General features: G+C 41.7%; 1 protein-coding gene and 1 long non-coding RNA gene across 2 annotated transcripts in view; one reads left to right on the top strand and one right to left on the bottom strand.

The window, feature by feature from the left end:
* Window positions 1–48258: 48258 nt before the first annotated feature.
* Window positions 48259–54728, bottom strand: LOC137322572 (uncharacterized). The gene is made up of 4 exons (XR_010963183.1): window positions 54689–54728; window positions 54531–54580; window positions 53115–53422; window positions 48259–49336 (listed from the first exon to the last, which is right to left on the bottom strand). It is a non-coding gene; the product is annotated as an uncharacterized lncRNA (long non-coding RNA).
* Window positions 54729–70303: 15575 nt separating this feature from the next.
* The window catches only part of LOC137323087 (SLIT and NTRK-like protein 5), a 6307-nt gene continuing 4521 nt past the window's right edge, over window positions 70304–72089 (top strand). The window contains exon 1 of the mRNA XM_067986492.1: window positions 70304–71203. The gene's annotated coding sequence lies outside the window, so the exon portion shown is untranslated. The remainder of the gene's footprint in view (window positions 71204–72089) is intronic.

Genomic DNA, 72089 nt, shown 5'->3' with positions numbered 1-72089 from the left:
TGCCCAGTTTACGTTGGTTGGGCTGGGTTAAAATCCCCTCCTCCCTTGGTGTCTGTCAGCAGGAGCTAGGGAGGGCATGAGCCTGACAGCACTGCGGGCACATTCTGCAAATGCCAGCATTTGTTTGTAAGTTTCGAAGACATGTCTCCACAAACATGATTGAATTCAGTGTTTGTGGTTAGGTTTTGGATACACATGCACATGAGTGCACCTGTCTGTCTCTCCCTCTGTAAAACACAGCTGTCACTAGTTAGAATGTTTACATCGAGTGACCTTAAAGGGGTAGGCATGCCTCAAAGGTACGACCCGCCGTCCCATTGAAGAATTCATCTGAGACAAAAGCCTGCTGCAGTTAAATGTTGGGGCAGAATGGAGGGAGAAGCGGCTTCGACACAGACCTCTAACTCCATAATAATAATTATAAAATGGTAATTGAAAAATTTGCAAACATACTTGGGGATGAAATTCTCCTCTGACTGTACAGAGAATGATGAAAGTTACTAGAGCAATTTTTTTAATGAACTGTTAGAAACGCACAACTTTACTCTGTGCGATTTCTGAAAACTCAAGTGTGTTAGGATGTACTAAAACTAATGCACAACTGAGTGGCCAATCCAAAAGTATCTGCAACAATGTTGCTTAACCAGCTAAGCAGCCAATTACCATATATAAAATTCACTATCAGCCAATCCTGCTATGGCGGGCATAATTTCTGGGCAAAATGAAGGAACAAGATAGACAACAAAAACCCTGATTTGCAAATAAAGAGCGACATGTCATACTGGATGCCGTGTGGGCACAGAGAAGTATTCTGTATGTTGTGCTGGCCATCCAACAAGAACCAGAGGATAAAGCAGTCAAGCCAGGCTGTGTTTCCGCGCATAAATGCAGGCTCATGTAACTGCTGAATTTGAGGGATATCTGGAAAAGGGGGCCTGATCTTAAAGAAAAGTGCGAAGATGAGCATTGAAGATGACTGTGAATAAACATAAGCATTGATTCTCAGATTGGGTACTTGCATTGAAGAGTGGAACTTACAGGGAGTGTGGAGCTAGAAGTTGCAGGTCTGCAGCGTCTGATTTTCCATCTATTAATTTAAATGGACTAAAAATCAAGAGCTGCCAGCCCATGATTTTCCAACCAGCTTTCCCTTCAAATGTTGTTCTCTGCCTGGAGCTCACCATTTGGGAATCAGTCCTACAGGCTTCCATATACAAGAAGGTGCATACATATACACAGATAGATAGATAGATATATATATATCCAGTATGTTCCCTTCAGTAGCTTAGCATACTTAACACAAATTGAACTAGTAACCTGCTGCAGTTATGATACACCAGGAAATAATGAAGATTATTGAAAAGCAGTAAAGCAGGCCAAGAATGGAAGACTTTGATAGATGAAGGTGAGAAAGATTGAAGACTGACTGTCATTAATCACACATGCAGCTAACAAGACCAATGCATTCTGTCAGCTCTCAAACATTTCGTAGCAAGTTACTTTGCATTCAGTTAAGCTATAAATAATGCCTCAAAAACTGTGCTGCTGCTTGAGATACACAGTACAAATACTATTTCATGGAGTTCCGGGGTGAGATCTGCGACCTGCACAAGATTTTTCACCCTTAAAGGGATTTGTAATATCTACTCTTGTACCTGCTCATTCAAAGCATATTGTTCTTCTCCTTGCTGAAAAAGGCTGCTTTTAATAAAAGGCCCCAAGGAAGGCAGAACACAGTGATTAAAACCTCTCACTCCATTTGTGTAAACAACAATGGAAGACATGAGTCAGGATGTGCTGAACCAATGGTTGGTTACAGTAGTAACCTCACTGACCCAGATACTTAGCAACATGGGTACATTGCTCCACAATGTTCTAATTGCTGCTATGTTTTACTTAGACTCTACTATCCAAGCAGGGTTACAGCGGTCTAATCATTTCCTTGTACCAACTTATCATTAAATCTTTACTGTTGTACTCTCTGCCCCTAATTATGAAACCAAAAATGTTATTGACTTCCTTTATGGCTTCATCTGACTGTACTTGCACTTGCAAGGACTTATGTATTTTAATCTCCATGTCTCTCTGTTCATCCACACCATTGAGCATCTTTCCATTGAGTGTACACTCTTATTATTGCCTTTCCTCCCAAAACTTATTACCCCACACTTTGACATTAAATTGCATCTGCCATCTTTTTACAGGATGATAGTATCTAGAACCATAGAACCATAGAAAAGATACAGCACAGAAGGGGGCCATTCAGCCCATCGTGTCTGCCCTGGCTTGAAGAACAACCAGCTGCCCGTTCTAATCCCACCTTCCAGCAACCGGTCCATTGCCCTGCAGCTTACAGCACTTTAGGTGCAGGTCCAGGTACTTTTTAAAAGAGTTGAAAGTCCCTGCCTCTACCATCAATTTGTGCAGTGAATTCCATTCACCACCACCCTCTGGGTAAAAAAAGTTTTTCCTCATGTCCTCTCTAATCCTTCCGCCAATCAGCTTAAATCTATGTCCTCTAGTTCTTGAACTCTCCGCTAGGGGAAACAGGTACTTCCTGTCAACTCTATCCGGGCATCTCATAATTTTGTACACCTCAATCAAGTCACCCCTCAGCCTGCTCTACTCCAAGGAAAACAACCCCAGCCTATCCAATGTCTCCTCATAGCTGCAATTTTCAAGCCCTGGCAACATTCTTGTAAATCTTCTCTGCACTCTCTCCAGAGCAATTACGTCCTTCCTGTAATGTGGTGACCAGAACTGCGCACAATATTCCAGCTGTGGCCTTACCAGCATTTTATACACTTCCATCATTACAATCCTGCTTTTGTATTCTATACCTCGGCTAATAACGGAGAGAATTTCGTATGCCTTCTTCACAACCTTATCTAACTGTAGTGCCACCTTCAAGGACCTGTGCACATACACTCCAAGGTCGCTCCATAAGACCATAAGAGATAGGAGCCGGCGTAGGCCATTCGGCCCATCGAGCCTGCTCTGCCATTTAATGAGATCATAGCTGATCTGATTTTTACCTCAACTCCACTTTTCCGCCCTTTCCCCATATCCTTTGACTCCCTTGCTGATCAAAAATTTGTCTAACTCAGCCTCGAATGTATTCAATGACTCAGCCTCCACTGCTTTATGGGGTAAAGAATTCCAAAGATTCATGACCCTCTGGGAGAAAAAATTCCTCCTAATTTCCGTCTTAAATGGAAGACCCCTTATTCTGAGACTATGCCCCCTAGTTTTAGATTCCCTCATGAGGGGTTACATCCTCTGAGCATCTACCCTATCGAGTCCCCTCAGAATATTGTATGTTTCAATAAGATCTCCTCTCATTCTTCTAAACTCCAATGAGTATAGACCCAACCTGTTCAATCTTTCCTCAAAAGACAACCCTTCCATACCCGGAATCAACCTAGTGAACCTTCTCTGAACTGCCTCCAATGCAAGTATGTCCTTCCTTAAATAAGGCACCAGAACTGTACGCAGTACTCAAGGTGTGATCTCACCAGTACCCTATACAGTGGTAGCATGACTTCCCTGCTTTTATACTCCACCCCCCGTAGAAATAAAGGCCAATATTCCGTTTGCCTTCCGGATTACCTGCTGCACCTGTATGCTGACTTTTTGTTTTTCATGTATGAGGTCACCCAGATCCCTCTGTACCGCAGCATTTTGTAGTATTTCTCCATTCAAATAATATTTTGTTTTTTTATTTTTCCTCCCAAAGTGGATGACTTCACATTTTCCCACATTATATGCCATCTGCCAAATTTTTGAACATTCGCTTAACCTGTCAATATCTCTTTGCAGACACTTTGTGTCCTCATCACAACTTGCTTTTCCACCTATCTTTGTATCATCAGCAAATTTGGCCACTCTGTTCCTTCATGCAAGACATGATATATATTGTAAATAGTTGAGGCCCCAGCACTGATCCCTACGGCACCCCACTAGTTACAGATTGCCATTTTGAAAATGACCCTTTTATCCCGACTCTTTGTTTTCTGTTAGTTAGCCAATCCTCTATCCATGCCAGAATATTACCCCCAACACCATGAGCTCTAATCTTGTCCAGTAATCTTTTATGTGTCACCTTATCGAATGCCTTTTGGAAATCCAAATATATTGCATCCATTGGTTCCCCTTTATCCACCCTACCCGTTACTTCCTCAAAGAACTCTAATAAATTTGTCAGACACGATTTCCCCTTGATAAAACCATGTTGACTCTCCTTGATTGTATTATGAGTCTCCAAATGTCCTGCTACTACTTCCTTAATAATAGACTCTAGCATTTTCCCAGTGGGTTATGCTAACTGGTCAATAGTTACCTGCTTTCTGTCCCACTCCCTTCTTGAATAGGAGTTTTATGTTTGCGGTTTTCCAATCCGCTGGGACTGTTCCAGAATCTAGTGAATACAGAAAGATTACAACCAATGCATCCATTATCTCTGTAGCCACTTCCTTTAAGTCCCTCGGATGCAAGCCATCAGGTCCAGGGGACTTGTCAGCCTTTAGACCCATTAGTTTACCTAGTATTTTTTCTCTAGTCTAAGGGGTGTGACTGCCTCCTGGATCAAAGTGTCCAGGTAACTCTCTCCCTCCCTGATGCATCGCAATGTCTGCGGCTCGGACTCCAGCTCCTCAACTCGAAGCCAAAGTTCCTCGAGCTGCACAAACTTACCGCAGATGTAGTTGCTCTGGACAAAACTGTCCAGTAGCTCCCACATATTGCAGCTGCAACACATCTCCTGCCCTGTCAAAACAATTTTATTTATTTAATTGATTACTACAATGCCTCTACCCCTCTCAATATATTCCCGTTTACTGCGTATTCCCTTTTACTGTTTGCCCTCCCTAAGTGCATTACCTCACACTTCTTTGGGTTGAACTCCATTTGCCACTTTTCCGCCCATTCCACCAACCCATTGATGTCTTCTTGGAGTCAACTACACGGCCAATTTTTGTGTTGTCTGTAAATTTGCCAATCATGCCCCCTATATTCAAGTCCAAATCATTAATATATACCACAAACAGCAAGGGACCCAACACTGAGTCCTGTGAAACACCACTGGAAACGGATTTCCATTCGCAAAGACATCCAACGACTTTAACCTTTGTTTCCTGTTACTGAGCCAATTTTGGATCCAATTCACCACATTTCCCTGTATCCCATAGGCTTTTACCTTTCTGACCAGTCTGCCATGTGGGACCTTGTTAAATGCCTCATTCACTGCACTACCCTCATCAATCCTCCTTGTCACTTCCTCGAAGCATTTAATCAGATTTGTAAGGCATGACCTTCCCTGAACAAATCCATGCTGACTATCCCTGATTAAACCATGCTTTTCCAAGTGACAGTTTTCCTATCTCTCAATATTGATTCTAATAGTTTGCCCAACACCGAGGTAAGACTGACCGGCCTATAATTTTTCGGCCTTTCCCTTGTAACCTTTTTAAACAATGGTACTACATTTGCAGTCTTCCAGTCCTCTGGTACCTCCCCTGTATCTAGTGAGGATTGCAAAATGATCCTCAGAGCATCTGCTATTTCCTCCCTGGCTTCCTTCAATAGCCTAGGAAACATTCTAGATTTAGTCCTGGGAAATGAAGATGGGCAAGTGGGTGAAGTGACAGTGGGTGACCATATTGGGTCCTGGTGACTTATCAACTTTCAAGGATTCCAGTCCCTCTAATACTTCCTCTCTCATTATGTTTACCTTATCCAATATTTCACACCTCTCCTTTTTAACTACTACGTCCGGATCATCCTTTTCCTTTGTGAATACGGAGACAAAATATTCATTTAAAACCCTACCCACATCCTCTGCTTCTACACACAAGTTCACCTTATCATCCCTGATAGGTCCCACCTTTTCTTTAGCTATCCTCTTGTTCTTAATGTACTGATAAAACATCTTTGGGTTTTCTTTAATCTTACTAGATAATATTTTTTCATGCCCTCTCTTTGCTCTCCTTATTTCCTTTTTTACGTCATCCCTGTATTTTCCATACTCCTCTAGGCTTTCTGCAGTATTTAGTTTTCTGTGACAGTCATAAGCTTTCTTTTTCTGCTTTATCTTGCCCATATATTTCTCGACAACCAGGGGGCTCTAGATTAGGCAGCGCCACTCTTTTTCTTTGAGAGGACGTGTCTGCATTGTACCCGTAGAATTTCAGTTTTTCATGACTCCCACTGGCGTGCCATTGATTTCTCCTCAAGTAGTTGTGTCCAGTCCACTTCTGCCAAATCACCTCTTAGTTCTGTAAAATTTGCCTTCTCCCAATTTAAAATGTTTACTCCTGATTTATCACTGTCCTTTTCCATAATAATGCTAAAACTGACTGAATTGTGGTCTCTATCCCCAATATGGTCACCCACTGTCACTTCACCCACTTGCCCATCTTCATTTCCCAGGACTAAATCTAGAATTGCATCCCCTCTTGTTGGGTTTGTCACGTACTGGCTAAAAAAGTTCTCCTGGACACCGTTCAAGAATTTTGAACCCTCTGTGCCCTTCATACTGTTTGAATTCCAATTGATGTTTGGGTAGTTGAAGTCCCCTACTATTATTGCCCTCTTATTTTTGCACTCAGAAATTTACTTACACATTTGTTCTTCTATCTCCCTTTCGCTATTCGGGGGTTTATAGTACACTCCTAGTAGTGTAACTGCCCCTTTTTTATTTCCCCATATATTTCCACATTTACCTCCCTAGTATTGGAGAAATTGACATCCCATTGCTGTTTGACAAAGACTTTGCAATTTTAGCACAAGCTCTGAACTGAACTTATGATCATATGAATGACAGGTTGGCAAACCCATTGCCAGCACCAAGCATATCTAGGTGATGCTAGCACAGGCATTTCAACAACATGCTCTAGATCCAGCCTCAGAAGATATTCCAAACATAGTAGTGTGAAATTTTCCATTCTGTACAGTTCCCATCCCTTTGTCCTGTTTGAGTTTGTTTCCAAAACTGGGGCTGTGGGCTCTCATCCAAATACAAATTGGATTGAGACTGCCTTGCCTCATTTATAAATGATCTACACAGCTAACAGAAAGGTTCTTTTCACCCAATCAATCTGGACTGAATTCATAACTAGGCCTAAGAGTGGTTTAGCCAGTGGACTACCTACTTCCCTCCCCTCCTCTACATTCTTTAAGATATTTCCCAGACAATCAACTAAAAATATCCACCATTTTGCTTGTGTTGTGTCATTTGACTAGTTGAAGTTATCAAAGATTGCTACAGTCTTAAGGAAAAAAAATAGAACTTTTGTTCTTGCCAGCTACTAAATTGTTTGCAATTTCTAGTGTGCTATTGTACTCAGTAAGTGACATCATTGGATGAAAGACTCAATCATTATTTAATATCATAAACAAGGACCCAAAGTCAAATATAATTTGCATCCTTATTTTGTTTGACAACCCATGGAAAATTCTACATTACTCAATGGATACTGTTGATATTTTATGAAATAGTGAACTAATAATTAATATGCAAGGAATTGTACCACAGGCAATGTGCCCAGTTGTTAAAGCTTAGTTAGGTAAGGACCAAGATGTTTGCTCCACTCCCAACAGATACTGTATGTATCGCACATTTTTAAAAAAGTTTTGACATTGCAGTAAAAATGGAGACAGAAAAATAGGAGAGAATATGGTGTGTAGATGACAGAGCACGAACTCACATAATACTATTGTCTAGGCATGGACCCTTATAGGTACTAAAATATATCCAACTACTTCTTTAACATGAATAGTCTTTTTTTAAATTTCATTCTCAGGATGTGGGCATCTCTGGCAAAGGCAGCATTTATTCTCCATCCCTAGTTGCTCTGAGAAGGTAGTGGTGGGCCACCTCCTTGAACTGCTGATAACAGTTTGATGCAACTGAGTGGCTTGTTAGGCCAGTTCTAAGGGCAGTTAAGAATCACCTGCATTGGTGTGGGACTGAAGTTAAATATTGGCCAGAACGGGTGAGGACAGCAAATTTCCTTCTCTGAAGGACATTACTGAACCAGTTGGGCTTTTACAACAATCCAACAGCTTCTTGGTGACTTTTCTGACACTAGCTTTTATAATTTCAGATTTTTAAAAAAATTCAAACTGCCATTGGGGGATTTGATCCCTCATCTAGTAACATAACCACTAAACTACCGTGCCCCTGTGTAGGAATGGAATCAAATATAATAGTTTAAGTTTCCTACAAATGGAATGCCGGACCATTAATGCAAATGTTGGATGATTTATTAGAATATTATGGATATACTTATCAGTGAAACAATACGTGTACCCACATCTATCAAGTAGGAAACTGGACAGTCAAAAATGCCATAGTTGTTGCTGAAATCTCAAATCAGTTAACTGTGGTTAATTTTCTGTATCTTTGCAGGCTACTTTCTTTAGATCATGTTCTTTTAACTAACTGCATTTGTGTGTAACATAATATGATATTTGATAAGTAACAGTCAAACATTTTTGAAGGATTTACACCTCTGCATCTATCAATCTCATCAAGAATTGATTATTGTGGGTTCAAAACCCCTTTAAACAAAAACATTTGAAGGAAAGGTTTAACTGTGCCACTTTTCAAAAATGACATTTGAAAACCTGCAAACATAGTAATGTAGTAAACTGTGTTCTCGCAAATCTTATTTTCACTCAATGACGCTGATGGCATTGGAGAAGTATGAGTTTCAGGATCGAAGACATTGTACTGTGAATAGATATCTAGATTATTAATTAAATAAGCTAGATGAATAATATTGAGCTTAAAGTGTAGTCAGGCTTTCAAAACAAATGGGCTTTTGGAAATACAAGCTTTTCAACACAGCAGTGCTTAATGTAAGAGAAGGAAACAAGGACATATATTAAAGGCTTCAGATCGGGAAAGAAATGAAATGTGTCAAAAGACATGGGCCTTTCATTCCTATCTGATACTCTGTTCCAAGAACTGGGATTTGTAAAACATCAAATAGTATTGCATCCAGCATACGGTCAAATGGTATAAGAATAGATTTGAAACCAATGAAGCAATCAAAATTGGAGACGTCAGGACCATTAAGGATGTCTGTGTTTAGAAATGAAAGGGGCTATCTCGACATGAAAGGCCGTAAACAGAGATAGTACAGGGACCTATTACATTCCAATGTTCGAACACATGATCTTTTCTACATCAAAGGGTCCCCAGTCACATGATCAAAGCCTAAACTTTCAATCATTGACGTATGTTAATGATTGAGGCAAAGCAACAGGGAGCGATTGGGCAAAAAGAATGACACTCCCCAATTCTACGTCCTATTGGTAAAAACAATATAAAAGACTTTGAGAGAAGATCAGTCTCTTCACCACATGGCAGTCACAAGGAACGCGCACAGTGGTCGAACATCACGCAAGAAGAAGGGAGCCTTGTGGACTGAAGAGCAGATCACCTACGAGCCTCAATGAGCAATATCCTTGGTTTAAAGGTTATATACGTATTAATGATTTGCCTGATATGTGTATGAATTGTTGTAATTACATAATAATGTTGCGAATTATTAAGTGAATAATGGGATTTTATAGAGTAAAATCATATCTATGGTTTGATTTTGCATCATGAATGCTCGTATGAATTATAACATCATTAAATAATTACTTTTGATTAACGAAACTACTGTGAGGGTGAATTTCTTTGCTTGACTATTTGTCCAGTTCCAAGAATCACAGGAAATAAGGATCACTGTACATAGTTGGCACCCCAGTTGGACACTGACATAGTCAAAGAAAGTGAAATATTTCAAAATCATGAAAGGTCTAGACAGAGTAGAAAGAGTCAATCCCATTGTCGGAAGGGTCAAGAACCAGAGGACATAGATTTAAGGTGACTGGCAAAAGAAGCAAAGGAGATATGAGGAAAAACTTTTTTACACAGCGAGTGGTTAGGATCTGGAATGCACTGCCAGAAGGGGTGGTGAGGCAGATTCAATGATGACTTTCAAAAGGGAACAGGATAAGTATTTGAAAGGAAAAGATTTGCAGGACTATGGGAATAGGGCGGGGGAGTGGGACTAGCTGGATTGCTGTTGCATAGAGCTGGCACGGACTCAATGGGCTGAATGGCCTCCTTCCGTGCTGCAACCTTTCTATGGTTCTATGTGTGTATAACAGAAAGTGTTGAAATATTGTGTCCTAGCAGAAAGGGTTGACTGAAGCTAACTTCACAGGAACATAGTTTTCAGAACAGTGGTGGGTGGAAGGTATTACAGAAAGATACTGCAGCTGGCGTTTAATCAGGAACATAGCTTTCTGGGCAAGGACAGTTGAAAGGTATAATAGGAAGATTAAAGGACAATGTTTGAGCAGAAACAGGAAGAGAAAGGTGAAATATAAAAATGGAAGCGGCAATTCAAAAGTACATAGCAAAGATGTTACCAAGGAATGAGGAATGGTTCCAGGTGGAGGACCATCAGTCAGACCTCTTTGAAGTATGAGATGATAGATGGGCACGAATGGTAAAAGAGCAGCTGAAATTTTAAAAATGGGCTAAAGCATATGGCTACTCGCCTTCAGTAAACAAAAAAAAGGGATGAAACGGAAAATCAAGGGTTAGAAACACAAGTAGCTGATCTAAAGCGGGAATTGGAAGAGGTAAAGAAACAGTTGGGAAAGACACTTGATAATTGGAAACAGGAGGGACAGAATAGTGAAAAATGTACCCATACTTTAGAGAGCCACATAGAGTACTTTCAAACTCAGGGGGTAGTTAAAGAAAATGATTTGACCTGAAGTCAGGCAACTCAAAATGAGTTATTACAGCGATTAAAAAAAGTAGAGCTGCAGCGGGACGACCTAAAAGCAGCCATGCGAGTACAGATGAGTGCCAACAAAAAAAGCCATAGAGGACCAGAAATATCCCATTTCCATTGTAAACATAAAATAGCTGAATTGGAAAGAGCTTTGCAAGTAAAACAAGGAATTATCTGCACCATGAAGGGAGATGATAGTGATAGTGAGTTTGACGAACAAGCGTGGGATAATTTGAACAGGGAGACTACTGAATACGGACACCATACGATCAACCCTCATGAGATGCATGGCCCCCCATGGCAGGAATGGAACAAATTAAATATTATGTAGATTCCACCACACATGAAAGAACAACCATAGTAAAGAGATTTATTGTTCCATATGCCCTGTCAACAAATACAAGATAGCCACACCTAAATTTGACGGTAAAGGTGATGTGTTTAAATACTTTGCCCAAGTTGACCAGACCATGACAGTAAGAGGAATGGACACGGCTGAAAAAATAAAATTATTACTATGGAGGTTAGGTCCAGAGGTATTCAATGGACTCCCACAGGATAGGAAATTTGGCCAAGGAACTTGGGTACAGATGCAAGAGGCCATACCAACAGCCATTGGATTTGATAGGGATGATCCGAGTGAGCTGTTAATAAATTGTAGATAAGAATTCAATGAACATCCCGATGTACATGCCAACCGCTTACAGCAATACTATGATAGAGTCTATGGGCCAGGATTAGACCAAGTTAACCTGGGGGCTCGTCATAATGTTACCAGGTGGTTAAGGACATTGATTAGTCACATGCAACTGTATTTACAAGCAGCATGGAGTGACTTTGACCCAGACAATGCAGCTCAGATGGACACTGTAGTCATGAGACAGATGGTACTTAAATGGGAGAATAGAAAATTGGGTAAAATAAAGTATACAGTATATAGCATGCAAGTTCCAACATGGAAAATGAGGGCCCAAAATCAGAGGGGACCAGAATGAACATTTATGCTGATAGGAAATGCCACAATTGTGGTAAAATGGGACATGTTGCCAGAATGTGTAAAAAACCTCTGTGTGAGAAATCCATGGGAGCACCGCATGGGAAACAGGATCCAGGGGGCAAAGAACCAGCCAAGCTCTATCCCAGTTTGGCAGACATGGAGAAGTGTTTTAAGGATGCAATAAAAGGGATGGTACTACCCTTTGCCCCTCCTATGTGCACGATTGAACAGCCAGGGAGTTCGGAGGTCAGATTGTCCCCGGTCCCCAATGACAGGAACAGGCCTCACCTAAGTATTTGTCGCCATTACAGTATGACTTACATGGACAACCGTGTGTAACCGCTGAGGTTGGAGGCCACCGCGGCATATATTTGGTTGACATGGGAGCATCCAGAATTGTCATATCTGTGGTGAGGGAGAGCCAAAGGAAACTCCTTTTTCTATGGAGATTAAGTGGATTCATGGGAAACTCCCAAACAGCTGTTGAATCCCAGCCAATCCTGATAAAATTAGGGTCTAGAGAGGGAATGTGGGTATGCATACTAATGAACCGAGCACAGAAGATGCAGGGAGTACGAGGAGTGGACATACTAGTGGGGAGATGTCTGTTTGTGGATTTAGCAAATAGCACTCTTCGGCAAGCTGAGGAGACAGACATAGAGGAATCGGTACTGATTCCAGGTCATGGGGAGATCTGTGTGATCACCAAGATAAAGGGGTATGGCTTAGAAGAAATATTCCATAATTTCTGCCCTGAGATGCAACAGGTAGTAAAAGAGAACGAGGCAGTCTTTGCCAAACACAAACCTGATTGTGGTAGAATGAAAGGAGTGGTAGACATTCAGCGGCTGGACCTGCCGCATCCACTAAAGCAATATTGTTACCCCCGGGAAGCAAATGAGCACATCAGGAAAGTGATAGACTCGCTCCTCCAGCAAGGTGATTACGCCCAATAGCGACTGGAAAAAACTCGCCTATTTAGCCTGTTAAGAAACCAAATAGCTCATGGCATTGACTATCGATTACTGACAGTTAAATAAGGCAACGCCCTCATTTGCCCCAACAGTAGCATCTCACCACAGGTATTAATAAGACCCACACCAAAATCTGCAGTGTTCACGGTGTTAGACAAATCAAGCGGCTTTTGGTCAGTTCCCCTTAATCCGAAACACGAGTATAAGTTTGCCGTTACATTCCAGCACCAACAGTATACCTGGACTTGTTTGCCACAGGGGTTTCACAATTCTCCCCCTATTTTCCGTCAACAAATGGCTAAAGCCATAATTCAGTTTAGTCAGCCTGAATGCTTAATACAGTATGTGGATGATCTATTGTTGCATACCCTGGACATGGAAAGTCATGCGATATTGCTAGAAGAACTATTGCAATTGTTAACAAGGGTTAAAGGTTAATCCAAAAAAAGGCACAGATAGCACAGGATAAAGTAACTTTTCTGGGAGTAAAAATTAGCAAGGATGGGAGGGGTATCGATGAAATAAAAATAAAATTGGTGCAAGAACCACAGGCCAACAATTTACCAGTGGCCACGTGTAAGGGGTTTCTTTTTTACTGTTTCTCGGGCTTATAATAGGTCAGCCAGTTATGTTTTTCCTGAGCTGCCCTGCCCGCAGTGCGGTTGCGAATCGCTTACCCCTTCCTGATTCTGAGCTGAGGACTTATCGAGTGGTAACAAAGACAGACAAACAGACCAGTGGATTGGTACAAGGAAAACCAATGTTTATTAATAAGAAAACTAAAACTACAAGGTAAACAGTATAATACAGAAGATAAAGAAATCGCTATGGATGTAATACAGTCTTACACTTATCGGGTTGAAAGAAACGGACACATCGAGGGAAAATTCTAAAATCACAAGTTTAGCAATATCCCTTAACCCCCAACCTTACACTTATGCTAGGTTGTCTTGTGGCGGCCAGAAAATTAATGCTCACCGGTGAAAACAGATGAAAAGGCCTGGCCCCTGTGCCTGCTGCTGCCGTCGACATGTGGTTGCGAGGTTTACTGGATGGCTTCCTTCTTAGTTGCTAGCAGACAGACAGGATAGGGCCAAGAGGCGAAGAGAGAAGAAGCAAACGAGAGAGATACTGGGCAGCCCCAGTTATACCCTCTTGGTAACAGGTTTTTTTTTTCATACCTCATCAGCTTGCTTCATTGTTTGATTTAAGCACGAAACGTAAGACAAAGGACCCCATCTCTGGCCTATTTACATTAATGGCCATTTCCTGTATCGATCTGTTCGCTAACTGCTTTACCATTGTTCCGAATGTACCTTGATGGTTCACCTTTTGTCCTGCGATCACTTCCTGCTCGAATTTTGATGTGTTGGCCGGCCATGTTGATAGCTTGCCTCAGGGCTAGGATGCAACTGCATTGTTTAAAGAAACCTGTCTGAGACACGAAGCCTGCCAAGTTGTTGAGAATGCAATTTCAAATCTGCCGGTCCTCGGCCATGTGTCTGACTGCAGCCATTTTGAGAGACCTTGGATTTTTTAAAACAGTCACACCAGGGTTTCTTTAATAACTCCAATAAATCTTCGGGGTGGGGGGAAAATGTGAAATTTTGCGAATCCCTTCACACGGCCACCTTATGCTTTCCCTATTTTTGGGAGAGACATGAGGGGAATTCTAGTTGCGGACCAGTCAGGTCATCTTCCACCAAAGTGAGCTGTCAGGAATGCTCTATACAACTCATTGCTGAAGGTAGCGAACAACCTGAGGAGGAAAGTCTTAAAGACGAATGGCCAGAAATAGATCCAGGGCCAACTAATGGATTGATCATTATCGAGACTCCGCAAGGTGTTCATAATGATGTCCGTAATGTGTTGGTACCAGTGTTGATATCCTTATCAGAGATAGTCTTTCCACCAGGGCTATGTCATCCGGCCCACAGTAAATTATATAGTCCAATGCTGCAGGAGATGGGAAGGCTATCGATGAATTAAAAATTAAATCTGTGCAAGAACCACAGGTCAAAAATTTAACAGTGGCCACGGCCAAGCATGGCCCCCACAACTTCATAGACCTGGCCATAAAATACATAAAAGGGGTGTAGCCAAGTGGATAAGTATCGCGGTTACTGCAGGCACTTCAGCATGGAATAGATTAGATATTGAATCAATGTGGGAAAATGAAGAATTGATGTGGAAACAACTAAAGGGTATTTCACAAGGCACGAATAAGGGGGATAGAGGTCTGATATATGAAACTCAACTGGGTACAGTATCGATAGCTGAGATAATAAAAGGCACAGAGCAAATAATGGCAGGAGTAAATGACATTATCAATGGGAGCAATCGGGAGTATAAGGACCAGAATGTATCCAAAGCCATCACATCCAGCATGGATGGTGGTTTTGTATTAAATCAGATGCAACAAGGATTGAACGATATAGAGAATAATAAGACCCCAAAATGGGTTACTCATAAACATTTACGGGAGTGGTATAAAGCAGACTATGACCTATGTAAGGCTAGAAGATATGGAACGGTATATCTGGTTCAAAAACCATGTAATACCACAATGGGAAAAACAGTTCTCCCACTGTTGATAGCATTGCCTCAAATACGGGATAAGCCAAGGGAAGTATTTTATGTACAGTCAGTAGATACTCACTACCTTCCCCAAACATCTAATAAGGGAACATGAGGGAGAATGGAATGGGATGGACCTGTCTTAATGTAGACTGGTATCAGGGACCTGGATTTGTTGATGTGACATACTCTAGCAGAATATATCCACCTGTGGGTTCACCTTGGGGGATGCGGACCCTGAATGCCTGGTAAAAGATATCAATAGGTGGCCTATTAAACCCAAGGTCGGTATTGTATTACCACCAGTGATGTTACATTCAGGCATGGGACTATTATCTGACCTATCACTTAGTCTCCTTTCTTTCTCACCCCCACGGAAATTACCCAGTTTGGAGAACATACTCTCATGTCAATGTAACTATACAATGTAACAGAGATTCACGTTCATCTCACCCTACAGGAGGAGGCTTTACGAGCCATAGAGCCTTTGGTCATCCTATTCTTCTGCAATCATTGAGTCTTAAGTCCATACTGGCAAGGTCACATGCCTCACTTCACCACCTGCTTAAATTGAAACAAGCCAATGCACTTATAGAACAAAAGGTACAAAAGCACGGAGGCCATGAGTGGTGGGAAATAGGGTATAATGTGGGACAACATCCTTGGATCAGAATAATTAGTATGACTTCAGTATGAATGGAATGTATACCAGTGTTTGTTATGATAATTTGCTAATGTATAATGCGACATTTAATTAGAAAACATGGAAAAGAAATATTCTTTTTGCATATGTCACAGCAAAACAGTTCTAAACGAAATTCAATGATAAAAACCTAACAACTAAGGCAATGCTCAGGGTATGAAGTGGATCAGTAAGAAGATTCGACAAGCCCACTTGAAGAGGGATTGTGGGGTTCAAAACCTCTTTAACAAAAAATATTTGATGGAAAGGGTTAACTGTGCCCCTTTTAAACAATGAAATTTGAAAGCTTGCTCCTCCTGGTCCGTAAGCAGTGCAAAAAAAGGCACTCACCTCATAGATCTGGCCCTTCCCGCCTGCTTTCACCTGACGTGAATCAGAAGCAATTGGAAACCCGAACAGGTTTTGCAATAGACAAAAAGTTTAAGTGCCTCAACTATCGCAATGAGGTACACTGCCCCTTTAAGTATCGGCCTGCATGCTTTAAGTGGAAAAGGACTTCCAGTTGTCTGTTAGGTGAGTGCATCATAACGGCATTGGTCAAATCCGGAAGTGTGTGCGTTGGAGCCGGGATGCGGTCACAGTCCAAAAAATATTTTTACTGCCCACAAAACAACCCATTCTTGGGGGTTAAAATTACCCCCTTAAAGGTGCAGGCATGCCCCAAAGATATGACACACCAGCCCATTGAAGAATTCATCTGAGACCAGAGCTTTCTGCAGTTAAATGTTGGGGCAGAATGGAGGGAGAAGTGGCTTCTACCCAGACCACTAACTCCATAATAATAATTATAAATTGGTCATTGAAAAATTTGCAAACATACTTAGGGATGAAATTCTCCTCTGACTGTACAGAGAATGGATTAAATGAAAGTTACTTGAGCAATTTTTTTCATAAACTGTTAGGAACACACGACTTTATTATGTGCGATTCTGAAAACTCAAGTGTGTTAGGATGTACTAAAACTAATGCACAACTGAGTGGCCAATCCAAAAGTATCTGCAACAATGTTGCTTAACCAGCTAAGCAGCCAATTACCATATATAAAATTCACTATCAGCCAATCCTGCTATGGCGGGCATAATTTCTGGGCAAAATGAAGGAACAAGATAGACAACAAAAACCCTGATTTGCAAATAAAGAGCGACATGTCATACTGGATGCCGTGTGGGCACAGAGAAGTATTCTGTATGTTGTGCTGGCCATCCAACAAGAACCAGAGGGTAAAGCAGTCGAGCCAGGCTGTGTTTCCGCGCATAAATGCAGGCTCATGTAACTGCTGAAGCAGAGGGATATCTGGAAAAGGGGGCCTGATCTTAAAGAAAAGTGCGAAGATGAGCAATGAAGATGACTGTGAATAAACATAAGCATTGATTCTCAGATTGGGTACTTGCATTGAAGAGTAGAACTTACAGGGTGTGCGAAGCTAGAAGTTGCAGGTCTGCAGCGTCTGATTTTCTATCTATTAATTTAAATGGACTAAAAATCAGAAGCTGATTTTGAAGCATTCCCTTCAAGTGTCATTCTCTGCCTGGAGCTCACCATTTGGGAATCAGTCCTACAGGCTTCCATATACAAGAAGGTGCATACATATACACAGATAGATAGATAGATAGATATATATATATCCAGTATGTTCCCTTCAGTAGCTTAGCATACTTAACACAAATTGAACTAGTAACCTGCTGCAGTTATGATACACCAGGAAATAATGAAGATTATTGAAAAGCAGTAAAGCAGGCCAAGAATGGAAGACTTTGATAGATGAAGGTGAGAAAGATTGAAGACTGACTGTCATTAATCACACATGCAGCTAACAAGACCAATGCATTCTGTCAGCTCTCAAACATTTCGTAGCAAGTTACTTTGCATTCAGTTAAGCTATAAATAATGCCTCAAAAACTGTGCTGCTGCTTGAGATACACAGTACAAATACTATTTCATGGAGTTCCGGGGTGAGATCTGCGACCTGCACAAGATTTTTCACCCTTAAAGGGATTTGTAATATCTACTCTTGTACCTGCTCATTCAAAGCATATTGTTCTTCTCCTTGCTGAAAAAGGCTGCTTTTAATAAAAGGCCCCAAGGAAGGCAGAACACAGTGATTAAAACCTCTCACTCCATTTGTGTAAACAACAATGGAAGACATGAGTCAGGATGTGCTGAACCAATGGTTGGTTACAGTAGTAACCTCACTGACCCAGATACTTAGCAACATGGGTACATTGCTCCACAATGTTCTAATTGCTGCTATGTTTTACTTAGACTCTACTATCCAAGCAGGGTTACAGCGGTCTAATCATTTCCTTGTACCAACTTATCATTAAATCTTTACTGTTGTACTCTCTGCCCCTAATTATGAAACCAAAAATGTTATTGACTTCCTTTATGGCTTCATCTGCCTGCACTCACACTTGCAAGGACTTCATTATTTTAATCTCTAGGTCTCTCTGTTCATCCACACCATTGAGTATCTTTCCATTGCGTGTACACTCACATGCATTGTCTTTCCTCCCAAAACTTATTACTCCACACTTTGACATTAAATTGCATTTACCACCTTTTTACAGAATGACAGTATCTAATATGGGAGAAATTGACATCCCCGCTGCTGTTTGACAAAGACTTTGCAATTTTAGCACAAGCTCTGAGCTGAACTTATGATCTTATGAATGACAGGTTGGCAAACCCATTGCCAGCACCAATCATATCTAGGTGATGCTCGCACAAGCATTTCAACAACGTGCTCTAGACCCAGCCGCAGAAGATATTCCAAACACAGGAGTGTGAAATTTTCCATTTTGTACAGTTCCCATCCCTTTGTCCTGTTTGAGTTTGTTTCCAAAACTGGGGCCGTGGGCTCTCATCCAAATACAAATTGGATGGAGACTGCCTTGCCTCATTTATAAATGATCTACACAGCTAACAGAAAGGTTCTTTTCACCCAATCAATCTGGACTGAATTCATAACTAGGTCTAAGAGTGGTTTAGCCAGTGGACTACCTACTTCCCTCCCCTCCTCTACATTCTTTAAGATATTTCCCAGATAATCAACTAAAAATATCCACCATTTTGCTTGTGTGGTGTCATTTGACTAGTTGAAGTTATCAAAGATTGCTACAGTCTTAAGGAAAAAAAATAGAACTTTTGTTCTTGCCAGCTATTAAATTGTTTGCAATTTCTAATGTGCTATTGTACTCAGTAAGTGACATCATTGGATGAAAGACTCAATCATTATTTAATATCATAAACAAGGACCCAAAGTCAAAAATAATTTGCACCCTTATTTTATTTGACAACCCAAAGAAAATTCTATATTACTCAATGGGTACTGCTGATATTTTATGAAACAGTGAACTAATAATTAATATGCAAGGAATTGTACCACAGGCAATGTGCCCAGACGTTAAAACTTAGACATGTAAGGACCAAGATGTTTGCTCCACTCCCACTCCCGGGTACTGTATGTATCACACATTTTTTAAAAAGGTTTGTTATTGCAATAAAAATGGAGACAGAATAATAGGAGAGAATATGGTGTGTAGATGACAGAGCACGAACTCACATAGTTCTATTGTTTAGCCATTGACCCTTATAAATCAGAAAATATATCTAACTGCTTCTTTAAAGTGAATAGTTTTTTTTATTTCATTCTGAAGATGTGGGCATCACTGGCAACGGCAGCATTTAATCTCCATCCCTAGTTGCTCTGAGAAGGTAGTTGTGGGCCGCCTCCTTGAACTGCTGATAATAGTTTGATGCAACTGAGTGGCTTGTTAGGCCAGTTCTAAGGGCAGTTAAGAATCGCCTGCATTGGTGTGGGACTGAAGTTAAATATTGACCAGAATACGTGAGGACAGCAAGTTTCCTTCTCTACAGGACACTTCTGAACCAGTTTGGGCTTTTACAACAATCTGAAAGCTTCATGGTCACTTTTAATGAAACCAGCTTTCTAACTCCAGTTTTTTTTTCAAACTTCGAAACTGCCATCATGGGATTTGATCCCTCATTCAGCAACATAACTAGTAAATTACCATGCCCCTGTGTAGGAATGGAATCAAACATAATAGTTTAAGTTTCCTGCAAAAGGGATGCCTGGGGCATTAATGCAAATGTTGGATTATTTATTAGAATATTATGGATATACTTATCAGTGAAACAATACTTATATTCACATTTATCAAAAATGTGATAGTTGTTGCTGAAATCTCAAATCAGTTAATCTTGGGTAATTTTCTATATCTTTGCAGGTTACTTTCTTTGGAGCATGTTCTGTTAACTAACTGCATTTGTGTGTAACATAATATGATATTTGATAAGTAACAGTCAAACATTTTTGTAACATTCACACCTCTCCATCCATCTATCTCATCAAGAATTGATTATTGTGGGGTTCAAAAGCCTTTTAACAAAAAAACATTTGAAGGAAAGGTTTAACTGTGTCCCTTTTAAACAAAGACATTTGAAAACCTGCAAACACAGTAATGTCGTAAATTGTGTTCTCACAAATCCTGTTTTCCCTCAATGACATTGATGGTATTGGAAAAGTATGAGTTTTGGGATCGAAGACATTATACTGTGGATAGATATTTAGATTATTAAATAAATAAACTAGATGGATAATATTGAGCTTTAAGGATTGTCAGGCTTTCAAAACAAATGGGCTTTTGGAAACACAAGCTTTTCAACACAGCAAGGGGTAATGTAAGAGAAGGCAACAAGGGCACATATCAAAGGCTTCGGATCGGGAAAGCAATGATAGGTGTGAAAAGGCATGGGTCTTTCATTCCTGTCTGGCAATCTGTTCAAAGAACTGGGATTTGTAAAACATCAAATAGCATTGCATCTAGCATATGATCAAATAGTATAACAATGGATTTGAAACCACTGAAGCAATTAAAATTGGAGACGTCAGGACCATTAAGGATGTCTATGTATAGAAATGAAAGGGGCTATCTCTACATGAAAGGCCGTAAACAGAAATAGTAAAGGGACCTTTTACATTCCATGGTTCAAGCACATGGTCTTTTTTACATCAAAGGGTCTCCAGTCACAAGATCAAAGCCTAAACTGTCAATCATTGAGGTACGTTCGCCACACAGCAGTCACAAGGAACGCACACTCCAGTCGAACATCGCGCAAGAAGAAGAGAACCTCTTGGACTGAAGAGCTGATCACTTTAAGGCCTCGATGAGCAAAATCCTTGGTTTAAGGTTACATATGTATTAATGATTTGCCTGATGTGTGTATGAATTGTTAAGTCATTACATAATAACGTTGTAAATTATTAAGCGTATAATGGGATTTTATAGGCGAAAGTCATATGTATGGTTTGATTTTGCTTCATAAATGCTCGTATGAATTATAACATCATTAAATAATTACTTTTGATTGACAAAACTACCATGAGTGAGGGTTACTTTCTTTGCTTGACTATTCGTCCAGTTATAAGAATCACAGGAAATAAGGAATACCCTACTTAATCTCTGATGTTGTTTACACTGTTGTAATACTGCATTTAAAATGTCATAATTCTTTAACCACCTATCTTACTTCTAACTTTCCCTGCTTTCAAGAGATCCTCATGCTGTTCTTAATAAATCTATACCTCAGCAATTCATTTGGCACAATCCCAGACCTGGCTATGATTAATTTCTGGTTTATACGATAAGTACTTTTTTTGTGTTTTGTATTCTCTTGTTGGTAAAAAAAACAATCAATCTTGTAAAGGATGAATAGAACTCTAAACATTACCCACACGTTAGCATTCTTTTTGTTTTCAAAAGGAGATGAATGCTACTGTTAAATACAATAATAAAACTGTTCAATTCTATTCATATATTCAATCTTCCCACCCAGTCACTTCCAACTAAAAGTTGGACATTCGGAACCTAATTTGGGATTTTTCTTATGTGTCAGGTGCTCGGCTGTTTTAACTTGAATAAATGTCTGTGCAAGGCGAGCAATTTACTGACAGTAGGAAAACTGTACTTTCCTCTCGGCAGCCCAGTGATACACCCACTGTTCATGAACCCACCAATAAGGAGCCACAATTGTCATCTCGATCAGCAAGAAATAAGACTCTCAACTGCTGTAAGAAATACATTGGCTGCCAACCCTGACATGCTGACTGGAAACTGGAGTCACTACATTGAATTCATGGAAAAAGCTGTTTTACTGACTTTGAGGTATTCATCATTGTGTGAGGAGGACTGGCCAGGAAACCAGCAATAACTGGCTCAATAACGTATCCCCTCAATCCAAAATCCTGACTCCAACAGAAGAAACCATAACAGAACTTTTTGGCCTGCAAAGACTGGAGAAAGTTATTGAGGTTGATTATTATTTATTATTCATGGAAGCTTACTGATAGGAAGTGTAACATGAATTAAGACTTAGAAAACATTCATCTATGTCTGTGTGCTTTTTGCATAACATTATGTAATTCAGATATTTATCTTTTTATATTCTTTTGAGAGAAGATTCTGAATTACTCAAACTGTACAATGTTACTGTGTTAGAAATAAAACCAGAAAATGTTGGAAAAGCTCAGCAAATGAGGCAGCATCTGTGGAGAAAGAATCAGAGTTAACGTTTCAGGTCAAAGACCTTTTGTCAGAACTGGAAGATGTTAAAAAGTTAAAGTTTTTAAGCAAGTGCAGAGCCAGTGAAAGGGGGGATAGTGGGGAGGGAAGGAAAGAACAAAGGGAAGGTCTGTGATAGGGTAGAGGACAAGAGTGATTAAATGACAAAAGAGATGATGCTGCAAAGCAAGGAGGCTAGTAATGGGGCAAGTTAAGACACAAAAGATCAGTTTAGAGTAGCTGCAAATGGCAGCAGCAGAACCATTGCTAGCTCTTGCTGTCCGAAAAAATGGGAGCAGTGATCTGAAGTTATTGAAATCAGTGTTGAGTCCGGAAGTTGTAAAGTGCCTAAACGCAAAATGAGGTGCTGTTCCTCGAGCTTACATTGAGCCTCATTGGAACAGTGTAAGAGGCTGAGGACAGAGAGGCCAGAGTGGAAGGGGAACGAAAGGTCTTCAAACTGAAATGTTAACTCTGTTTCTTTCTCCACAGATGCTGCCTGACTTGCTGAGCTTTTCCAGCATTTTCTGTTTTTATTTCAGATTTCCAGCATCCGCAGCACTTTGCTTATGACTACTGTGTTAGACATCACTCACACAACTATCCATACTGTACCAGCACAAATACAGATAACTGCACTTCACAAACTAGTGAACCAATTCTGCTCCTCCTGACTCAACGTTAACATAAATTTAAAAAAAGATTTACTTACCTTTCCATTGCCGGCCTCCAGGGGTCCCTTTAAGGACTGTTGGTTAGGCAGCTGAGGACCAAGAAAAACTGAACGGAGCATGCACGGCATATACTCCACCCAGTTTATGCTGACTTTGGTAGCAGGGTCCTAAAACAGGCGTCTTGATGTAAGAAATACGATTTCTAGGCCAAGTCATAGTCATGTATCCCATCCTGCAAAGTGAGGCTGTGGGCAGACCTTGCATCTGTGAGAATACAAAGGGAACCAGCATTCTACAAGAATATTCTCAATCATTTTGCCTGACATCAGGCAAAATGATTGAGAATATTGCAAACTGTGAACAGACGCATTGAAGACCAAATTGTCAGAAACAGACAACAAAACGTCCCAAGGCATAATCAAAGACTCAGGACCTGGACACAGACTAATCCTGTTACGTTAATTGCAGGAGCTTTGTTCAGACAATTAAGTGGCTTTCGTGATTGGCATATACAGGATGAGGCATCTTAAATATCTGCATACAAACAATCCAAATACATAGAAAGATAAGGACACGTCCTTTCCCCATAAGGTAGATAGAATGGACAACAGTTAACACCATAGAATTGATAAAGGTATCTGGAACAATGGGCACCGTGGGGTGGTGGGGGGGGGAGAGATGTTCGAGACAGATGACATCATGAGACTAATGTCATTAAGCTGCTAGAAGCAACTATCCTTCAGAAAGATATATAAACTGGCACACTGTCCCACTAAAGTTAGAAGCAGTTTCTCAGGACGGGAGAGGTCCACACACCCTACGATATCAGGCCTGATCAGCTTGAAATTTCCTAGGGACAGGTTGTACCATCCTTGTTTATTTGATATAACTGTATTAGTTGTTATATAAATACTTGCTGTTTGGTATAACCACATTAGAACATTGTTCTTGTGTCCATAATAAAGCTTGCATGTTCAGTCGCACTCGGGCCCGAATCATTGTGGAAGTTATTATTAAGAAGGATGAACAACCCTTAGTAGCATTAATAATAGCATATTTCCAACATTTCTGATGTCCCTGGGTGGGTCCGAGTTTTAAGTGATTCTAATATGTGAGATTTATTATAAGACAACTCCGTGGTAAATTAGACATCTGAGAGGAGTGTACAGTTGTAGCCGATTCCTCTGGAGGTGTGTATAGTTGGAACCAAAAAGCGGTGACAGATTCCTCGGCAGAGATATATATATATATCTTTATGGAAACCATGGCAAAGATGCAAAATGCTTTGGTGTTGACACATCAGAAATATGTCGACGGTAAATTAGCGCTACGTAGAACCCTGGTAAAAGATATTGATAGTATAGAAGACTTGGAGGTCCTGGTATGGACCTTCACTATGGAAAGGAAACTTAAGAATGGCAGTTGGAAAGCTGTCCTCTTATTGTGGCAAATTCTACAGATAATCAAGTTAAAGTCAGAATCAAGTAAACCTGAAGTAGAAGCGAAAAAAAATCAGAAATTACTAGCCGACAAAACATTGGTCGCGAAACTCTGACGGCGTCAGTATCCTGGTTGTAGACAGATAGTAGCTATAAGACACGAAAAATGGGAGAGTACCAGGCAGCCCTAGAGGAAAAAATGCAGCTAGTGGAGAAATTCGAGGCAAAAGTGGAGGAATTAGGGTCCACGCTGCAAGAGTGCTTAGTCAGAATCAAGAAGATCAGCATAAGGCTGACAAACAGGGCAATCACAAGCAATGTCAAAAAGAGATTAGTGAATTAAAAGAGCAATTGAAACAACATAAGGGTATAATGTTTGCAGTAACCAAAAGGCAAATTAGTACCAATAATACCGGGAGGAGGTTCACTATAAGGATTTGGCTGAGGCAGTCAGTGAGTATGAGAACAGATCGGGGAAAGAAAGAGAGAGGGAGCCGCTGAACGAGGGAGAAACTGGCCGAGATCCCAAGGCTAGTATGATGCCGATAAAGGCACTTAAGCTGAGTGGGACACGGGAGCCCAGAGAGGAAACAATCATCCCGTATGATAGCCAGCAGTTAAAAGAGATGGCGCATGACTTCCCGATAATAAAGATCCGAGAGGATCCTGGTACCAGCCTGGCTATGATAGAGCAAGCCTCCGATCTACACGAATGTGATAACAAGGAAAGGATAAAGTTATTACTTCATGTATGTCGTAGGTAGATAAGGCACTACCAAGAGACTTTAAAAATGGGAAAGGTACCTGATAGGAAGCTAGAGGGATGGTAGGGAAAGCCACGGGGCTCAGAACAGATTCAAACCGGGCTGCCTTGAAAGGGTTACTAGAATGTAGGCAGGAAAATAAAGAAAGCACACAGGCGTTTGCAGGCAGGTTGTGGAACTATTATAAAGGTGCCTTCCCGGCAGAAGACGGTAATGGTTTCGACCGCCCCGGCACAAGGCAACGGGTCCAGTATTTCCTAGGGGCATTAAATGATAAATATGGGACCACTAATGACGTTTATAATCCCATGGTAGCTGCCTTAGATGAGGCATGGGCAGTGGGGTGGATGAACTGCAAATGGGAACACTATAAGGCAAGGGTGGCCAAGATACATGCGGTACAATCCCAGCAAGGCCCAACGACCTCACCTTGGAGGAACGAGGGAAGATCCCAGTACCGTCCTGCCCCATCGGCCCCAAATGGAGACCGGTCAGGACCAGAATGTTGGTGTTGCGGCCACGCAGGTCATTTCTCCCGGCAATATCCTAAGAAGGTGACGGGCGCAGCTTGCCCAAACAGAAATAATAAGGAGGGGGAGTCAGAGTTAGAACGTTTGAGGAAAAAGTGGAACAACTGGAAAGGCATATGGGTAATTTTGGAAAAGGAGACCGGATAGACAGCACCCAGCCGTTCAATACGGATGATCATGGCCAGTAGACAAGTTGACAATCCTCGGCCTCACCGGTAGAGGGATCCATTAATCAATTACATATGGATCTCCACAGTGGACCCAATGTAGACGCATGAATAGGAGGCCATCCCAGAGTATTATTAGTTGACATCGGGGCATCTCACATGTGTTTGTAGTGAGACATACCACAACAGTTTGGTTTTCAGGGATTTATAGAATTAGGCGGATTTGGAGGAGGTGGAGAGAAGGGGAAATAGTGGAAACAGGCCTAACCGTAGGAAATACGACGATGCGTCATAATATAGTGCACACTACAACGCAGGGAGAGTCAGAGGATGGTATATTGGGAGTGGACTGGCTAGGTAGCCATGATATTACAGTGGATATGATTAACTGCTGATGTGACAAGTGGTAAACGGCGCAAAACAAGGGGGAATAGTTCTCAAACATGAGGGGAAGATCTGGTCTGTGGGGACAAAGTGAATTTATGACCTGGGGTGCATTTTACGAAGTGAGTGGATGGACGTTGAGACCGTATTGAGGAATGCAGGTTGCTGGGCTACACATTAGAACAAGTGCAGTTGGGTGGATCACAAAGTTCAACTATGGACCTGATCCTCCATAGGCAATACCGCTTCCCAAGGGAGGCGGGCCAGTGATGACCAAAAGGAAAACTTTTGTGAGTTTCATGGGTACAAAGCACCATTTTATTAATTTAGTCAAGGCAAGTCATATGTTATTCGCTTGTCATGTAAATAAGTAAATAATGGTATCAGATAGTCACCAAACGCATATATTACATTTTGCAGGTAGATCTCACATTACCAAGGTTGGATCATGAACGTTTTGGTGTCCTGTCGTGTTGGGATGCAACTTGTTCCTCAGTGAAGCCGAACACCTTCAGAGCTACTGGGACTGTGTCGTCACGAGTTATACCACCAATGAGACCAGGCCATGGTCAACACGAGACTTTTTGGCACATGTATGCACAGGGAAAGGGCTTTGTTTGACATGTGCGTGTATCGGCAAGGGAAAAGAACCAGCTACTATCAAGTGGTATCAGATGAGTGTGAACTCAGTAAGGACAGTGACTTGGTGTCTTTTGGTATACCCTGTATAGGGGATGCTGAGGACACCTTTGCAATCCCTAATGGGACACGGGCAATGACAAGCACTCTCAATTTCCCTCAGGTCCGGAAGCGACGTGCCGATTGTTATGGGTGCCTACTCAGAGAAGAAACCAGAATGTCATCCTTGTCCTTCTGCTTTAAAGTAATGAAGAATACAAAGTTGTCAGAAACAACCGCCCATTCGGCCTACACCGGGTGCCTGGTTGTGAACAAAGGGCCCAGCAATGGCTTATTGGTTTTCAATACATGTCAGGCCCTATACAATGATGTGAGATTTGACATCTTCCCTGTTCTGTTTAATTTTTCAAAAGTTGCTCTGTTACCAGTTTTGAGCAATGAAACTTATGAGAGATTCTACCAACAGATGTTGTCCAAGAAACTTAGACAGTTTATGGCAAGAAACTCAGGTCGGGACATAGACAAAGTCCCAAGGAATAACCCCAAACCCCCCAGTAGACAGAAAGAAAAACGGGGAGTGGCTGAACGGTTAGGTATAAGGGCTATAACAAGAACGGCCGCTTAGAACAGGATAGACATAGAGAGCATGTGGGAACATGATGAAGCCATGCGGAAGCAAGTAAAAGGCATTCTGAATGGTGAGAATAGGGTAGCAACAGGGTCATTGAATGAACAGCAACAAGTTTTAGTGTCTCTGAAGGGAATGGTCAACAACTTTCGACAGACTCAGGAAAAAGTTAATACAATGATCAGTGACATGGTGACATTGAAGATTCAGATCTTAGGTGCAGAAGGGATTGGAAGACATTGAGGAAAATCGCATCCCTTCTTTTATAACAGACGAACAGCTAAATAATTGGACTGGGGAGAATGGAGGAAACCATTGTAATATCAGGCGCCTGGGATCTGTTAACCCAGTGAAACACTCCTGTGAAGACAGAAAAGACGGACACATTTTCATGGTGACTATGGCCATTCCACGCCTTTCACCCGATCAGAAGCCTTCACAGGTCTTTAAGGTAGAGTCCATAAGCGTTCTTGAAGGTGACATACATAAAGAATGTGTCAGCTATTCAAAGGTATTGACAAAAGATTTGATACCTGGGTGGCACCAGATTTATCTTGCTGTACTCAGATCATGGGCACATGGATGTGTCAGTGCAATGTCACCCAGAATAGTGTCCCAGCTTGTGGTTTCATCCTAGATGAGCACTCCCCTAACAATGACGATCCGGATTCTTTCCCCTCAGTCTGTTTCAGTAAAAACTGAAGTCGAATACATTTTAAAGTTCATCACAACTTTAATAGCAGGGTTCTTAGTCTGCAGCATTGATTTGGACTCCTGATAGAGTCCCTCTATGCTGGCAGAGCAAGAACAAAAACATACAGAAATCCACACGTTTTTATACAAATCAATAGGGTTGGAACATACTTAACGAGGGTCAACACCAATCATAAGCCGGGCACAGGTTGCCATGCGAGGTTACATTATTGCCGGCCAATCATAGACCGTCCATGTGCTGATCATGCTGCTGTTAGACATCAAAGGGGATACTTCCTCACCTTCCAACCTGGAATATTCTTTCCTGTTCCTTCTGTTCCTTATCTCCCAACCTGGAATGTCTTTCAACTTTGGCTAAGCTCGTTACCTATATTGATCTGCCATAAACATGGAGACATTCAGACCAGTCCTTGAATCACATCAAAGACCTTTTCATTGATAAGACAATGCAAGCCTGCTGACTACGCAAACATATGGCCCAGCAGGAGGCCAGGCCACCTGTACCAATCTCAGTTACTAACTAATTAACCCTTTCTAACCATTTTGCATTCTGCTTCTTTGCCACGTAGGCATTTTAATATTTTACCGAAAACTGACCACGTAGGGATTCTCAACTATACTGTTAGTATTAGAAGATGGAAATCGGGATAGGCAAAGCACGGATACATGGGAAGAGGTCGCTACTGCGTAATGACATCAGACTTGGCTTACTGCCATGGGAAACAGGAGCAGCCTGTATTAACTCCATCATTTTGCTTTACCCCTGAGTTACCCACAAGAATTGCGAGTTCAGTGCTGATCCCAGTGAACATTCATAATGCTACGGAAATTCAGGTGGAAATCAGTTTAAGAGAAGTTGTTCAGAAGGCGATTATACAATTTGGACATCCGATTCCACCACTGTCACCGAATCTTAAAACTATACTCGACCAGACGGTCATATCAGCGCACCACCTAATTGATCTACGACAACAAAATGCAGCTATAGAAAGCAATATAGTTCAGCTAGGGGAACCTAAATGGTGGGAAATAATAGAAAATGTAGGACAATATCCTTGGGCCAGAATTCTCTCACAGGTTTCAATCTTTGCTCAGTTTGTTCTGATTATAATTGTTGTTATCATGTTTTGTGTAGTATTTTCAATGTATAAAAAGCTGAAGACGCAAACTTCTCTGTCCATCTGTGGACAAGAATGGTGTTACAACTATTGGTAATTTTTCAATGCTGTGCATTGTGGCTAGTAATTATGTTGTACGTATTGATAAGGCGGGCCCTTATTGACAAACTGGGCCCGTTGAAGCAATGCGTATGCATATATGTCTATGTGTGTTTTATGTGAACATAATATTGATAAATATAAATCCAAGGTGATCTTAGGTAAGACCAGTACAAACGTTAAAGGAGGAGGTAAGGTGAAATGTGACCCAGAGTGGTTGCACTCAGTCAAAAGGAAGGAGATGTAAGAAATATGATTTCTTGGCCAAGTCATAGTCATGTATCCTATCCTGCATAGCGAGGCTGCGGGCAGACTTTGCATCTGTGAGAATACAAAGGGAACCAGCATCCCACAGGAAATGATATGCCTGACATCAGGCAAAGTGATTGAGAATATTGCAAGGACAATAAAAATGTGAACAGACACATTAAAAACTAAATTGTCAGAAACAGATAACAAAACGTCCCAAGGCATAATCAAAGACTCAGGACCTGGACCCAGACTAATCCTGTTATGTTAATTGCAGGAGCTTTGTTCTTTCAATTAGGTAACTTTCGTAATTGGCATATACAGGATGAGACATCTTAAATGTCTGCATCTGAACAATCAAAATACACAGAAAGATAAGGGCATGTCCCCCCTCCCCCATGAGATAGATAGAATTGACAACAGTTAACACCATAGAATGGATAAAGATGTCTGGAACAATGGGTACCCTGAGAGGGAAAGATGTTTGGGACAGATGACATCATGAGACTAATGTCATTAAGCTATTTGAAGCAACTATCCTTCTGAAAGTTATATAATATATATATATATCCTTCAGAAAGATATATAAACTGGAACACTATCCCACTAAAGTTAGAAGCAGCTTCTGGGGCGACGGAGGCCCACGCACCCTACGATACCAGGCCTGATCAGCTTGAAACTTCCTAGGGACAGGTTGTACCATCCTTGTTTATTTGATATAACTCTATTACAATGTTGTTTTTGTGTTTATAATAAACAAGTTCAGCCACACTTGGGCCCGAATCATTGTGGAAGTTATTATTAAGAAGGATTAACAACCCTTGGTAGCATTAATAATAGCATATTTCCAACACCTAATGCCTGTTTTATGTGCGCACCTCGGACACTTGGAAGATGTTGGCACTTTTGGAGAAGATTAAGCACAAGAGATCAAGCCTGGAAATCGAGCTCCAACTCTTAATTTTTCACTCAAAAAAACTGATGTACTGGGTACCAATTTCTCCTCCTATGGCTCTGTAGACCCTCTCTCTCAGGTATGGTATTCTCATTAGAACTCTGTGTTTGTGTGCACATAGCATCTTTTTATCCTGCTGCTCATTTGAAAGGATTATGCCAGTCACATTAGGAGCAACAGCCACATTGATATCCTCTTGCTGTGTTTGAGAAAGTGTTTGTCCCAAAAATACCAGCACTGTACAGCATTTATAGGCAACATGTGCACAGGTCCTTTAGATTATTAATTTGATCTCCCATATTAGCTCAATTCATGTTTTGCAGCAAGTTTTGCAAATTTGTTTCTGACCTCTCAGACTTGTGTTGGAAACTGGTAACTTTTGTCCACAATGGATGACTTTTCAGATATATAGTTATATCTGATACAGTTTGATATAGGTGGCAACATTTTCAACAACTGGAAACTCAACCCTTCTGTTAGGATGAAGTTCTTTAAATAAAAGCCTAATTAATTACAAATAATGCAACATGGTATACTCTTCCAATGGCTTTCAAAAAGTCAATAATAGGACTGTATGATTCTTATAATCTATATCAATGGATAAGTCATGAATGATAAAACTACCCCCAACCCTTTCTATTAGAATTAAGTTAAACTGTTTCACAAAAACCGTTAAGGATAAAGAAAGGCCACTCAGTCCATCAAGCTTATCGCTCTAGTAGCCCAATTCTCCAGACTAGCATTCAACGGCATTTTGAACTACCCTAATGTCCTTACCTTTATGACCTAGTCTGGTAGATTCCAAACATTAATCAACCTTGAAGTTCAACGAAGAATCTTCCTCATATCTATTTCCATAATAGTAAATTGCTCTACCCTGTAAATTCATCGATCTTGTGCTTACAGTTGGGAGCCATGCTAGAAGGGAGTGCAGGTTAGAGATAGGACTGATTCTGCACCTTCACTCCCTTCTATCATGGGATCAGTGAATTTACTCGTTAATATCATCCTTAAACAAATAGAGCAAGTAGACATATTTGCATATAAGCAGCCAATTTCAGAAATAGAAAGAGGTTTATCTTGGAATTTCCACATAATTCTAGAGGAGATTCCTGTGAACTTGTTGACACCCCTTTGTCCCCTTTGTTGACTTTCATCCAGTGATTGAAGACTACTACAAGAGCAGACATTTTATGATGATATTAATGGGCCAGTGTTTTTTATGATCTTCATGTCAATGCTGTTCTTTCCACATAAAAGTGCATAACAGTCTTCGATACAATATCATCACTCATTCCACTTAAATGTCCAAACCACTTGAGTTGTCATTTGCTGATTCACTGCACCAATATTTGTGCTGAGCGCAAATTTCTTTCATATTGTGTCATACCTAAGCCATCAGAGCACAGAAATATCTGGAATACATCTTAGATAATTGATTTCTATCACTGTCAATCATTGTTCATCTTTTGCCCTAAGATACCATGGGTAAATTTTGCACAGTCCCACGTGAAATGTATCCTTATGTTTCACTGTAATACAATAAAATAGGCAGTGCTAAAACTTCATAAAATCTTGAGTTTGGCTTGCAAAGAAATGCTCCTCTCTTTCTATATCTTGTTGCAGCAATTGGTTACCACTAAGGTGGTTCTTTAAACAGGAGTCAAATTAAGAGGCCATTATATAAACAACCTGAGATTTGACAATGATCTCAATGTTATTATGGAAACTAAAGATGATGTCCAGGAGCCAGTAAACAGAAATTATGAAGCAAGAAAACAGGTTGACTTTAACAAAAATACAGACAAGACAAAAGGTTTAGCTTCATAGGACTAGAAAACCCTAAGATTACCACACTGGAGAACAAACAGAGCAAGTAGACATAATTACATATCTAAGCAGACAATTTCAGAAATAGGAAGAGGTTTATCTTGGAATTTCCACATAATTCTAAAAGAGATTCCTGTAAACTTGTTGACACCTCTTTGTCCCCTTTGTTGATTTTCATCCAATGATTGAAAACTACTTCAAGAGCAGAGCTCACCTGCAACAAATTGATAAATCTCCTTTCCAGAGTCATTAGGACTTTCTGTCTGATGGTACCAGAGTGTAAAGGCAAGAAAATCAGATGGGGATCCATTTTGCCATATCTCTGTTCAATATGCTCTGTGAGCTATCTTCAAGTTGCCTAAAGTGTACGCACCTTCCCATTTGTTTAGAATGGAATGCCACTGAATGCCTCTAGAATGGGCATATAAGGAAGTTCCATATATGCAAAAGATCTCTTAAAGCAGCAGGTGGTTTGAGGGGAGGTGGGGAGTATTACTTGAATTGGTGTTTTATTTTACTTTTTGGCACCAGAACATGCAGGAGATGTTTCTGCAGAAACTAAACCAGCTGAATATTGTCCACAAAGTCACTGGGAACCTAATTGTAATTGAAGCATTTACAAGAGTTCAGCAGAACAAGAAATTCATAAAAGAAGGTATAATGAAAGGGTCTCTTACAATTACACTTTCACTGCCACTCAGGGAGCTACAAGGCATTTAATTTCAAGCTATTGAATTCCATGGCAGTTGGCAAGTAAATGTAGGGAAATCAACCAGCACCAGAGATGAGCTACCCAGACCACCATTATGCCACCAATTATATCTGTGGACCCTCATACAAATACACATGCCTGGTCACGATCAAAGAGCCTTACCAGTCTTTGGGTCAGGAGGGAGCCATTGTGACTTGGAAATACAGGACTGTGAACAACACACCTGCTTTATAATTTTATTGAAGAGTAGATTCATGATGTCACTTACCCTATGTAAAAGAATGCTAATTATTTTTTGTGAGCTAATAGTGAGAAAACTATTAAAAGTTCCTGGGAGATTTTATTCCTGCTGGTTTATCTGCAATATTGCTGTTTCATTCTGTGCGTAACACTATGGGAATTATAATGGGCAGCTGATCTGCTTCTGCCCATTTTGTATCCCTGTCGAAGTTGAATTTTACCCCCTTAACTCTCTTAGATGGAAGTTCAACCTGAAACTCATCTTCTTTTCTCTTCCTATAGGGTCTTTGCATGCTGATGGCATCATCTAGTGACAGCCATAAACTGAGCACTTCCCTGCAAGTCTCCTTATATACTCTACCTGGCAGAATCACCATTACAGATCCAAGTACCCATGTGCATCAAGATAGAGAATTTGAGGAGGCAGAACTGGGTGAGGCATTTATTAAAAGTGAAGATGACCAAGTAGAAGTGACAGCTAAGGAGTTCAAGCATCTGTTTAGGGCAGTAGCTGGAGGAGTTCCTCTGCTGTATGGGCAATGGATTGATATCCTACTGGCACAGGCTTCAAAAGGAGGTTGTTTAATGTACATCTTTTTGAGACTGTGCTGAAGAGTCTGCAAGGCTAGTTCGGCAGTATGTACTAATGTGCAGCAGTACACCTCTGACCTCTCAGCAGCAGTGTATGAGAGATTTACACAACTGTGGGGAACGTGCAGCAGTACATCTTTGACCTCTCAGCAGCAGTGTGTGAAAGATTTACACAAATATAACCATAGAGCTTGGGGCAAATTCATTGCCAGTTGCAGGGGAGGCCAAGGAACAAAGAGATCAAGAGTAGATACGGTTTCTTTCAAAAATGCTATGACTGGGACTATTGAGATACTTAGGGCTATAAATTGGGCCACGTAGCGCCCATTTTGTAGGTGCTACTTGGCCTCCTAAGGACCCAAAATGGCATCATTTGCGCACACTTCTAGCGTGACGTTTGCTGGATGCCATCTTGGTAAAGGCGTTTGCGCACACGCAAATAACGAACTCCGCCAGCATGTAACGTAGGGAGAATATGCAGTAGATCAGTGTGTAACGCTGATTTAAAGGGACAGATGCAATTTTGGAACACAACGCTCCAGCCAACGCATTGTCTTAACTTCGCGCAGCTGAACAAGTCGTAAACAGCATGGAGGACCCACCCATCAGTGCTATTTAAAGGGATCATGCAGGAGTTACAGGTTAGTTGCTGGATTATTGATGCATTTGTACCTGTTTTTGAAGGTCTCCTATACTTGAATACTAGGACTAGGGGACATAGCCTAAAAATTAGAGCCAGGACCTGCAGGAGTGAAGTTAAGAAATGCTTTTCCATGCAAAGAGTGGTAGGAGTTTGGAACGCTCTTCTGCAAACGGCAGTTGATGCTAGCTCAATTGTTAATTTTAAATCTGAGATTGATAGATTTTTGTTAACCAAAGGTATTAAGGCGGGTATATGGAATTAGGTCAACCATGATCTCATTGGCGGAACAGGCTTGAGGGACTAAATGGCCTACTCTTGTTCCTATAATAGAGTTTCAATACTCTACAGGGAGTGGGCTGGCTTGCTGACAGGCAACAGCAAGGGTACTGGCAGAGTGGCTGGGTGGGATAGGAATGCTGTATTCCTGAGAGATTCCTTACATTTATTCCTGAGGATAGAAATGCTGTATCCCTGAGAGATTCCTTACATTTATTCCTTAGAGAGGACAGCGGGTTGATGTTCCATGGAGCAAATGCTATTTGCTGCCTCGTGTTATGCGCCACCTTCTCCTGCAAGAAAGCAGGACATCGGTGAGTGTCCTGCCAGATGTTTGGGTGATGTGGCTGTCATGATTGAAAGCTGCCAGTGTGTGTGGCCTGTGAGCCATGGGTAGGTGGCTTGCAACAGTGTTAATGTGTGAGGAAGTACCTGATTGGAAGAGTTGAGTACTGATTGAAAGAGTTTGTTGGCATGTGGTGCGTGGAGCACTGGATGCAGCTAGTGGTGCAGTTGGTAGGAGATGCCACTTGACAGTTGACCTCACTCACCTTGACCACTCATGTCAAAGCATTGAACTTCTTCCTGCACTGCATCCATGTTTGTGGTGCTACGCTCCTTTGTCCCCGACTGCTTCTCACTGCCTCAGAAGCATATGTCTGGCAGGCCTCTTGCTCCCCGGCGAATACAGGATGCCCCTTTTTCTGTCCGCCTCTTGCATTAAGACCTCCAGTGCATCCACAGAGAACCTTGGTGAACGCTCTCTCACAGGCCTAGTACAAACTCAGATCAGTAGATTGGTGAGGTCTGGCGTGCAGATTGGAGGATATGGGATTTAGTAGTGCCTAACCTTTATTCACTGTTTTAACATAACTCAACTGTTTGTAAACATAGGGACCTGCATCTGTGTTTTACGTATGCGATATCTGATCTCCGTTCAGACTCGTGTGGACCCTTATCTTATATTTTGCAAATAAGAGGTGCAGGCTGCCTTTCAGAGGTGCAGGCTGCTTTTAAGTGGTGCTAGCCACTCGTGATATCGGGGCCCCCTGCTGATGAACAGACACTCAACAGCGCAGCTAGGCCTGGCTGCTCGCAGATATCAGATAAATGACCAGGCAGCATGAATGTTACATGCTGCCTGCATCTCAATGACCGGGCGCAGGTTAATAGCGCACTGTGACTCCCACGCCTGGTTTCAGGGGTTATCCAATATAACCCCCTTAGGATCCAACTTACTGTCTGTTACTGCCAGGTTTGATAGGTTGGGAATTGAACGATTATTGCAAAAAGTTTGCTTGACATAAAAAGAAAGAACCTTAACACATAAAGTCACTGATGGCAAGGACTGTTGCACTCTGAACTGGTTTATCAGTAAGAAGCTAACAGCATCATGATGTTACCATAGAGAAGGAAATTGTGGAACCTAGGATTAGCTGAAACAAAGGAGAAAATGAACATGGAAAACAGATGGCCCTGACCACACTAACAGTTTGGGCCATCAGTTTGGATACTTCATGGTTTACGGCCCCAAACAAGCTTAATGAATCACTAAAACTGTGCCTGTGAGCAAGGATTTAGAATTGGAGGATGAAGAGACCATTCCAGTGTTCATGCCCCAAGCATGCATTAAAAGGTGAATAGAAAGAGGTTGTTTAGCTCTCCTCGGGGCTGCAGTCGACAGTAAGAAACTACAGCAAAAGAAGACAACAGACGTCAAGAAGCAAACCACTCGAAGACCATGGATTCGATCAACCCTACGTCTTGAGTGCTTAAATTCTCCATACAAAGGTTGTATATGATTAACAGTTTTTTTGAACAAAATCACGCATTAATAAAACCACTACTAAATATTACTAAGAGAATTGGCTTGTGTCTATGACTGATACTCCCGCCGTGTACCCTAAAAAGACTAAAGAAAAAAATCCTATTGGATCAACTTGAGAGATCCACGATGGAGAGCTTCACACTCCTTAGTCATAACCTAAGATTTTCTCTCATGCAGGTTCCTTGGCATGCCAAGCACCTGGAGCATAGCAGGAGAAAGGACAGATGAGGCAGCTTCCTCTCAAGGTCTGTCCAGTCCAGTTGACCTCGTCAAAGGATTGAATAATTAACAATTAAAGGGCAAGCACTGGCACCAATTGAATTCTTGAACATGGCTCCAATTGTAGTAGGCCATATAATGACCATTCGCCCAAGGGCTCCTCATATATTGAGATCCACACTGTACAACAGCAGACTGCTCCATACTTACTCCTCCTATTCAGTAAGTACTTAGAAGCAGTAGCAGGTTCAGGAGTAGGAAAAGGACATCTAATCAGATCACAAAGGGAAAACTTAGCTGTAGCTACTACAGTACCTCCTAATCTTTGCCCTGCTGTAGTATGGCCATGTGTGGCAAGCAATCACAGAGCTGTAAGCCTGTAAGGTTGTATAAGTGCTTTGCACAGGGCAGCAGTCAATGTGTATCAGGTACAGAAGAAAAACTTGTTGTATTACAGCACGACACACATTCCAACCCCAGCTTATAATTGGAACTCTTGTCATACTGAAAGGGCTCTACACAAAGAATTCTTTTAACACAACCCAGCAACATAATGCCTGTTTCTTTATTCACACATATGCTGGGATGTAGGCTGGGTACCTGGGTGTCATTGTATTATTAAAATATTGTGCTATTAAAGTCCTTTGCCCTCTATTTAGTAAAGGGAAATATTGCTTAGCGTTACTTCAGCAGTTTGTTTTAGGCCTGTAAACGTCTTCCTCATTCGTTCTCATGTCCTCTGCAGGGTGTGGGTGGCATTTACTCTTGTCTCCATTTCCTCTCAACCCCGCTGAACTGCTTTCATGAGTGAAGACTGTCCTGGAAAACCAAAAAAGGCAATCATTGTTTCATCCACTTCCTGCAGCAACCCCTCCATTGCTGCGACAGTAAAGCGAAGTGTTCCTCTGGTGCATCACTCCATTACTTGCCCAGATATTCAGTTTTGTGCCTACTTGCCAATTCCCTTTAAATGGCCTTTGTGTAGTTGAAGTAATGCAGGATATCTGGCCTCTAAATGCATAAGCTCCCAAGCAGGAGCTGCCACAGAATCCCTAATTAGATATAGCCCTGGAGGTTTTGCTGAGAGTGACCTTGCAGAAGCCAACATTCCCACCTTGGGGATGCAGATACTGGAAAATCCATCCTCTTGTGACCTATACATTGAGTTTTTGCAGGTTATTTGACCACAGATAGTGCTTCAGTTAAAAAAGCTGACAGAGGAATTTCATATAAACACTTGAACTTTTCATGTGTTAATATCAACAAAGATGAATGCAGTTGAACAAAATAGAGGGAATGAAATATTGTCATCAGTTTTGGTACAGACAATATCCAGTCTGAATACAGGGGATAATTTTATGAGTGCCCATTGGTGGTGGTGGGAAACTCATATCAGAAAATTACAATTGCACTGCCCACAATTTTATATAATTGCTTTCATTTTTGAAGTACATTCATTAACTTCTTTTCAGCTTTTACTTATACTTCTGCTATAAGCAGTTTTCACAACGGGGAAGGACTTGCAGGTACTCAGGAAGAATAGATTCCTTTGAAACAATGAATGGCTCACAGGATGTTTCTCAGAATATTTTACATCAGTAATATATGAGTCACTTGTCATGCCTGAAATAAATTTTATAGTATAACAATTAGCATCTTGCCTTAATTAGATTTTATCGTTTTAATAAAAAAATTGGACAACAATGGATTTTAGGGAGGATTCAGATCAGATATAAAATTGCTGTAATATATTTTTTCAAAAAATAGTACTCTCATATTGCCCCAGTTACATATTCCAGAAACCATTCAACCAATAGCTCAGGTACTTTGGGACAAAGCTATATTATTTTATGTTTGCTTGATTTTATTGTAGTTCTATGCATATAATGCCAGTTAAATATTTTGCATGATCAAAGTTATGGAGAAAGTAAATAATTAAAATTATCAGAAATACACTAAGGATTTTCAGCAGAGCAAAATGACATTTGAAGGTAATTATACTAACAAGAAAGACTAGTCAAATGATGAGTGCTACAGGCAAGAGCAAGTGATACCAGTCTGGCTAATTCTTTTTAGTATGCATGTGGATGAATTCTGTACTAACAGGGTGAAGGATGGAAAAACAGGGAAAAGAATATTTTTCCTTTTTGTACTCAGTGGCTGTATCAAGCATTTTCAGGTCAGGTTTAACATAGGACAGATATAAGGTGCTTTTTGTATTGTACGTTTGCTAGCATCATAGTAGAATACATCTATAGGGAACTGTAACAAGTGCATGTTCTAATGTCTTTGGTTCATAAAATGATGGTTACGTCTGCATTTGACTTTCTACATTCAAGGGCAGAGTTCTAGGCCACAATACTATCGATAAGAGAGCTTTTACAGGTAGATGATATGGCATGTGGAGCTTGTTTACTGATAGCTAGTATACCCCTTTTGGCCTGCTCCAGAAAGATTAAGTAGATTAAAGTTACAAGAGTAATAGCAAATTAACTAACTAACTTGGATTAGAAAACAGAAAGTGACAGAGGATGGAAAAAGGCTTTAGGTTGGTGGGAAGAGAGAGAGAGTTAGAGGCTGGTAGAGTTCTGTAGGATTTTCTTTAGTTTCACCACTGTTTACACTGCTTTTACATGATAGGAAGGATGGCAAGCATGGCACCAAACTATCTGGCCAAGGATGAATATAACTGAGACTGAAAGCACTGAAAGAGCAGCTGATTGAGTGCCTAATGAATAACAAATACATTTTAATATAACCATAGGATTATAAGACCTAAATGTGTACATGTGTGTACATGATGCAAAGTTATTCATTGGGAAAGATTATAAAGAAGGAATAATTATTGATCATTTGCAGACGGTATCCAGTAAAGTGAAGTTGTTGTCAATAAGCATCATCAAGTGCTAGGATGCAACTCAAGAGTATTTGATTATTTATTCAATTTATTCTAATATGTATAAATCTTTAGTGATCTCACATCTAGAACACTGACATATTTTTCCTTCTCTGCTAAGTCAATGGTACAGTGAATATGAGTAAATCAGTCCTGAAAGTGTTCGAAAGCAGTAACGGACTTTAATTCCATTAGTAGTTGCATTCAGTTTTCTTTCCATGTGTAAAAGTGTAATGGAATGAGACCAGTAATAAACTTGCCTTGCTAAAGGCCAGTAGGAAAAGGTCATGCATATTAATACATATTAATGCATGGTTCCTGGGAAGATTGGATGATGCACACATACATACACATTCTGTGCCCCAATTGTTTGAAGGTAGAAAAGGGCTGGATGCTTGGTTCTTGGGAATGCCTTGGCTACTCCCTACAACTGTTATAAATGATACCTGTACACAATGTAGACAACTGTATCTCCATGGCTGTGTAAATTTGGGTAGCAAACTCCTCTGCAGTAACCGCTAGCACCATAGAATGCTTGCTATGAACACAAAAGACATATTAAAGATTGTAATGCATAAAGATTGTATGCAAATACATGCTCTTTTAAGCAGATCTGAATCACAAGGTGACTCTGGACAGCCATTAACAATGCAGGATCTCCACCCTACAACTGTTTGGTACTCTGTTGTCAACAGCACTTAAGTTTCCCCTCTCATACTTTGTCTCACCTTGTGGTCCCTCCTCTACATAGGAAACATAGGAACAGGAGTAGGCCATTCATCCCCTCATGCCTGCTCCACCATTTGATAAGATCATGGCTGATCTGTGATCTAACTCCATATACCTGCCTTTGGCCCATATCCCTTAATACCTTTGGTTGCCAAAAAGCTATCTATCTCAGATTTAAATTTAGCAATTGAGCTAGCATCAATTGCCATTTCCAGAAGAGAGTTCCAAACTTCTACCACCCTTTGTGTGTAGAAATGTTTTCTTATCTCACTCCTGAACGGTCTGGCTCTAATTTTTAGACTGTGTCCCCTACTCCCAGAATCCCCAACCAGTGGAAATAGTTTCTCTCTATCCACCCTATCTGTTCCCCTTAATATCTTATAAACTTCGATCGGATCACCCCTTAACCTTCTAAACCATAGAGAATACAACCCCAATTTGTGTAATCTCTCCTCATAACTTAACCCCTGAAGTCCGGGTATCATTGTAGTAAACCTACGCTGCACTCCCTCCAAGGCCAATATGTCCTTCTGAAGGTGCGGTGCCCAGAACTGCTCACAGTACTCCAGGTGCGGTCTAACCAGGGTTTTGTATAGCTGCAGCATAACTTCTGCCCCCTTGTACTCTAGTCCTCCACCTTAGAAGTATGATCCTCCAGTCTGTGTCTTTGAGCTAATGCCTGCATAAAATGGTGGTGCTGTGGAGTGCTCACTGGAAGGATATAGGGTTAGGCTCTACACCTCCTGCATTTTTGTAAAAGCAATATATGTGACATAATTATGGATGCACTTGCAGAGTACAGTGTTCCCTATGATGTTACTCTATTATTGTGTTATCTCCTGGTTAATGTTCCACTTATTGCCAATGTTGCATAAAGTCAGCATTATTGTATAGACCTTTACTTGGTCGACTTTCTCCTGCTGTACCATTCCAGTGGTATCTTGGATCTCTTGGCCTATGATGTCCACGTAGCCATCACAAAGGGGCTAAGCTCTCTACAATGATTCCTCCACTGTCTATCTGCATCTGCTCCTGGCAATTGAATGTCAACTTTGCCTGGAAGAAGAAAACTGTGTCTTGTGTTTTCCGTGGACAATGTAAGTATGATGCTTCCAAAATCATGCATAGGGAAGGTAGATTAGTATTCTTCATGTTAATTAAAGTGGCCTAAATTGGCCCTGTCAGCTTTTGCTTTGCATAGGAACACTTGATTTATTATTTTCTGCATAAGGATTTCCATTGAAAGCTGAACAGTACATCCATTCCTCATCCGCTAGATTGTTTAAAATCATGGCACGCCATGTCAAGATTCATTACTTACCTTTGTAGTATTTCTCAGGTTACATGTGTTTTTCCTTTGTCACATGTCCACCGTGCAAGGGCCGCTGCATTAACCATCTTAGTAATCTGTTCCTAAGTCTGCCTACTCACCTGTTTGGGTTGGGGGCGAGAATAGCTGTTCATCCCATAGGTTATATCATGCTGTTTCGTGATGCCTTGAACAACAGCCTTGGGAAACTCATTTCCGAAGTATGCTTTCTGCTGCCTTCTGTCCTCCATTTGCACTCAAATTTGCTCTTGCTGTATTTAAAACCCATGCACCACAGATAGCGATTAAATGGCTGCTGATACACTTACTTGATGCTGGGAACGAAGGAACACAGCAAAAACTTCCCACATTTCCTGCAAGTCCAACCAACTGTTATTGCCATTAGTAAATGATTGAAGAAAAATCATTTCACTCTTATTTTCAATTTACAGTCTGTGAGAAATGTGGTTGTGTGCTTCAGCTCTCATCAGCAATCAGAACCATCTGTGCATAATTTGTACATGTTTTCATTAATGGTTGTGTGATATTTGCAGAAAAAATGGATTGACATTTAAAGCCCCCAAATGATTGTACTTAAACGCCATTATTTATCATAAGCTTTCACCATTATTTTCTATTCAGAATTATCCTAGGTGAAATTTGGTATATTAGAAAAATAATAATAATGCTCATACATTACAAGCAAAATTAAGACAAACAATTGAGAAATCAGACTAATGAAACATATTTGATTGTCTAATATGCTTTTACCTGGAAATTAAGGCAAAGTTGATGTAAGATTTGTGAATATTAGCACAGAAACTGCCAATTATTTGGGACATTGTCACTGTTTTTATACTGACACACAAGTCAAAGAACATTTCAGGTCCCTCAGCAACTGAACTGGAATACAGATTGTGCTTCTTTCCTTCATAAAAGGTAACAATTTCAATGTTCCATTTAACAAATCTTAGAATGCTGAAATAATTTGTGGGTTTAAATATATCAAAAGATGAGGCTAAGAACAGAACTTCCCCCTTCCTTTGTACATATATATCGTCCTATGTGATGTTAATCTCTCTATTCTTAATGGAGTGTTAAATGATGTCGGTTAATCTCCTTACTTATTTAAACTCTGAATGTGAAGTGTCCACTCTGTTCAGCTACAATTTTGTCATGTATTGGAGCTTTACTGGTGCTTTCCCCTTGTGAAGCCTCAGCTGTAATCTGGTGGATAATTCCCTGGTAGTGTCTGCTATCTTAACTAGCATTTTTATCCTTTGCTCTTCTTTTGACATCATTTCACTCCTTTACATTCTCCTATAAGCTTTCTTTCTTCTTTAACTTGCTATGGACCATTTCTGCTGAAGTTTTGGGTGACACTATTATCTCAGGTAGATCAGTGGAAGTTTCAAATCACATTTTGTTTGTTTTTAAGAGTTTTCTCACTGAGAAAATCAGATTTTTTTTCCATAATCTCTCAAATCCTTGTCTCCTGGTAATTTGGTTTGCATCTTAATTGATGTGGCAATCACTTGAACTACTCATTTGTAGTCACCTATAAGTTATGAACATACATTATAATGAAACAGGCGAGCACAGCCATAAGCAGTATTATGATGTAATATCGAATTGCCTCTCTGTATCATATTGCTGCATGAGAACAACATTTACAACTATGTTCCAATGTATTGTTATGGAGCTGCAAACAGTAATAGGGATAATTAAATTCTGGCTGAAATTTACAAGATTGTGAATGATGTTTCCATTCAATCTGCATTGTAAGCATTTCAATGTTATTATATGTCTAAAAAGAGCAACTTTTGAAATGATGACTGTCACACTGACAGTTTTCTGTTGATTCAGCACTTTTTTGTCCAAAGCATGAAATATTTAATTACAGCGTACAAGATATATTTCATGCAACAATATTTATAATTTTAAAATGTCATGTTTTGAACTTGCTTTCAGTCAATCTTACAGTTTCAAATGATATATCCTATTATGTACTTCCAGCCTTACAAACGTCAGTTAAATCTATATTTTGATATAGCTAGCTGTATTTTACTTTTGGAACTTCATATTTTCCATCACACAAGTACATTTGATTTCAGTAGCACCTGTATTTATACGTATCCTATTGATCGACAAGATGAATAAATAATAACCATGCTTAGGATCAAAAAGGTAGAAGAACTTACATTTATATAGCATCTTTCACAACCTCAGGGCATCTCTAAGCATTTTACAGTCAATGAATTGTAGCCGCTGTTGTAATGTAGGGAAACTTGACAGCCTTATTGGGCACAGCAAGGTCCCACAAACAATGAGAGAAATAACCAGATAATCTGTTTTAGTGATGTTGGTTGAGAGATAAATATTGGCCAAGCCACCAGGAGAACTCCCTTGCTCTTCTTCGAATAGAATTCGCAGCAAATTACCCAGCTTTCAAGAGAACAGCGTCCACGACACCACACAACCCTGCCACGGTAACCTCTGCAAGACATGCTAGATCATCGACACAGATACCACCATCACACGAGAGGACACCACCCACCAGGTGCATGGTTCATACTCCTGTGACTCGGCCAACGTTGTCTACCTCATACGTTGCAGGAAAGGATGCCCCAGAGCATGGTACATTGGCGAGACCATGCAGACGCTGCGACAACGGATGAACGGACACCGCGCAACAATCGCCAAACAGGAGGGTTCCCTCCCAGTCGGGGAACACTTCAGCAGTCATGGACATTCATCCACCGACCTTCGGGTAAGCGTACTCCAAGGCGGCCTTCGAGACACACGACAACGCAAAATCGTCGAGCAGAAATTGATAGCCAAGTTCCGCACCCATGAGGACGGCCTCAACCGGGATCTTGGGTTCATGTCACGCTACACGTTACCCCACCAGCGAACAAATGTTATCTGTTTTTAATATAATGGGTCATTTGCTGGCTTTCTCTGCCTTCCGGATGTTTCTGCCTCTCTCTGTTTTTTTTTCCTGTTTGTTTTTTTGTTGAATGTGTATTCGGGGGTTCTGCAGGTGACACCTCTCTGTCTGAACACGGTGATTGCCTTGGCAACGGGCAGTTGCAGGGGCATTCTGTAAACACCATGTATTGTTCTATATGTATAAATGCGTAGGCTTCGAGGAGCTCCTGAACATTTACCTGAGGAAGGAGGAAGCCTCCGAAAGCTTGTGAATTTAAAATAAAATTGCTGGACTATAACTTGGTGTTGTAAAATTGTTTACAATTCTTCGAATAGTGCAGTGGGATCTTTTACGTCAACCTGAGAGAGTAGATGGAGTCTCGGCATCTCATCCCAAAGATGGCACCTCTGAGAATGCAGCCTTCCCTTAGTACTGTACTGAAGTGTCAGTCTAGATTAGGTTTTGCTCACTCTCTCAAAAATGTATATCCAGATTTGTAGCCCAATATATGCGTAGATTCTTCACCGACTGTTTTGCAGAATGGTTTAAATTTTAGATGCCAGAAATTAAAGTTGCCAATGTTAGTAGATGAACACTTTACATATTCCTATGACATTTGGCTGTCTGCTCTTTTAATAGAGGTCTTAACGTTCGGTCCACACCTCTGTTAAAATAGCAGAGGTAAATCATATGAATGGTTAAAAATCCATCCGCTAATACTAGCAACTGCAATTTCCACATGTAGTTAACTTCATGGGCTCGATTTTAGGAGCATGTTTCCGGTGGGTTCCCAGCGGGGCGGCCCCGAAAATCCCGATCTCCGGTCACGTGACCGGATCGCGACGAAATCCCGGCCACTTCCGGGTACCGCGCTGACGTGCGGGGCTGCGCGCGCAAGCCCCGCTGGTGGGAATCCCGCAGGCAATTAAAGCCAGCGGGGTTCCACTTGAGAGTATTTACCTTGCTCGTTGTGGTCAGTTAATGAGCTGAAGCAGCTGTCAAAAGAGGAAGTGTGGGATTTTAGGTTCAAGGCGGTTAGTTTCCCACACTGGGGGAAACAGTCTCCCTCCAACCAGGCGTGTTGCAGCCAGCAGCCTGTGGCAGGTGCCAAGGTGCGCTCCACGGGGGAGAGCCCTCACCCACGCAGGAGGCCACCGCGTCACATAGGGCAACCCCTGCCCCCCACCACCCCCCGCCAAGCCAGAGGACAGACCGACACGAAACCGCAGCCCCAGTCCGAGGAACCACACACCTACCCTGCACAACCCCTCAGACCAACACCTGCCAGTTGGGTGGTGTGTGGAGACCCTCGGAGGACGAAGAGCATGACCAGCACCAGCAGCCTCGCAGTCCACGCCGTCCGCCGCAGGGACGTGGATCCCCCCAACATGGTGTTGTTGCACGCCCACCTGCACAGCAGGAGGGAGGGCTACCGCAGAGAGAGACGCATCGCAGAGGGCACTACCCTCGCCACAGGGTCCACAGACCGAGGCGCAGCTCCTCGGACCTCTCCGAGCAGCAGTGCACTGGGAGGCGCAGATTCGCTCGACATGTAGTCGTGGAGATCTGCAGCCTCTTTCATGCCGAGCTGCTTCTGGCTGGCCCCAGCACCAACTGCTTACCTGTCGCTGGCAAAGTCACCACTGCCCTCCACACCTTCTCCTCCGCATCCTTCCAGGGTGCAGCCGGCTACACCGCCGATGTCTCTCAGTCGTCTGCGCGGACGAGCCCTGCAAATACACCTGCACCTACTCTGCAGTAACACGATGGGTGGCATCAGTGGTGGGTCCTCATAGTGATACCCAGGAGCGGGCATTATTGGACACAACGGACAGGATTCGCGGAGACATGGCAGTGGTGGTGTCAATATAATGTGTGCTGTTTGTTGCTCTGAAATTCAATATGGGTAACACCCATGACAAACCCTCAGACACCCTTGTGCACCCCCTTCATGCTGACGAGACGTTTGCCTTACGCTGCCTACTGCACATATGTGATGCATGCCCTGTGGCTGCAGCACAGGTGGTGGCAGGTTGAGTGAGGCTGGCCGTGAGGGAGATGCACGAGAGGGTGAGTATGGGATGGAGCAATGAGATTGTATGAGGAGTGGGTTGCGTGTTAGTGGCAGGGTGAGTACTGGCGAGGTGAGTAGGTGGAGGTAAGATGAGGATGGGGTGTGAGTGGGTATGAAGGGTGATGTGACAGAATAGTGTTGGCGGTGCCGAAGGAGATGTGGGGTGGGGGCAGTGTTGTGGCAGACGGAGTGTAGGGGAAAGACTTCGTCTTCTCACTGCGGCTGACCTACTGCGGTCATTGCAGCGCCTCCTGCACTGTATGCAGGTGGGCGATATGTTGGTGGCGCAGATGACCCCCTCTGCCACCTCGAGCCAGGCCTTCTTGGTGGCAGAGGCAGGCCGCTTCCTCCCGCCCGCCGGGGGGAAGATCTGTGTCCTCCCCCTCCTCCTCACCCCATCTGATGATACCTGGGGTGAGGCATCATTAAACTGGGAGCAGCCTTCCCCCAGGGCTGCTCCATGCTGCAATTTGTCCCATTGGTTGCAGCATCTGTCAGTGGAGGACTGCCCCTTTAACTAGAGAGCCTCCAGCTGACAGATCGTACTGCGCATGCGCAGCCCGACCGACGCGCAGGCCAGCGCCGTGGACCCCGGAGAAGCAGGTAATTGATTCCTATTAGTGGGTTGCCTGCTACGATCGCGCGGGCAACCCACTAATTTCGCCGAGCGTGTTGACCACGCTCCCGGAGGACCACCCGCTGGGAACCCGCAGGCCTGCTAAATTCGAGCCCCATGTATTTATCTTTTAAATGTTAATTATTAGGTGTTTCTTTTGAGTTACTTCAGAAGATTCTTTTTCCAATTGAATAGCGTCCAGCCTTCATTGGACCTCTTTGTAATAAGTACAACGTGTAAGTTGACTGAATTAATGCAGCAACTAGCAAAGGTGCCTGAGAATGCAAACTTTCTTGCAACAACAAAGAATTGAGTCACGACCCCAAATTTAATTGAAATTAGAATTTATCCTAATACTAGAGCATTCTAGGTAGGTTGAATAACCTTCCTCCCATATTTAGCTGGTGATTGTGTATATACATGAATGACAGAAAAAGAGTTTAAATATTTACACAAATATTTAACAATCTTTTTTTCTGACAGAAGGTTCCGCAGAATCATAGCTGGCACCACCCTTCCGTTTTATCTGGCAATCAAAATAGTCAGAATCCATTTTTAACATCATTATTTTTACCAGCAGAATTGTAGTCAATTCATGGAGTAGCCAATCAATGTGGCCCATAAGCAATTAAGACCCACTTCGCTTAACAATTGTTGGATTGGAAGCTTCTCCCCAACATAGTAGAGCGAGGTTAATTCATTACCCCTGTTGTAAATATTTTTCCATCAACCTCCAAGTTTCCTCCAAGCAATGTAAATATCTGCATTCTTAGTTTCTCAGTTTCCCTAAGTGATACATTTTATAAAAGTAAGAGACATTTTCTGGACAATCACAATGTGACATTTTGTTATGTTCTGATTATTGCTGCCAACTGCCAGTGGGTTTAGTTATGTGGCTTCACAGCACATTACAGGATATTATTCTTCTCTTCCACTAACAGCACATGAGGCAACCCATTTCTTCCACTGCTTTAAATCCAGTACATCATACTTTGGGTTGTTTCCTTAAGAAAGTCCCTTTATACATGGACAGGTCATTTGGCTGACTAGTGAATGATCAGCTTTAATCTGAAAATCACATTTACAGACTCCTCGGATTACAGAAAATTACATATTTAGATAATCAATATCCTGGGAATATTATAATATTACAGGATCTAATGAGTAGATTCACAGACAAAAGAAATTGGTCTAACTACAGGATGTAAGAAACAGAAAACTTTCATTTGATAATTACCTGTACAGTTATTACAATCTCAAGACTTTAAGCAACAAACCTTACTGGTGTGCACTCCCTGGAAGTTGTTCAAAAGAGATGACTTTATGATTACACAGCAGTACATAAATGATATCCAGAACATCATCAGCACGATGGCCCATTATTATATAAATAAGTGATTGATGCATCCCATTACATTCAGGATTTCTTTTCTCTTCAATTTCCCACCTGCAGAAAAGTAAATGTAAATTTATAGAAGCTGTGAGTAATATTTCAGGTGGCAGAGTTGGGGATGTAGCACAAGAGGTGATGACAAGTTGCTCTATATATCTCTATTCAATTATATGGTCTTCACACATAACAGTAGCCATGAACATTCTCACTTCTGAATCAGCAAGTTATAGGTTCGGATCACACTCAATTTGAGCGTTTAATCTAGGCTGACACTTTTCTTAAGTGCTGCATTGTAAGAAGTGTTGTCTTTCAAATGAAAAGTTAAAATACAGTCCATCTGCCTGTTTGGATGGATGTAAAAGATCACATAGTGCTATTTGGAGAAGATTGAGTGCGTTTTCCTGGTGACCTGGCAAACATTTATCCTTCAACCATCACCAAAGACAGATTAACTGGTCAGTTATCTCATTTGCTGCTTGTGGGACTGTGCTGTGTGCGAATTGGCTACTGTGTTTGCCTTTATAACAACAGTGATTTACTAAACAGTTAGCTTCCTATGGCACTGCTCTTCCATCAATTCCAGTTAGCTGTGTCTGGGGCTGTACACCTCATGCATAGCATAATGGTGGGACTGGGCAATTTGCCTTTAGTGCCTCCTTATATCTCTGCTAGCCCTTTCCTGCTCTTGTAGATATTCCTCAACCAAGATGAGTGCTAGGGGAGCACTGAATGCAATCTCCACTCTGTGGCATATATAGAACAATGATGTAGGGAAACAAACACAAATGCACCACTTTGCAGTTCAATCTCTGTACAGAGATGCTAGCCCAGCTGCAATACCTGGGTTACATGGATGGAGGGAGCTCTATGCATATGCAGATTGGAAGCTCTGGCTTAGACTTACAGATCACCTCCAATTATGCTGGCAATAATATCTTTAACTGAGCTAACGCATGCATTGTGTGCTTCAGTGCACAGAAGCTGCACTCACGGCCAACAATATGGAACTCCGTGAAGACCAATCAAGAAACAGGCGCTATGCTGCACTCCCAAATTGACTACCCCATTGCCTTGAATTATTGCTGGTGCAAACTTTTACACTGACAGTAATTCCTAGGTTTCTTTCTCAGATACAACCAAAGCATGCGTCTGTTTTTTCAGTTAACCACAGTGGGCACCAAGGAAAATAATGAAGAGTAAACTTACCTGGAATAGCTGATGCAGTCTTTTGGTGATACCCGACGGAACATGTGTCAAATACAAATTTTGTTTATTCTCATTTTAATGCTTCAAATCTCTTTCCTAGGCTTCTCCAAGGAGGTTTTATCATTGAGCACCGTATCAGTTTAAAATTAGATTGGTTCATGTTGATAGAATTTTCCAAGGGCTTAAGGAAGGAGTTTGAACTAATTGATGTTTTTGGTGGTAAGAAATAAGGTTAGCAAGAGACATGTTTATAGAAAGATTGTCTCGAGAATATTATTCTTTTAATTGTTGAAATGACCTAAATATACCATTCTGAAAGACTGGTGACGTTTCGCTGACTCTTCAATATGCATGTTGTTAAAGTTAACATCTTGTAGCATGCTGCAAAGATCTCAAATCACATCAATGAGCACACTGTAGAAAAAAATTAAGTTTAAATTATTTCCAAATATCATTCCAGAAATGAGATCTACCTTGTTGAGCACATTGGATGATTATTTAGGGAAGAACTTTATTGATGTTAGCAAAAATGTCGATTTGGGACCTGTAGGTTGTTGAATTTATTATTCCAATTCAAGCTGGAGACAGCTAGATGGTTGCACTTTGCAGTAAAGAATGTGCTGCTCATTAACAAGTAATTTTCACAATACTGAGCTCTCGCTGTCATTCATCTGACAGCGTTCAGCCAATCAATCCAGCTTTTTGACACCTAATGTGAAAAATTGATTTATGTAGTCCATCAATTAAAAGAATTGAGTAGGCAAATCAATATTTGGAATTAAAAAAATAAAGAAAGAGAAAGGGAGAGATGAAGAACACAGAAAATCAACATAAGTGTTATCTTAAGTCTTACTTTCCATTTAGTGTAAGAAGATCAAGGGCTTCTTCTTGTCCAAAATCAAAGCCATCAACTCAGGTGCCTCTGCCTTCTATACCCCTGCACTCTCCTTTTAACTCTCAGCCCTTCCTTCTGCTGGCCTTATGATCAAGCATGCAGCATATATGCACTGTAGCTTTTAGAATTGTCAGCCTTGGCTCAGTGGTAGTACCCTTGTCTCTGAGTCAGAAGGTCATTTGTTTAAGCCCCATTCCAGCGAATTGAGCACATGATCTAGGCTGACACGTCAGTGCAGCACTGAGGGTGTGATACACTGTCAGTAGTGCTGTCTTTTGGATAAGATTTTAAACCAAGACCCCAGTTGTCTGCTTAGGTTCATGTAAAGGATCCCTGGCACTATTTGAAAAAGAGCTGGGGAGGTCTCAGTGTCCTAGCAAACATTTAGCCCTCAGGTAACACTAATCAAACAGATTATCTTATTAGTATTTGTGGGAACTTGCTGTGTGCAAATTGATTGCTGCATTTGCCTACATAACAATGCTGACTGCACTTCAAAAGTACTTCATTGACTGTGAAGTGCTTTATGATGTTCTAAGGATGTGAAAGGCACTATATAAATACAAGTTCTTTTTTTCTTTCCCCTAGTCTCCTCACATTTTTGTTAAACTCATTAATGAAACAACCAACTATTCCCTTAATCCGATCCAGTACCAGTTCCAGATGATCTGACCTCCCCTCCTCAGCTCCATGATCACCGACATCATTGGCCTAACTCTATGGCTGGGAAATTCCTCGGAATTGCTCCCGTACCACCACAATTACTTCACTGGAAGTGCAGCGGGAAGCTTCTGCCATACTTCTAGCAAAGTAACACCGCCGGATTAGGAGCAGCTCCGAGGAATTTCCGGGCTTATTTTTCAGCATTGTCTCTATTCACTCCCTTCTATAAACTTAACCTCAAACCTTCTAGTATCTCTAATTACAGCTCTATCTCCAACTTTCCTTTCCTCTCTAAAGTCCTGGAACACATTGCTGCCTCACAATTCTCTTCCTATCTCGTCCACCATTCACTTATAAGTATGAGGTCAGGATGAGCTCTGCCTCTCAGGGCTTCCCTTACACTCTGAGTCATGAAGCAGTCATGCATTAAATTTACTAATTCTGACTGTAGATCACTTGGGTTTACCCAATTTATATTAGGTTGAGTAAACTTACCCTTTAAAATAACTTTCCTATTCTCACAGTCCTTTCATATCTTTGTCGACCAAACTGTCCTCCTTCTTGTGCTGACACAGTGGCCTGTATCATACCCCAGTGCTCGCCTAGATTTTCCACGTTAAAGAAATGTATCCAAAGTAGTTCTTTCAGTTACTTTCCCGTCCCTCTTGATCAATTTCATTTACCTATCAATTTTCCCTGACATATATGCATAAATATATGCCTATGCCAGCTTTTTCTTCCTGTCCTTTCTGAACACTCAACACTCCTGAATATTAAATGAATTTACATTCTCTGGGGTTAGCCGTGTTTTTGCCACAGCAGCCTCCGATTCTATTACCTTATTTCTAATGCTTCTTGTGTTCATATATAAGCAACTTAATGTAGATTTGCCTTCTTTCACATCTCCCACTGTACATCTGTAATATTTTGATAAAGGTAGTTGATCCAGAGGGAGAGGCGAAGTTACTGAAAGAGCTACTTTGTATAATTGTTGGATAATTGTGGGGCCAACAGGAGCATTAAGGCTCCTATGACCCCACAAAAATCATTTTAAAAACTTTTACTTACTGTTTTTTGAGTGGCCTGCAGCAGCCCCTTTAGGAACCATTGGTTAATGCCACTCTACGCCAAGTACCAATGGGCAGAGAGTGTGCGATGCACATTCCACCCTTTGTTATCTAAAAATTGTATCGGTGTCCAATGTACATCATAGGGCCTCGATTTGCATAACTTAATTAGCTGCCCGCCTGAAATGGACCTGGATGGAAATGGTGATGGGCAGATCGGCAGCGGGAATGAAGAGCTGAGTAGTGCACTGCCATTTTTCCTCCACTATTCGTCCATTGCCATCTGAAAACAGGGACGAAAATGAGCTCCTATGAAACAAGTAAAGGCCATTTAGTAATCAAGCCATTGTCTTCGCAGACCAAATGCAATTTTCTCTATTGTGGATTCCAGTTAACTCACTCAGTGTCTTAAGGGAGGCACATATGTGGCTGTAATTATCATTATGACCTTCAATCCTGTTCTTAAATCTATATTTGCTCAACTTGTTTTCTTAAAGGAACTAATCAAGGTAACATTAAATACTTTTCCTTGAAGTCTATTCTATATATTCACTTCCTCTGATTTTTTTTCCTAATTTCTAATTGCAAGACAAAGATTCCATGGCAACTTGAGATGGGTAACAGACTAATGTTCTTTACTTTAATCTTTGTTAAATTTGTAGAGACATTTGTGTTCGCATGGCAAACTAATAGCTCAAACAATGAGGAAGCAGGCAGAATTGTATTGCCAGTTAAAAAACTATTCAGAATATCTGAACAAGGTCAAATATGCAGTTCCTGCTCTATCTCGATGCTGCTTAAGAATGGATGCAACCTAACTTAACTCTCATGGCCAGAAGATTGCCTTGTATTCTGCCCAACATATCGTATTTGCTTACACCGGAATTCAAAATGAAGCTAAGCTGATATAGTAATCTATACTGGTAGGGTCTGCAAAAAGATCTAAAGACAGTCTAGGAATAATGATTCCATTGTATACTAAGAACATTGTAATACAACTTGCATGCAAATGGAATTCATGTAAAATGACTAAGTAAACAAATGCAAAAAAGTGAAAAAAATCCCCAAAGTCTTTGTGTAAGACAAAGTTAATCTCTGCCTTACGGTCTTAGCGATATTTGGTGTCATATGGTGAATTTTTGCTTTAAGAAGTAATATGATACATTGGGGTTCTGGGAACCACAATTACATACATGCTCAGTAAGACTAAAAAGGAATCCACAATGAGATTGGGGGCCATTCTTCAGCAGACTGTTGTTTATGTCAGTCAGGAGAATAAAAGGTCTTGAGGTTATATTGTCTATTGTGTTGTTGATCTCACCAACACAAGGTTGAATCTTGCGAGGGAGACCTGCCTACTTAGACAGGAGCTGGCTGCTGAAGAAGGGGAATGCTCAGAATACTTAATGTTTCTTACCTGAAATTATGCCCAGTCTATAAAACTTCACTGAGTGAAACTCGGAAAGGCTGCAACCAAATGGAAAGGGAAATATGACAAACAACAAAGGAGTTGTGTGTTGTCCAACACAGGAGCCATCACTTCTTATCAAATAAAATGGCCCAGAAATTACTCACCATCCCTGAATGGCGTCCTGTCTCTCTGCTGGCGAATCGATTGTGCAAGTTCGCGATTGCACACATGCGCAGTAAAGCCCCGAAATTGTAAACTTGCCCCCATTGGTTTGCTGGCGGTTTGACAGTTCTGAATTAAAGGGACATGGTACTCTAAAATCATACAAATCATTAAACATTTGTAAACTTACCCATCTGCCCAGCTGGAACGAAGATACTTACGCCACCAAAAGATATGCTGGAAAACATCAGCCCTACACTACTTTTTAAACTGTTAATGACTGCGAAACAACAAAAAATTAAATTTTAAAAATGTGGACTGTCAAATTACTCTTTTAATATTTTTTGATCATTAATTTTTTAAAAATTTCTTTTACTTTTAACTTCTGTAAGTTTCATTAAATTAAATGATTTGCTTGGCTTTTTATAAGATATGTTAATTTTTTATTTAAACTAACATACAAAAGTTTACTTTAAATGAATACTTTGTACTTGCCTGCTTGTGACTTCTCTTCTTGACAGATCTGTGGGTATGGCTTCCATTCTCTATCACTATGAAGGAAGCTGCACTGAAATCACAGCGCTGAACTGAAAAAAAAATTGAAAAGGGAGCAAGTGGACATCGGAGATCACGAGGTAAGTATTTTCTTAGTCTTTGTCTGCAGGATGTGAGGACAGCTGTGCCACGCCAGTCGGAGCAAGTTATGGCCCATTATTTTTGCAGTGAAGCTGCTGAAAGATGGGAAGGATAATACATGGTAGGGAAGCAGATCTCCGTGGTCATCGATACATTTGCAAATGGTGACACAAATGGCCCCTGGATCACCCTTCATGCAGGCAAGCTCAAACAACTCTATTAGAAAAATAGTTGAAGTGAGACTGACTTGACATTGGCCAGGTTAGACTGTAGTCCACCAGAGTACGATGACAAAAGTTAGAACAACTTTAGAAGACAGGTACGCTGGTTCAGAAAATGTACTACCTTTATCTAAATGTCAGAATGCACTGTGTTTTAACACATATGACTTCGAAGAAAGTCGTTTTGGAGTCTTAATTCTTTACATTTAAAACTGGACGAGTATGAACCTGAGGAGTCCAACAGATTGTGAGGTTAATGGAGGTCATGTTTGACAAAAACTCCTGATGTCAAGCATGCATGAGCTCACTTCAGGATGTGTCTGAGTTGAGGGGCAGTCATAATAGTATCCAAAATGTAGGAGAATAGCAGCATTGATAAGATAATTGGAACACAGAAATTTAAGATACAAATGACAAAAGGCCTACTCTTTAGGGAAGAATGCTAAGTGAATGCACAGGTAGAGACCTGGAGTGGGCATTGCAAGATGTAAGTAAAACAAGTCATTGGATGGAAAGTAAAAGTGACAGTCAGAATCACTGATAAATTAAAGATTGAAAGTGAGAGAGATATATTGATCCTGAAATTCTGCCTGTTGAACAGGAAAGAAATTAAATGCTGAAACAACCAGTTCATCATGATCAAATAGGGTGAAGAATAAAGGGAAAAGCAGCACAATAGACCCAGAAGAAGAGATAGTTGCACAGAGAGATTCAGAATAGAAAGTGTAAAGATGGCTAAAGGGAAAAGAAGAAACCAGTGCAGAGAAGAGGGGAAATTTATTGCCAGGTACCAATGTTGAACAGCCAAAAATATTATATGGGAACTGCTGTGGATAGACATTGGTCTTTAATCTCTCAGACCTGATTCAAATCCAGCCCAGATTGATGGGATGAAAGTCTTCTCTTTAGGCATGTTGTAAGGGTTCTATGTGAAATTAGTTTTTTCAGTTTCAATTGAGGCTTACAGCACAAAACTGTTCTTAATTTAGCACTAATTAGCAATCCTACTCAGCAAGGTCACAGGATGGCTGGTATGGGAAATGGAAAAAATGCCACACTGATGCAGTTGTGGTGCTCATCTGAAGTTCAGCTGAGGCATATTGTTGAGGCAGAATGGAGGAAGCCTTGCTCTGCATCTGGCTGTGATATACTCGAAGTAGGAGGGTTTGATACTGAGGCTATGTAGGAGAAATGGCCGAAAAGTGCCTAAATATTAATAGAGCTGCCTTAAAAATGGTGTTTTCAACAATCCTACTGGACTGTCAGTAATATGGCAGATTCAGGCTGCAGATGCATTCTGTGGTCGGTACTTCTCAGGATGTCGATGACTGAAGAGTAAGGCCATGTCAGGCCCAAAATGCTCATACAAATACTGACCTGCTAGGCACCTCCTGGATCCCAGGCACTCAGGTAGCACCTGGAAGAAGCAGGTGGGGGAGCATTTAGAAACATCAAAGAAAAGCACTGAAGTGTAAAAAAAACAATTGTTTGTCCAATTTGGATGTATGAATAATAGGGATGGGCAATAAATGCTGGCCTCGCCAGCGACGCCCACATCCCGTGAACGAATAAAAAAAAAATAAGTAAGTGTTGATTTCCCAAGCAGCTGATACTTCATGTATTGGTACTGGTTGTTATTGAAGATGTGCAGAGGTTGGTAATGGGAGCTATTTATTTGGAGGGGACTGTGCAGGCAATGGTAGCTAATAGTAACTAATGATAGCATGGAATGAGAGGCAGTTTGTAATGTCTATCTATGTTTCAGAGGATTACAGATATTGTTTAGGAGAAGTCGTCCCTAATAAGGTTGTTTCCAATGATTCATGCTGTAGGAAGGGTATTCTCCTCCACAACCTTTTGTCGGCCTACCAGATGGGGATCTTCTCCTTTTCCCTGTTTGATCACATTTGGTTGCTCCTTTGGCTATTGCAGTAGGAAACCTCTGGCTGGGGCAAAATTAAGTAGAATGCAGCAGACTACTATAATTCAAATAAATCCAGCAGGAGCATATTGCAGGGCCCCTTCAGACCTGTCTAGGCATCTGGATTGGGACTCCGGGATGCTGAAGATTTGTTCAATAATAACACTTGTGGTTGCATGGACCTCATTAAAGTAGCAGGGCTCCTTGGAAACTGCACAGAGGCCATGAGCAATGGCAGCTGGTGACCATTATGGCAGGTGAGACACAAGTTATACACGGCCACATAAATTAGGATGACAAAATTGGATCTCCAGTCCCTGACTGTCCCACATTTAGTTTGAAAGAATAACCTTCTTTGCCTGAGCCTTTAGCCAACTCTTCTCAACCCCAGTTGTCTCCTCTCTGAATCCTTTATTTCTCATTCCATCTTACTCCTATTCATTCGCTGCTAAGAAACTTTCACCAACTGCAGAATCGCTTTATTAAAACGTTACCATTTACAATGTAATTATCTCCAGACATCCTGGTGAATGATTGAAACACAAGTGGAATATTCCAGAAGCGAAGATCTTTGGAGGCACCTAATCACAATAATGATACTTTACAATTGCTTTCCTTTTCATTCAATATTCACAAAGCAACAATGAAAACTTCAGCTTTCTTTCCTTAGAGTAGGTCGAGTTGCCTGCCCCATTTTGCTGCAAGCCTTTCAATGACATTGTTGTACCAATGGGTTGCTTTTCAAGGAAACAAAGCAGTGTGTTTTCAATTGAAATGGTGGCTAATGCGCAAAGATGTTCTGATCCACAGAGCTCCTGAAGTAACTCTTAATACATTTGAGGCAATAAGAGCTTCTTTCCACGCTTACTGTTGTCACTGGTATTGCAGCAACGAAGCGAGAGAAGAAGTATGCTTCCCTCAACACATCACAAAGCTCAGTCTCACCCTTTAATTGTAAACAATTTTACAACACCAAGTTAGAGTCCAGCAATTTTATTTTAAATTCACAAGCTTTCGGAGACTTCCTCCTTCCTCAGGTAAATGTTTCAGGAGCTCCTTGAAGCCTACGCATTTATACATATAGAACAATACATGGTGTTTACAGACTGCCCCTGCAACTGCCCGTTGCCAAGGCAATCACCGTGTTCAGACAGAGAGGTGTCACCTGCAGAACCCCCGAATACACATTCAACAAAAAAACAAACAGGGAAAAAAAACAGAGAAAAAAAACAGAGAGAGGCAGAAACATCCGGAAGGCAGAGAGAGCCAGCAAATGACCCATTATATTAAAAACAGATAACATTTGTTCGCTGGTGGGGTAACGTGTAGCGTGACATGAACCCAAGATCCCGGTTGAGGCCGTCCTCATGGGTGCGGAACTTGGCTATCAATTTCTGCTCGACGATTTTGCGTTGTCGTGTGTCTCGAAGGCCGCCTTGGAGTACGCTTACCCGAAGGTCGGTGGATGAATGTCCATGACTGCTGAAGTGTTCCCCGACTGGGAGGGAACCCTCCTGTTTGGCGATTGTTGCGCGGTGTCCGTTCATCCGTTGTCGCAGCGTCTGCATGGTCTCGCCAATGTACCATGCTCTGGGGCATCCTTTCCTGCAACGTATGAGGTAGACAACGTTGGCCGAGTCACAGGAGTATGAACCATGCACCTGGTGGGTGGTGTCCTCTCGTGTGATGGTGGTATCTGTGTCGATGATCTGGCATGTCTTGCAGAGGTTACCGTGGCAGGGTTGTGTGGCGTCGTGGACGCTGTTCTCTTGAAAACTAGGTAATTTGCTGCGAACGATGGTCTGTTTGAGGTTGGGTGGCTGTTTAAAGGCGAGTAGTGGAGGTGTGGGGATGGCCATAGCGAGGTGTTTGTCCTCATTGATGACATGTTGAAGGCTGCGGAGAACATGGCGTAGTTTCTCCGCTCCGGGGAAGTACTGGACGACAAAGGGTACTCTGTTGGTTGCGTCCCGTGTTAGTCTCCTGAGGAGGTCTATGCGATTTTTTGCTGTGGCCCGTCGGAACTGTCGATCGATGAGTCGAGCATCATATCCCGTTCTTACTAGGGCGTCTTTCAGCGTCTGTAGGTGTCCATCGCGTTCCTCCTCGTCTGAGCAGACCCTGTGTATTCACAGGGCCTGTCCATAGGGGATGGCCTCTTTGACGTGGTTAGGGTGGAAGCTGGAAAAGTGGAGCATCGTGAGGTTGTCCGTGGGCTTGCGGTAGAGTGAGGTGCTGAGGTGCCCGTCTTTGATGGAGATTCGTGTGTCCAAGAAAGAAACTGATTCTGAGGAGTAGTCCATGGTGAGCTTGATGGTGGGATGCAACTTGTTGATGTTATCGTGTAGTCTCTTTAGTGATTCCTTGCCGTGGGTCCATAGAAAGAAAATGTCGTCGATGTATCTGGTGTATAGTGTTGGTTGGAGGTCTTGTGCAGTGAAGAAGTCCTGCTCGAACTTGTGCATGAAAATGTTGGCGTATTGGGGTGCGAATTTGGTCCCCATGGCTGTTCCGTGTGTTTGGGTAAAGAACTGGTTATCGAAGGTGAAGACATTGTGATCCAGGATGAAGCGGATGAGTTGTCGGATGGCTTCCGGAGATTGGCTGTTGTTGGTGTTGAGTATTGATGCTGTCGCAGCGATGCCGTCATCGTGGGGGATACTGGTGTATAGTGCCGAGACGTCCATCGTGGTGAGAAGTGTTCCTGGTTCAACTGGTCCGTGGGTACTGAGTTTTTGTAGGAAGTCTGTAGTGTCGCGACAGAAGCTGGGGGTTCCCTGTACGATGGGTTTCAGGATGCCCTCGATGTATCCAGAGAGGTTCTCACACAGGGTTCCGTTGCCTGATACGATGGGACGTCCGGGTGTGTTGGCTTTGTGTATCTTTGGGAGGCAGTAGAAGTCTCCCACGCGGGGATTACGTGGGATGAGAGTGCGTAGGATGCTTTGAAGGTCTGGATCGAAGGTCTTGATCAGTTTGTTGAGCTGGTGGGTGTGTTCTTTGGTCGGATCTGCGGGTAACCGTCTGTAGTGTTCCTGGTTGTCCAGTTGTCGGTATGCTTCTTTGCAATACATCTGAATTCTCTGGATACATCGAGGGCATCCTGAAACCCATCGTACAGGGAACCCCCAGCTTCTGTCGCGATACTACAGACTTCCTACAAAAACTCAGTACCCACGGACCAGTTGAACCAGGAACACTTCTCACCACGATGGACGTCTCGGCACTATACACCAGTATCCCCCACGATGACGGCATCGCTGCGACAGCATCAATACTCAACACCAACAACAGCCAATCTCCGGAAGCCATCCGACAACTCATCCGCTTCATCCTGGATCACAATGTCTTCACCTTCGATAACCAGTTCTTTACCCAAACACACGGAACAGCCATGGGGACCAAATTCGCACCCCAATACGCCAACATTTTCATGCACAAGTTCGAGCAGGACTTCTTCACTGCACAAGACCTCCAACCAACACTATACACCAGATACATCGACGACATTTTCTTTCTATGGACCCACGGCAAGGAATCACTAAAGAGACTACACGATAACATCAACAAGTTCCATCCCACCATCAAGCTCACCATGGACTACTCCTCAGAATCAGTTTCTTTCTTGGACACACGAATCTCCATCAAAGACGGGCACCTCAGCACCTCACTCTACCGCAAGCCCACGGACAACCTCACGATGCTCCACTTTTCCAGCTTCCACCCTAACCACGTCAAAGAGGCCATCCCGTATGTACAGGCCCTGCGAATACACAGGGTCTGCTCAGACGAGGAGGAACGCGATGGACACCTACAGACGCTGAAAGACGCCCTAGTAAGAACGGGATATGACGCTCGACTCATCGATCGACAGTTCCGACGGGCCACAGCAAAAAATCGCATAGACCTCCTCAGGAGACTAACACGGGACGCAACCAACAGAGTACCCTTTGTCGTCCAGTACTTCCCCGGAGCGGAGAAACTACGCCATGTTCTCCGCAGCCTTCAACATGTCATCAATGAGGACAAACACCTCGCTATGGCCATCCCCACACCTCCACTACTCGCCTTTAAACAGCCACCCAACCTCAAACAGACCATCGTTCGCAGCAAATTACCTTGCTTTCAAGAGAACAGCGTCCACGACGCCACACAACCCTGCCACGGTAACCTCTGCAAGACATGCCAGATCATCGACACAGATACCACCATCACACGAGAGGACACCACCCACCAGGTGCATGGTTCATACTCCTGTGACTCGGCCAACGTTGTCTACCTCATACGTTGCAGGAAAGGATGCCCCAGAGCATGGTACATTGGCGAGACCATGCAGACGCTGCGACAACGGATGAACGGACACCGCGCAACAATCGCCAAACAGGAGGGTTCCCTCCCAGTCGGGGAACACTTCAGCAGTCATGGACATTCATCCACCGACCTTCGGGTAAGCGTACTCCAAGGCGGCCTTCGAGACACACGACAACGCAAAATCGTCGAGCAGAAATTGATAGCCAAGTTCCGCACCCATGAGGACGGCCTCAACCGGGATCTTGGGTTCATGTCACGCTACACGTTACCCCACCAGCGAACAAATGTTATCTGTTTTTAATATAATGGGTCATTTGCTGGCTCTCTCTGCCTTCCGGATGTTTCTGCCTCTCTCTGTTTTTTTTCTCTGTTTTTTTTCCCTGTTTGTTTTTTTGTTGAATGTGTATTCGGGGGTTCTGCAGGTGACACCTCTCTGTCTGAACACGGTGATTGCCTTGGCAACGGGCAGTTGCAGGGGCAGTCTGTAAACACCATGTATTGTTCTGTGATGTATAAATGCGTAGGCTTCAAGGAGCTCCTGAAACATTTACCTGAGGAAGGAGGAAGTCTCCGAAAGCTTGTGAATTTAAAATAAAATTGCTGGACTATAACTTGGTGTTGTAAAATTGTTTACAATTGTCAACCCCAGTCCATCACCGGCATCTCCACATCACCCTTTAATGACACGGATGATTTCACAAGCAGAGCATTCCCAAAACTGACTGTGACTGAAGATAACACCGAATTCATTCTTCAAACTATCCAAATCAAAGTACTTGCCATAGGTATTCGCTAGTGATGTGAATGCTTCTGCCGGAAACCGCTTGTTGAAGGCTGCAAACCTTGATGAATTGGCTAACTGAAGAAAATGCAAGGCCTTGATGTCTGTAAACTAAACAGAAATCTGGATGGTGATGTTATCTATTACAGGTATTTCAAAATAGATTTGGGCAAATATTGTGTCATCATTTTCAATGAGGCACTTGGTCACATATGTTTCTGTGAAGGTGGATGAACCCCAACAGCAGTGGCTACAGTTTCATGTATTTCTGTGAAGTGTTCTTTGCTACACGGGTCACGATATTTATGGGGAGGCGAGGAGGGAGCAGTGGGAAACCTGGAAATCCCGGGGAAGCAAAGATCCTGTTGAATTTAACAGCACAACCTCATTATCATTTTTTTATGCTGTTTTCCACCCGGCAGCCGGCCAGATTGACATGCTGGCCAGCTGCTGGATAGGAAAGCCAGCGGTAGAAGGCTGCAGCCGGGGGCCGTTGGGGATGGTCCTTGGCAAGCAATAACGATCGGGGCTTGGAGGAGCGGGGGGGTTTATCGGGCGATCGCGGGGCAGACGGCTTGAGATCATGGCTTGGAGGTGGGGGGGTGGGTCAACCAATCACGGCAGCGAAGAGAGGTCACGATCGGCAGAAGGTTTACTTGAGGGGCCTGTGGGGGCTCTCCTCTTGGCTCACAAGGAGTGTTCTAAAAAGTACTTACCTTCTGCAGCCGGCTGCTCCCATCTCCATTTCGCTGCCAGGTTTCCCGATCCCTGGGAAACCCGGCTGGCAACTGTTAAATTTAAATCAGGCTCCCAATTGCACTCTCCAAGATGGGACACAGGCGCACCATGCAACCTGTCGCCTTAAAAATGGTGACAGGCGTGTACACGGCGGATTGAGGTCATGTTTCGTGATTTTTAATTTTTAACCCCCTCTCCTGACCCTCTCCCGCCCGTCATTGGGCGGGGGGGGGAGTTTAATATTGACCCCATAGATTCTGAATCTTTTAACATGCTTGCTATAACATGCAGTAATTCACTTTTTTTTTCCTGTTCAATATTATGCAGAGTATCTGTAATATTAAAGAAATCGTGCAGGAGAAGGCTAAGAAACTGGGTATCTTTTAGAGCAAAAAGAAAACCAGATGCCTGTCTTCAAGATTCTCCATCCTAAACAATGCCATTTCCTGGTAAACAGCACACAGACTATCTCTCTCATTACGTACTGCATCCAACACTCTGCTGGTTGCTGTCCATCGCACAGCATCCATCGATGGTATTCTTCCTCCTACAGCTAAGTCCAACAGCTCAGTTCATTTACTTGAGCAAGTGATAAATGATGCAAATGTTGCAAAGAAGCAACATGTTTGTTTGATGTACTGTGCCCCCTACTGCAGAATAAAGTTCAAACAGTGCACAAAAAGTGCCTGCGGAGTGCCTGCAAACCTCCAAGCTCACCAGCCATCACAGTTGCACCGTCATATGACTGAGAAACCACCTTTGTTTTATATTCGTATTTGGTGATCATGGAGTAGATCCCTCACTTTAAAGAAATTGCTGTTCCATCCACACTATAGCTTTACAGCCCATAAACCTTTCCGATGTTTCCCATTTCAACCCAAAAACCTTAAAACCACTAACAACTGTCTTAACTGAGATATGTCTGTAGTTCACAGACAAAAAAAAGTTAAATCATTGATTTCCTCATTGATGTACAGCGATATTTCTGTAGCTATGTAAGAGATTAAATCATTTTGAATAGTCCTGGACTGCCCGGCTCTCAGCTCTCAGCTCAGCATTATGATGAAAAAAGTAATTGAACAGTTGCCTGTAGTTACCCTGATTGACAGACTCAGTTAACTCATTGTGACTACTGAGAGCAAGCTCTTGGTGAGATAAAACAACAGTGATGTCAATGAGTCTTTTCATCACTTCTAGATTTGTCCTCACATTATTGCTGTATTGTAAGATTGCAATATGCTGCTGTTAGATTTTGTTAGATTTTTTCCCTCACCCTTCAGCTCGAAAAATTTTTGCGTTGCAAATTGCTGGAAATGCGAGCTGATAATGGTGCACTGAGGTCAACAAGGCATCTGGGATCTTGGTGAATGACGGGACCAAAAGTCTATCTCCTTAACCAATGAGATTAAAAGTAGTGAAAGAAACAGAGGAACGACGGAGAAGGAAATAGGGTGACTTAGAGTCAAATTAGATACAGAAAGAGAAATAAAGAGCAGTATGAGTACTGATGAACGGGGAACAGATGCTTTTGCTGTTACCAGACACTCCCCATCCTCCTTTGTTACTCTTCCTCTTTCATGCCCACCAAGTACAATGGAATTCATAGGACAAATGCCCCATTTAGATTGAAGCAATGATGGGTGGAGAGGGGCAAAAAAATTCTAGTCAAACAGATGGACAAAACCACCACAGTCTTTCGCCATGCTCCCAAATATAGAATTGGGAAAAAAATGGTTGTAAATCAAAGATATTCTAATACTAAATAAAGTCTAATGACAGCAAAAAGTAAATCCTGCTTTTATGCTGAACACCTGGATGATGCCTTTTTTATTTAGGCATTATTTACATCAGGCAATGCCATCTTCCCTTGATATAAATATTTTTGCTGAACAGTTGGCCAGTGCTTGGTGTGCCCAATGTGACTTCTGGTGGAAATTTGAAACAACAAGAAAATGGATAGCGATGCAGTGGAGCATATTCCCAGCCATTTCTGAACCTCATCTGCCCAAATTATGCTGAAATATCCATGGAGGTTGGGTGCAAAGTCTAGGCCTTTCTATCTCAATTCTGGACATTCAATGCTCAACACCTGGCCATGACCAGAAAATACCTTTCATCCTTTAGCGTGACTTCTAATTAATCCTCGTATGTCTCCAAATTTCAGGTATGAATCTCTGGCTGCTTCATCTGCTTCAAATAGCTGTTGCTCTGCTACTGCCTTTGCTATTTCTCTGCTCTCCAAGACATTATTGCATCACTGCTCTCACTGACAACATTCAGCTCTACCACTCCTTCACCTCTAAAAGTGTCATTGTGTTGTCAGATGCCTGTCCAAGTCCTGGATGAGCCAAATTTCTTCCAATTGAACATTGGGAGGACTAATCCCATTGTTTCTGGCCCTCAACAGAAATTCTATACCTTGGCATGACTACATCGCCCTTCTCAAGTGCTTGCACAAGCGGTACCAGAAGGTCCTCAACATTGATGTCCTACTTGACCAAGAGCTAAGTTTCAAACCCATATCCCAGCCATCACCAAGAACACTTAATCTTCAGCACTTCCCACCTCCACACCTATCTCACCCCCATAGTAGCTGAAACCCTATTCCCCCTTTTGGCCCCTCCAACCTTGATATCTCTAATGTCCTTCTAACTGGCCTCCCAAACTGCAGCCTCCATAAACTCCAACATTTCCAAAATTTTGCCATCCTCTCCTGCACTATGTCCTGCTTGTGCTCACCAACCTACAATGGCTCCCATCCTCCAACGTGTTGATATCAAAACCATCAAGCTCATCTATAAATTTCTCCATGGACTCACCCCAACCTAATTCTGTGACCTCCTCCACCACCCCTGTGTCCTGTTCTGAGCACTTCATTCCTCTGGCTTTCTGTGCATACCTCCCTCCCACCATCTATGGCTGAGCCTACTCTCTACAATTCCAGTTCCCTTCTTAAACTCCTTCATTTTGCTCACTCTCTCCCTGCCTATAACCCTCTCAAAACTACCTATTCAACCATATCTTTGATTGCTTCTCCTTATTTTCCACTTATGAATGGTATCCACTTGAACACCTCTAACCTTGGGACACTTTGCTATAATGCATGCACTCTATAAATGCCAGCTGTTTTGGGGTGAGATCAGAGAAAGTCAGTTTTATGATTGAGTGAGTGATGAATGCCTAACTGCACAATAGGATGGTAAGGTTCAAACGAGGACAACATAAATAGTCTCAACAGAAAAACTGCTTATCACTTCTCAAACTGCACCTGTGCTATAAAACTAATTAAAGGAAACATTAATCACTGTGCTGTTCCCATTACCTACTTACAAATCTTACTACCAGAATATTAAACCTTCAACATTTTGTGACAAAATTCAGCTTATTCATAAGTCTGCATCAACAGAATACTCTCACAGTAAAATTTTTAACGAGAATGTCTAGTGAGTCCATAATATGTATTATTTAGAAACATACATGGCAACGTAGAAAATTAACAAAGCTGACAGCTCAACAACAGCCCTAAATATGGACCTTGTGACATGTAAAGGTGAGGAGTGACACTGAAAATGCAGGGGACGTTGGTTTTTCATAACTTAAGCTGCCAGCTTACGTAACACTCAATCTTTTTATTGCAAAATTTGTTTAAAAACTAAAGTACACAAAAGGAAGTTCGCAGCAGTGGTGAATTTAGAAATTACTGAAGAGGGATGTGAATGCTTGAAAACATGAGATTTCATTTCTAGGATGATCTTTGGGCTTGCCCTCCCTCTAAAATTTTGTTTTTTGACACTGCATTTAGTGCAATTTCCAATATTTTAGAATCTGATGTCATTCTGCCATTCAATACAAGAACAATATCTCCTTGAAGGGTTACAGATATATGCCTAGAATTTCAGCAGGGTTTCTCCAGTAGGAGATTGGCAAAACCCCTGGGGAAATGGTGTAAATGGCTAAAAATGGGGCATATTATGTTTTCTCCAGGAGTTTCCACTGGTCTTCTACTGAAGTTGCAGCAGGAGATTGGGAGAAGGCCATAGAAATTCTCCTCCATTTTAAATATGAAAATATGAAAATAATTCTAAGGACTTCAATACAACTTTACAGGGTTAAAATGAAAAAAAGGAAAGACTTGGATTCATATAGCATCTTTCACGACCTCAGGGAGTCCCAAAGCGCTTTACAGCCGATTAGTCATTGGTGTAATGTAGGAAACGCTGCAGCCATTTTGCGCACAGTAAGGTCCCACAAACAGCAATGCGCTAATTACCAGATAATCTGTTTGTGGTTGGTTGATGTTGGCCAGGACGCCGGAAGAACTACACTGCTCTTACTCGAAAAGTGCCATGGGAACTTTTGCGTCCTCCTGAGAGGGCAGACTGGGTCTCGGTTTAACGTCTCATCCGAAAGGCAGCACCTCCAACAGTGCAGCACTCCCTCAGTACAGCACTGAAGTATCAGCCTAAATTATGTGCTCAAATCTCAGGGGTGGAGCTTGAACCCACAACCTCTGACTCAGAGATGAGAGTGCTACCACTGAGCCACAGCTGTCATCTCAGCTGCTAAGTTAAGATAAGCAGGTTAACACACTCTATTAAATAAAAACAGCAAAGGAATGTCAAAAAAACATATTCAGTGTTTGACTGCTATTATTGCCAACAGTTATTTTTACCTTGGATTGTTCTTTTGAGTTTGTCAAAAGAAAATCTTCTATTGTAAATAAAAACTATTGCCCATTGCAAATATTAAAAAGATAAATTCAGCTTCCTGTGCCTGTTCTTGTAACAGTTACAAAAAGTTGAATTTTGTGTTCTCAGGGGCAACTGAACTAATGACTCCAGTCTGAGTTTATAATCTATTTTACTCTTATTGATTATTAATGTCAGTCTTCACATTACACCTTGGATGGCCACTCATTACTGCATGATAACTAAAGGTCCTCAAATAAACAATTTCCTAAATTACAGAACATAATCAGATTCTATGACTCACATACAAACGGTTCATCTCACACATCACAGTCGTACAGTGTAGTGAAATCTAAAATATAGGAATCTCAGCGTAATTTGTTTAAATTAAGAGTAATCACCATTCCATCCATGCTCCCTGTTCTATTTCCAAATCTTGGTAATTCCACAAGTGCAGTGAAAGGGACGCTCAAATAAAGCCAGTTAATACATTTACTTTAGGGAACATCTTCCTTATCCCAAGAAGTGGCTACAACTAGTCTTGAAGAAAATTAACCTTTTCATAAAACAATAGCTGGGCATGTCCCAGAAAGTTTCTTTGAAGAAAATGAAAAGTTTTAAAAATTATCCATTTTAGCAGTTTATTTGTCATATATAATTTCTTTGGGGACAAATATTAAATAAGCACACCTGTAACTATGTCCCTCAGAAACCATCAGCTCATCTTATATTCTTTCTGGGAGAAAAAAAGGTGCTTCCAACAGTCTATAATTCTGCCCTCCAACTGATCTGATTGATTCATATTGACAGTCTCCAATCCCATTGCTGACACAGTGTTGAAATGCTGATATAATTCTTAAAAAGCTAATGGTTGGCATGCCCAAAGCAAATGGTGATGTTCTTTGCTGCTGTTATCTACCAGTAGTGTTAGCAAGGGCCCTATTATAATGTATTAATTTGATATCTTTGTATGGATTCCTGATTCAGGCTCGTTATAAATTTTGGTCCTCTTTTGTTTCCTTTTAGTCATGTTGACCGTACTTAAATCCAATTACCCTCCCAGGCAAAGGGACAAAGCTGGGGTAAGGAGATAATTATTTGTGTATGGATTTTTTTCCTAAAAAGTTCTAAATGGGGATTGAGGGTGAGAAAGAATATCAAAGCTATTGAAAAGCTTAAAGCTTTGAGTGTTGCAGAAGCTCCAGAGTCAGATAAACAGGGACATTTAAACTTAAGGAAGTCTTAAGGTCAAAGTGTGCTGCAGCCACAAGGTAGAGAAAAGCCTAGAAAGGTCTGTTAAGATTCCTGCAGGCATTCTGGTTTAAAGGCTGAAGCTGCTGATCTTAAGATAGAAGTCAGAGACTGAGGTTGTAGTAGAACCAAAGGGTTAGATGTCAGAGGTTAGATGTAGGCCAAAGGTCTCAATGTAAGACTATACACATAAAAAGCTAAGCCAACAGATTTTAAATAGTGCATTTTAGGAAAAAACTGCCTGTTTAAACAATGCCTATTATAAATAATACCTTTCTTTTCTTTTTCTGGATGTCAGATCACTGCTGGCTCTTCTCCATCATTGAAATCTAGGATTTCCGGGTGAAACTAGATCAAACCCTTCAGAATTCCATAAGTCATGTCCTCCTTGCTGAATGTGAAATGTACCAAGCCAGGAGTCCTCATCACCTGTATGTGCCTTGCACAACAGTATTCGAATGGAATCAGCAAAGTCCATTTATATCCCCTATATCTTCATTATTCAATTTTTCATTTTTATGTTTGAAATGAATAATAACGCCAACAGACAGGGACTGACATGCCCATGTCAACAGGAATGTACAGACTAGATGCAATTTAAAACAATAACAACACAATCCCAATCCCAGCCTCGGTGCTGTGAATCTACCTCGTGTGTCCTGTTCTACCATTACAAAGATATTTTTTAAACATAAAATTGTTATTGGGCAGTGGTGATAAAAATATGGGGGGAGGGGGTTGATCGTTATCACTACATCAATTTTAAACGCTAATTTCGCTAATACGATGGCACGCACACACTGAGCCATATTTATCTGCGTTGACACACAGTGGCAAATAGGACCCTGGGCGGAGACCAGGTAAGTCCATCCGTAAATCAGGTGCTTCCACACAATTGCCGTCTTCGATTCTTCTTGCCAGGACGTCAGCAAAGTCAAATATATGGAGCTTTCCGTGTCGGTCCTTATTTCTGTCACCCTGCACTGCCATCTATTGGCCATTACTGTTCTCAGTTCAGCTAAGCAGTTTTTTTTGCTGGTTATTTGCCTGCTGTTTGGGAAATGGCTGGAATGACAAACAACCACGCTGAGTACACTAAATACTGACGCTCCTACAAATGGTTTGTTAGCGCTGATTTATTACCCTCTTAAAAATATGGACTGGATCAGCCTTGGTGGAATGAAAAAATATTACAACGTCGAACAAGACCGAAGGAAGAACCCTGCTCAAAACTAGTACAAGACTCGGGCACTACGGTTTATTTTCCAGATATTATATGTGCTATATGTTTTTTTTCAAACCTTCAAATTCCATTTAAAATTTAAGATTTTTTTCCCCAAATCACAGCATGGATTAACGTTACTATTGACAGCAGCGTTTACCGTTCAATAGCAATGGATAATGAAAAGGCAAAGCTACATTACAAAAAAGGACTCCCAGCGACACCCTTCCGCATTCCCCGAGGGTTGATTTAACTCCACATTAGGACGACAGTGGATTTCTCCAGACAAGCACAGTCCCCACCTCCATAACCCGAGTTTCTACTTTAAGGCAAACCACAAAGACGAGTTCGCTCCAGCCAGATTTTACAGTTGGCGATTAAAATAAATACTGTAATACCGTCCGGGAAGTATGGGATTTTTTTTTAGTGCCAAAATGAAGGGCAAGGAAGCAAACTGTTCGACTGGTGTTGATCGGTTAGCCTTGTTAATCGCCTGGTAAAGTTGGTGGAAGTGAACTGAGAAAAGTCTTCCATCCAGCTGACCGTCACGTTGCTAACGTGAAGCAGTCTGCGAAATCCGCGCCTTTATTTTAGCACAGCCCTACACACAATATATATATATATATATATAGCCGAAGAACCACTTTAAGGATTCCTAATCACATATCTAAACCAACAGCTTAACTCGGATCGTGGCCGGAAACGCACCACCTCCTGCAATATTATGACCTCTCAGGAGCCGAGCAGGGTAGGTAAATTCTAATTTCATTAACTGAATGTATGAGGAAGGATTAAATCAACCACCGCTGTCTCTTGGAAGCTGGCAGGTTTATTTATATATAAAATTATTTATAGATATATATATATATACCTTAATGCCAGACGTAACCGTCAAAAGTATTGAGCGCTGGGCAAATAATTCCAAAAAAAACCCTCTGACATTAAAACATGAAACACATAGCGGGGATCCGGAGAAGGACGTTATATTGGGCATTGCTTGAATACGAGTGACTGCTGTGGTTGTCCAAATAGTGCTAAACGCGAAGTTTAACGATTCTTATCGCTGTTTTCGATATTGATATATTTGATGGAATTGTGAAACTTTTTTTTGGGGGGGGTGGGGAAATAAAAGTACCCCATGGAGACAGCGTCAAGCGAAACAACGTTATTGATAAAGGGAAAGCAGCACCATCCTCACCCGTTCATAATGAGAAGGGGGATTCCTACAGGGAATAACAATTGTGCTGAAGTGCTTTGTTTTAACGTTACGCTGCAACCTTGTGCATTTCATATCCTTGAGGTTGCAAGGGGGGGCGGGGGCGCAAAAACCAATCGTCCTCCAAACGAAGTGATTTTCAGCATCAGTGGGTAGAAATTTGCATTTCTTTTCGCGGAGCCTATGTATTGCAGTGGTTGAATGAAAAAAAAGCACCAGGAAATCGGATTTGTTTCCAGCTAGATGAAATTTGGGTATTAAATCACTGACGTAGATCATTGGTTTGCCTTTAATCAACTTGGGTATCTTTTACCCTGAAGGATGAAGGGCTGCGACAGTTATCGCCGATTATAACCAGCATTTCCTGCGCTGTAACATTGGCGATGAGCTTTATCCATGACAAATGTTCCAATCTAAC

The sequence above is a fragment of the Heptranchias perlo genome, chromosome 6, assembly GCF_035084215.1.
Source record: "Heptranchias perlo isolate sHepPer1 chromosome 6, sHepPer1.hap1, whole genome shotgun sequence".
NCBI lineage: Eukaryota > Metazoa > Chordata > Chondrichthyes > Hexanchiformes > Hexanchidae > Heptranchias > Heptranchias perlo.
The sequence above is the reverse complement of the archived record's forward strand: the minus strand, read 5'-3'. Positions and strand labels throughout refer to the sequence as shown.